This window comes from Crocuta crocuta, unplaced genomic scaffold, assembly GCF_008692635.1.
Source record: "Crocuta crocuta isolate KB4526 unplaced genomic scaffold, BGI_CrCroc_1.0 scaffold132, whole genome shotgun sequence".
In the NCBI taxonomy this organism is placed as follows: Eukaryota; Metazoa; Chordata; class Mammalia; order Carnivora; family Hyaenidae; genus Crocuta; species Crocuta crocuta.
Genome location: NW_027528611.1, coordinates 1712644 through 1782822, shown reverse-complemented (window position 1 = coordinate 1782822; position 70179 = coordinate 1712644). Strand labels below are relative to the sequence as shown.

Here is a 70179-nt window from a genome sequence, read left to right as displayed (position 1 = left end):
TGAGATCATGACCTGAGCTGAAGTCAGTCACTTAACCCACTGAGCCACCCAGGTGCCCCTTTTGAGCACTTTCAAGAGCTAAATTCAAGCCGCTGTCCTTTATTCAGGGACTCCTCTGCTAAGTGACAGGAGTCATACCTTCACAGGTCCCGCCAGACACTGTTGCTACTGGCTTTTACAAGCGGTCAGGGCTGTGACGATTACCTTCAGACGTTTATTTCCATAGTGAGGAAACAGAGACCCACGGAGGTTAGCCTGGCCAAGGTCACACCGCTAGTAAGAGGCAGAGCCGGGATTCAGAGCTGCATCTGCTTAAGTCTGACACCCCGTGCTCTTAAACAGAGGTCAAAAGCAGGAAATGGACAGGTGTCCAGAGAGGACCCTGGGCCTCCAGAGGCTGCTCCCGGGCCCAGGCCAGTCACTTCGAGTCCTGGGCAAGGCCTTCTGGACCCGTGGTCTGAGGAGAGAGCAAGCTTTCAGCACTCACCACATGTACTCTGCCCATTCACACCTCCTAACGGTACCTGAGCTAGGCACCCTGCACCTGTGAACCAGAGGGCGGCCTGATGCCAGCCTCTCTTTGTCTTCCTTCCTTAGGTATTCATACCTGCTGTAGAGACAGCCCTTCTTAAAGGGACCTCGCTCTACCCCTGAGATGACCCTCTCCACGGGCCATCTCCAGCCTTGGAGCTCCACAGCTGCTGACTGCTCTAGAAAGAGCATACCTGGCATAGGAAACATGCAGTCTGGAGTCAACTCTGGCTCTGACTCCTGTCATTGTCGCTCCCAGCTGCGTGGCCCTGAGAGCCTCTCTGAACCTCGGCTTCCCCAGGTCTGCGATGACAACTGGCAGTAAGGAGGGGCGCCTGGGCAGCTCAGTCAGTTGAGCATCTGTCTTTGGCTCAGGTCATGATCTCACGGTTTGTGGGCTCGAGCCCTACGTTGGGCCAGCCCCACTTCGGGCTTTGTGCTGACAGCAAGGAGCCTGCTTCTGATTCTCTGTCTCCCTCTCTCCACTCGCATGCGTGTGTTCTCTCTCTCTCTCTCAAAAATAAATAAGTCTCGGGGCACCTAGGTGGCTCAGTTGGTTGGGTATTTGACTTTGAATCAGGTCATGATCTCACAGTTTGTGAGATCGAGCCTTGCGTCAGGCTCTGTGCTGATAGCTTGGAGCCTGGAGCCTGCTTTGGATTCTGTGTCTCCCTCTCTGTCTCTTTCTTTGCCCCTGCTCCCCTTGTGCTCTCTCTCTTCCTCTCAAAAATGNGTTAAGCATCCTGTGGTTCATTCCTGCTAGCTCGAATGTGAATGATGGGGCACCCTGCCCCAAGGCCATCATGTGACATCCCGACCCCGCTGTAAGGGGGGGGTCAGCCTTGCAAAATGTGGCACTCCCAACAACCTTATAACTGGGGTTAGCAACACATTGGCAGTCTCAGGATTTTTACATGAAAGTGTGGGTTATTTCATTTAAAATTCCTAAGTTTCAGGGGCACCTGGGTGGCTCAANCTACAAGCCTTTCCTGTAAAACTCCAGGGGAGTCGTGGCAGAGTGAGGGAGCGGCTGTTAAGCATCCTGTGGTTCATTCCTGCTAGCTCGAATGTGAATGATGGGGCACCCTGCCCCCAAGCCATCATGTGACATCCCGACCCCGCTGTAAGGGGGGGGGTCAGCCTTGCAAGATGTGGCACTCCCAACAACCTTATCACTGGGGTTAGCAACACATTGGCAGTCTCAGGATTTTTACATGAAAGTGTGGGTTATTTCATTTAAAATTCCTAAGTTTCAGGGGCACCTGGGTGGCTCAATCAGTTAACTGTCCGACTTCAGCTCAGGTCATGATCTCGTGGTTCACGAACTCGAGTCCCACATAGGCCTCTGTGCTGACTGCTCAGAGCCCAGAGCCGGCTTCAGATTCTGGGTGTGTGTCTCTCTCTGCCCCTCCTCTGCTGTCTCTCTCTCTCTCAAAAATAAATAAAAACATTAAAAATTTTTAATTCTTTAACTTTAATTTCTCTTGAGGAAGACAGAGAATATAAATCTAGCACCATGGGGCTTGCATTCACTCCCGACAACAGGCCATAACAGAGTTAAAGAAAGCTCCTAGTGAGGATGAGAAATCCGTGGTTTTCCGTAATTCAATGATACACTCGCTGCAGCCAGTTGTGTTCCCTGTGTGGTTCTAGTTGGTATTTGGGTTTATAAATCCTAGCTGAGGCTGTGCCATGTCTGAGAAATAGTTTGGTCTTTGGTTCCACGGTGTGGATGTATACACACATGGGCACTCCCAAACAGTTACCTGTGAGATGAGCTGGGGAATATACATGCACACCCACAGTTTCCTCAGTGAATTGCCAAGACTTGGCATTTTGGGGTACCTGTGCTCACTCTGGGTGCTCAGCAAGACTTGGGACATCGAGGGATACCAGNTAAAAAAATAAAAAAAAAAAAAAAAAAAAAAAAAGCCCAGTCCTCAGCCCAGACAATTGACTAAGAATCTCCGGGGATGGAGTCTGGAAATTAAAATGTTTTGAAAAAGCAGTACCAGTGATTCCTGTGTGCACCTCTTCTTTTTTTTCAAGAAGCGCTATTTAGGGTGTCTTTTCTTTGCACTAAGGGAACCGCAGAGGCCAGAGTTCTCGTCCCTCCTCAGGCTGTAATTCCCATTCCAGCCTGTAATAAAGGGGCGGGGCAGTGAGGAGGTGGGGCTTGCTCACACCGCCCCCTGCTGGGGACAGGGTGGAAGCTGCATTTTGTCCAGGAGACTGAGGGTAGGAAGGTGGGGAGTTGGGGAGGGGGGGTTCCATCAGGCACCAGAGGAAGAATGAGCTTTGGCTCACAGTGAGTGCAACTGGGTACCCTGGAGTTTCTGCCCTGTGAGAGCTTAGAAGGGACAGAAAGTAAAAATTCCCCCTTGATTCCTTCAACCGATATTTATTGAGCACCTACTATGTGCCAGGCACTGTTGTAGATACTGGGGATATAGCAGTAAGCCAAATAGACAAAAACACCTGCCTTCCTGCACTGACATTCTAGGGACAGAGACAGACACTAAATGTAACCAAAAAGATTAGTATATCAGCCAGCAAGAAGTGAGAAAAATAAAGCAGGGAAGGACTGGGAATGTGTGGTGGTGTTGCAGTTTGGGGAGTATGTGGGAAAGAGGAAAGGCCTTGGTGACAAGGTGACATTGAAACAAAGATCTTTTTTTTTAAAGTTTATTTATTTTGAGCAAGAGAGAGAGAAGGAAAGCACAGGTGGAGAAGGGGCAGAAAGAGAGAGGATCCCAGGCAGGCTCTGCAGTGTCATCATGGAGCCTGACACGGAACTCGATCTCACAAGCCACAAATGAGATCACGACCTGAGCCAAAATCGAGAGTCAGGTGCTTAACCAAATGAGCCACTCAGGTGCCCCTAAAGCAAGATTTGAAGGAGATAAGAGGGTGAGCCACGCAGATATCTATGTTGCAGAAGAGAGTTCTAGGTAGAAGGAATGACAAGGGCAAAGGCCCTGAGGTGGACGTTTGGCAGGTTGGAAAGCAAAAAGGAAGTCAAGTGCTCAAGCAGAGCAAGAAAGGGAACGGCAATGGAAATCAGATCAGGGAGCTGGGCCTTGTAGGCCATTGGCTGTGGACTTGACTATGACACCCGGTGAGGCAAGCTAGATATATCCCTAATATAGAGCAGTGGAAGGTAGCCTTCAAAAAGATTGGGGAACTGAGGCTAGAGTAGTGGACATTCCACGCTCAGAATGTCCTATTCCCCAGGAAATGTGGGGAGGGCGTACCGCGTGGCAGACCCCGAGCTCAGGCAAGATTTGAGAGGATCGTTTGTCATATCTTCCCAAGTTCCTGGGCCAGGGGCTCTTGGTTGAAAGGAAAGCAGGAAGGGAGAAAGCCGGTGGAAGAAAGGAGGCAGTGGTGTGCTCTTGGGGGGAGAAGTGGACTGGAGTGGGCTCATGCGTGGTTGCTTACAGAGCAGAGCTCCCAGAAGCACGGGAGTGACAGAGCAGATGCGTTAGGAGAGGGCGCACAGAGGGAAGAAGTCCCGCTGCGGTGTGGGGAGATGGGAAGGGGTAGCTGGGGCTGGGCAGTGGGTCACGGAAGAAAGGTCACCAGTGAGCAGGGCAGCTGGCCGGGCCGAAACAATTTGTTCTCTTTTTCCACTTGGGAGCCTGTCGATTCTCTCCAAGCTGCTCATGTTTCTGCATGAGCTGCTGTGGGGGGCCGGGCGGGCGGTCCTTGAGAAAGGCCCACAGCTGTTTGGAGATAAAAGAGTGACCCGGAGCGTGAGGCCCCACACGCTGGCCGTGTGCTCACGCTCCGGGCGCCTTCTCAGGCACAGCCTGGCACCGTTCCTGGGCTGTGGCCTTGCCTGGCTGGCTCCCTTCTGGTGCCTCCCTGCCCAGCCCGGGGGGCCCAGCTCTGTGCGGGGGGGCCCGTCTCCTCCCCCAGCAACACAATCCGTTCCTCTGCCCCCTCCCGCCTCCCAGGGGCATATCCCGTACCTCCCGCACAGTCCCTGTTAGCCCAGCCCCGGCTGGCTGCCGTTTCACACACACCGCCCTTCCCTCTTCATTCCCGGTTTCCCAGGACGCCTCCCTCGGCCCCACCTGATGCCTGCCTCTGGTGACCTTGAGTCCTTCCTGAACAGTGGGGTGGGTGCCAGGGCCTGGCACAAACATTGCCCAATCCCTGAGAATGCCAGCTTTGAAACTTGATCGTTCGCACGCTGAAGGAGAAAGAGCTGTTTATGTTCCTCACTGACGTCCTCCGGGCCACCCACGTCAGGGCTGACACACATTTGCTGGCTTGTCCACTTCAGCCATCTCGGCACCCTGAAAGCTGACCCTCTGTCTGGGCAGCCAGCCCTGGGCTAGCACGTCCTGAGGGGGGTTGGTTTGACCTCCCTGTGTTCCTCCCAGAGCTAAAAGGCTCTGAATAATTACACCACTTAGACCGAAAAACTTTAGGACCTCCCAGACCTCAAAGGTGTAGGGGTGCACAGCAGCCGAATATGGGAGGCATTCTGGGAAAGGTGCCCGGCAGGAAGGCAGATGGGCGCCTTGAGGCCTGGTCCCCACGCCTGCAGGCGACAGGACCAAGTCCTCCTAGAAGACAGCTTTGGTGGGATTTCCAGCAGAGGGACAGGTGGAAAAAGTCTGACTGTTGGGGGAAGGACAGGGGAGCCATATCTACGAGGGACGACGTTAGCTCGTTCATCTTTCCCCACCCACATCAGGGACTGGCAGTGCGGACCCACACCTCCCAAGGCCTCTGTCCCCACATGACCACCCAGACAGCACCCGACCAGGGCCTCCCGCCTCCCAGAGACCAGTAGTCGGGCGGAGGACTAAGGAGGGGGAGGGGCGAGGGGGGCTGCGAGGTGGCAGGCAAGGGCTGGTGGCCCAGAACAGGTTTCAGCTGGCCGCCTGCACTTTCCCTGGAGCCCGTTCTCCCACCCTATGTCTGTCACGGGCCATTAAGCTCTCAGCAGGTGCTGTGCTCCACTGAGGCTGGGGGCAGGGTTGGGGGCAAGGGGGAGCCCTGGGAACACACCAGCCTGTCCCCTCCCAGGCTTGGCTCACTAGAGATAAACGCTCCTCTGGGGAATCTTCATTCCCCCCCAATGAAGCTATGCCCTCACGAGCCCCTGGAGATTTCCTGCGTGTGCACACACATACACACCACACACACACACACACACACACACACACACAGCATCCAGGTCCTAAATTCTGACACTTCTTCCCTGATGGCCCCCAGAGGCCCCCTGCTGCTCCAGGGCCACCAGGGAGAGGCCTTTTGGATGCTCCTAATCTGCACACAGAGTGCTCTTGACAGCCAGCCATGTGACCGCCCAGCCCTGCAGTTCCTGGTGGGGTGTCCCTCCCTACCTGTGTCTTCCCTCTTCCCACCTCTTTGGGCTGCAGGGAACTGAGTGAGCTCTTCCAGCTTCCTTAGGGTTTGAAAGCAGAGGGGAGAAAGCACGAGACTTTTTCACACCAAGGACCCCAAGAGCCCTGAAATGAAGACGCTGCCCCCCACAGAGGGAGATGTGTTCATGCCCATCGGATCAGGGGCTCCTCTGCTTAAAACTCTGCACCCACCCCACCTTAGCTCACAAGCACATTCGCTCGGCAGACAAAGCCCGTCAAGGCCAGACCCCTGGAGTCTTCTCAGCCTGTGTCCTGTCATTCCTCAGCGCCTGGACCCCCAGACGTGCTGGACTGTCTGCGCTTCTGCCCAGTCTACCCTGGGTGTCTCAAGCCTACACCCCTTTGCGCATGCTGTTCCTTCTGTTTTGAATGCCTTTTCCTACCTTGTCCATCTGGAACGTTAACTCATCCTGCACCCTTGAGGTTGTCTCTGCTAGGAAGACTTCCTTACTAGCACCTACTATTCTCTGCAGACTTTGATGCCCCTTCTTTGGGTCCCTTTTTCAAAGCATTTCCCACATCATAGTTTAGTGGTTAACAGGCCCATCTTCCTCATTAAACTATGAGCTATGGGGTAAGGGACTGTGTTTATAACTTCTCTCTTATTGCTGACATAGAGTAGGTGCTTTAAGAAATACTTGTTACCTGCAAGCATGACTTAATAATGGGGCAGAAGAGATCAAAGTAGACAGAGAGGAACACCAGGTCTCTGAGGAGAGAAAGGAATTCCAGTGGTTGATATCAAGGAAGGCTTCCTAGAGGAAGTGAACCGGATGTTGACAAAGTGGAGACATTCGAGGCAAAAGGAACTGATTGGTCAAGGCAGGGGGTAACCATAACAAAGGTCTTCTGTCAAGAACAAGAATGTGTGTGTAGCCAACATCCCCTGCGTGCCTGTTCTCTCCCAGACCTCTGAGCTCTTACACGTGGCACTGTCCCCTTGCATCTTTCCAACCACCACGGAAGGTTGGCGCTATAACAATCCCCATTTGACACAGGAGGAAAGTGAAGCTCAATTACTGGCCCAAAGCAAATAGGTTGGATTTGATGAAAGAAGTAGAGCCACCAGGAGTGGGGGAGAATATAGGGTTTGACCTTTTTATGACACGAAAGCTACTTAAAATATCGATGCCTCTGAGTCCAAGATCATCAAAGCAGGCAGTGGGGAAGGGAAGACAGGCGTGAAATGGAGGAGGGGTGAGCAAGAATGGCCCGAATCAGTGACAGAGAGTTGGGGCTCCACAGGACGAACAGGCAGCCCCCTCCAAGCCACCAACCTTGATGACACAGGTGACCTGCAGAAGCAGCCAGCGCTCTTTGTCCTGGAGCCAACCACACGCCTGTCCCAGGAGCTAGACAAGCTGGAGGTCTGCGGAGACCTCATGGAGCGGGCGTTGGGGGGTGCGGGCCAAGCCTCGAGTGCTGCCTGCAGGCGAGAAGCAAGTCAGGCAAAGGGGCTGGCAGAACAGTGAGGGGCTGAAGTGGGGGGACCGAGGAGGCAGAGCCCCAGAAGATGATTTTGGGTGGGGCCATCTTGGCTTTCCTTCCGGGCTGATGCAGCTGTTAGGGTGCCTGTGCCCGCGTTCAGAGTTGGGCCACTAGATGGCCCCCTGCAGGTCCCCCTGTGCTTGCTCCTGGCCCTGGGGGAGGGGCACGTCCTGCTCTTTGGGTCTCGGCTCTGCTCTAGGAGCCCAAGGCACTGGCACCCAAGGGCTGAGATAAGCCTCTGGGCTCAAGCTGCGACATTGGTCCATTCCATATGGCTTCTGAGGCCTCACTATGTTCTGGACCCTGGGCTGGGCTGGGTACCAGATGGGCAGTGCGTGTCCCCGGGCCCTGCCTGCAGGGGGACAGTGTAGAGTCTGGTGGGAGGCAGAGGAGGAAACTGGGCACTGGGCAGTTGAGGGCAGAGGAGCACCCACCAAGGAAAGAGCATCCAGGAAAAGTGGCATTTAAGGATGAATCTGATCAAGCCCCCTGCTCTAACCACCACGGACAGGAAATCCAGGGGTCAGCCCTGCAATTGGCAAATGCCTGGCCACGGGACCCGTAGGGCCAGCACCCCAGTGTCCTCTTAACTGTATTGTATGGGAACACGAAAAGAATGGAGGAAACCTGAGGGTGGAGAGTTAATCATGGGACATTGTAGCATGTGGACGTTGTTTGGATCTTGATTTTTATTTTTATTTTTATTTTTAAGTAATCTCTACCCCCAACATGGGGCTCAAACTCACGACCCCTGAGGTCAAGAGTCACATGCTCTACCGACTGAGCCAGCCTGGTGCCCCTGGATTCTGATTTTTAAAAAACGCTGATGGATTAGTCTGCTCAGGCTACCATAACAAGGTACCACAGCCAGAGAGGCTTAAAAACAATACGAATTTATTTCTCACAGTTCTGGAGGTTAGGAATCCCAGATCAAGGCACAGGCAGGGTTCCTTTCCTGGTGAGGTCCCTCTTCCTGGTTTGTAGCTGGCCACTTATCTCCACGTGGCCTCCCCTCAGAGGGTATGTGGAGTCGGGGTAGACGTAGGTACGAAGAGATTGCTCTTATTATTATTTTTTTTTAATTTGAGAGAGAGAGAGTGAGCAGGGGAGAGGGGCAGAAGGAGGGAGAGAGAGAATCCCAAGTAAGCTCCATGCTCGGCATGGAGCCCAACTCAGGACTCCATCCCACAACCCTGGAATCATGACCTGAGCTGAAATAAAGAGCTGGACGCTCAACTGAGTGAGCCATCCTGATGCCCCAAGGCAACCGATCTTTATAAGGACCTTACTTTTATGACCTCATTTAAGCTTAATTATTTCCTAAAAGCCCTATTTCCCAACAGATACAGATACATGGGGGGGGTAGGGCTTAATAGATGAATTGGGGGGGAACACAATTCAGTCCATAGGAGATGACATTTATAAAGAATTGGGATTTTGAATGCTAAGTATTTGATTATATTAGAGAATTATTAGTAAATATCTCTTGGGGTATGATAATGGTAATATTGTTTTATATATAGATATACATGTATATAACATATATATGTATGTATGCATATGTAGAACAATATTACCATGTATGTATATAACTTATATATAAAATATACACACACGTATATACGTATATAAAATCTCATCTTTTAGATTCAGCCCAAAATATTTATGGGTGCAATTGACTGACATCTGGGATTTGTTTCAAACTGATAAGGGGGATGGGGAACCTGGGTGGCTCAGTCTGTTGAGTGTCTGACTTCGGCTCATGATCTCATGGTTTGTGGGTTTGAGCCCCGTGTCAGGCTCTGTGCTGACAGGTAGCTCAGAGCCTGGAGCCTGCTTTGGATTCTGTGTCTCCCTCTCTCTCTGCTTCTCCCCTGCTCATGCTCTGTCTCTCTCCCAAAGGTAAGTAAAGATTTAAAAAAAATTTTTTTTAATGATAAGGGGGAGTGAAAGTGGCCATAGATGAAGCAGTACTAGCCATGAGTTGATGGTTGTTGGGTCTGGGTTATGGGTTCTGGGAATCCATGATATTATTCTGCCTACTTTTGGGTGTGTTCTAAATTCTCCATTAATAAAAAGTAAAAACAAAAAGTGAAGAGGGTTAGTGAAGTTTAGGGCTGGGGGGAGGAGTCAGAAAAAATTACTCGAAGAAATCGCTCTGAGCTAGTGAGGCAGGTGGCTGTGTGAGGCCCCAGGGGTTTACAAGTGCTGGAGCGTGAAGCTGTGCCAGTCATTTCCGATCACAAGGTGACTGAGGTTCAGTCCCCACAGTCCACGACAAAGACAAGTCTCAATGGAAAGCCCTGGTTCAGGACAAGTGAGATTGGAACCCAGTGGGAGAGCCTTGCAGGGCCAGGAAGGCTTGAAGAAGGGGAATGTACACAGTGGGCATTTGCTGTGGAAGGGCTGGGACACCAGATGGTAGAGGAGGCATCGGGCCGAGGCCACCCACCATGCCAAGACAGGGAAGTCTGGGGAGGCAAGAACATGGTCATCCGGGGTCCCAACCCAATCTTTGCTGGAATTGTAGGCCACTCCTCTTTGCTTTGGAAATCTGACTTCTTTAGTGTTCTTACTGGGTGACTCTGGGTGAGTTACTCAGTCTCTCTGATCCTCAGTTTTTTCTTCTATAGAATAGGGATAGTAATAGGACCCACATCATAAGGCTATCATGGGATTAAATGAGAAAATACTTGTAAAGCACTAAAAAGAGTGCCCAAGTTAGTTGTTATTATCTGAGTTTCAGGGAGGAAGCCACCCTCCCCTGGGGCCAGGAGGTGGAGACAGCAGTCAATAAAAGACAGAGACCCGTAGAGAACAGCACTGTACTCCTCCCTGCTAGCTCTTCACATGTTTGTGAGCTATTTTTAATTAGAAAAAAAGGAAAAAAAAAGCTGTTTCCTCACAGCAGTGAGCAGGTCAGATGCAGGAAAGAAGTTGCAGAGAAAGTCCCAAGTAAAATCCACTGGGCCTTGTGAGAAAGTGCGGCTGGCCAAGATCGCCAAGGGCCCGCTTCAGAAACTACCTCTGGATCCCACTTTCCCCCTTGGGGTGGCCTCTGGAATGGGGTCTACAAGAGTGAAAGGTCAGACCCTGTGAGGGAGGGGTGGGGCCTGAGTGGGCTCCTCCCTCTGGAGGAAGCACAGGCCTTTCCCCTTTAGGGCTGTGGCTCTGGGACCACTTCCTCCTTCTTACTCTGAAGCTGGGGGCAGGCCTCCTGAACCCTCTGGAAAGGCAGGAGCACATTCTGGGATGCCTTAGCCCATCTGTGACCCCGGGTGGGGGCGGCTGAGGGTGCTGCTGGAGGCCTCCTTCCCTGCTTCAGAGGTAGTTGAGGCCCACCCTGGAGGTCTGCAGAATGGAGAAAGAGAGTAAGGAGAAGCTGGCATCTGTGTCCAGTCTGGTCACTGTGTTTGAGAACAGCAGGTATGGGGTGGTGGGGGTGGGAAGGGTCGCCAGGGTGGACTGGTGGCCTCCCTCTAGCTCCTCTGCCCACTCTGGGCCCCCCTCTGCCCACCGTCAGGCCCTGGAGCACAGGCTTTCCCAGTCTTCAGGCTGAGGATCAGGGCCAGGGCTGCCGTGGGGCCTCACAGCAAGCAGTTCTCTCTCTGGGCCCATCCTGGACACCTCCTCCTGTCTGGGCAGTGCGTGGGCTCCTCGCAGCATCAGGCAGCATCATCAGGCACCAGGAACGGGGCAGTGGTGAGAGTGTGTGTGTCTATGTATATATTTTAATGTTTACTTATGTACTTTGAGAGAGAGAGAGAGAGAGAAAGAGCGCATATGTGTGCAAGTGGGGATAGGAGCAGAAATAGAGGGAGAGAGAGAATCCCAGGCAGGCTCTGTGCTGCGAGCGCTGAGGCTGACCCGGGGCTCAATCTCATGAACTGTGAGATCATGACCTGAGTTGAAACCAAGGGTCAGATGCTCATCCAAATGAGCCACCCAGGAGCCCCAAGAGTGTGTAAATTTATACGTTGGGGAGAGTCTAGATGTGTGTAGTTATGAGCGAGCGTGGGTGGACCAAACAGTGTTTGGTCTGCAGGACTCCACCCGTTGGAAATAGTAGCTAATACTTACCAAGCACTTACTCCTTATAAGTAGGACAACCGTATAATTCATCATTCAACTCAGGGCACAATTAAAACTTAAAGCGGATGCCATTCAGTTTTTTTGGCAGAAGGGAGGGGACAATAAGAAAAGCTGAGACTGTATCAGGCAAACCAGAATGTACCATCAGCCTACCTTTGGGGCATTTTTCTACGTGATTTTTATCACTTACTTCATTTAATTATCTAACAGCCTCCTGAGAGTAGTTCTATTTCTATTCTCATCTTATAGATGATGGGAAGTGATGCACAGAGAGGAAAGGAGGCTTAAAAGGCTTTAAGTTCATGGGTAGGGACTTTCATCTGAAGGAAAAGAAAAACGGCCAGGTGTGTGGAGGTCATTGGTGGCCCTGGCAGTGGTGGTGGTGTGTGTGTGCCTCTGTGTGTGTGCGTGACATTAATCTACTCTGCAGGCATTCCTTAAGCCCAGGGCTGTGCTAGGGAATGTTGTAGGTAGCATTCTCTGGAAATAGACTCTAAGATAGAAGTGTGCTTCACGGGATAGTTTTGGAACAAAACCTGTTGGGGCGAGGGGTACAGCATGGGGAGAAGTTGAACTGCGTGCACTTGCAACAGGGGCCCCAGGGGCCCCAGCCTGTCCCAAGTTGCTGTGAAGCTCAGATGTCCCTCAAGTTGTTCTAACTGAGGCAAAGCGATGGGTCTTTGTACCCTCACATGGGCTAGTTGTTGGATATGGACTTGACCTTGGATGAGGCAGTTGTCCTCCAGGAAGGAGAATTCTGACCAACAACCGGGGAGAAGAGCTCCTCAGTCTTGAAAGGGGTGTGAGTGGCACAACGTAGCATCACACAGGAACCTTAGCAGACATGGGAGCTGAAAGAGTGATCCCTGCTGGCACGATTTCTGTCTTTGGATGCCAAGCTCATGGAATTACTATGATGCCAGGTCATAGACAATAGATACCCTGAGAGGAGCCTAGATTCTGTGCTCAGGGCACTCAGAGCAGACCAAGGCCTTTGTGGCTTTCAAGGTGGATGTGGCATAGATGTGGACCTAGAAGGGCAGTTCAACTGTCTGAGCCAGGGACCTTACCCTGACTCTCCCAGGGTCCTTTGCCAAGCACGTTCCGTTCAGCACCAAGGACAGCTCCAGGCACCACCTTCCTGGTCCCCCACCCCCATCCCCTGCCCCCTTCTGTGGGGGAGAGAGCACCACCCCACTCAGCATGCCAGGTGTGCCCAGTGGAGACGAGACCCTCAGCATGTGTGTTGGGCCCAGGCCACACCAGGCAAGAGGAGGCAGCCCTCAGACCAGAATGGGGTCAGAGGCGGCCTTGTCTGAAGGGTGAGAGTCACCTCTTATCATGTGAGAGGCCCTGTGCCAGCAGCCTTGGCTTTGGCTTTCTTGTGAAGTCTTCCAGCCCCTTAGCTGATCTGAAACTGAGGGGTGAAGAGGAAATAGAAGCTGGCCTGGGGCACTTGGAGGGAAATGCAGAAGCTGAAACCAAATGTAGAACAGAAAGCCTGAGGCCCAGCTGTTTCCTCGGGTTGAGGAACCAGGCCCTGAGGTGTCAGCGGAGGGTAGAGGAGCCCATAAGGGCCACTGAGACCTGGGTTCCAATCCTCTCTACCGCCAACCAGCTGAGTGACTTGGGGCAGACATGCTGACCCTCTGGACCTGTTTCTTCTCCACTCAGACGGGGAGGGGCAGTTTAGGGATCAGATGTCTGATCTGAATCCCACCTTTGCCAGCCCCTCACTGCAAGTTACTTATGCTGCCTGTACCTCAGTTTCCTTAGTGGCAAAACCGGGGCAATGAAAACCTTTCTCAGAGTTTTGGAGATTTAGTACCTGTCTGGTCCTCCATGGCCCAGACTGTCTGTCCCATTGCAAGCCTTTCCATACTATGGGAATGGGCACAACCCAAATCATGGGGTACACTCAGTGAAGGTGACCTCTTTTATCTAAATAATGTAACTGGCCTGCAGACCCTATTAGGTAGAATAACACACACAAAGATACCCTTCAAAGGCCCATTCTTGGAGGAACAGAGAAATGCTTCCAGACTGGCTTCTCCCACCACCCACCCACTAGAGGTGTGGAAGGCACAGCTCCCATTAAAAAGTCCCAGCTTTAGCAGCTCTGCCCTCCCTTTAGAGTGTTCCGTGGCTCCCACCTTCTCTCCAAGTACAAGTTACTAGGATTTTAGGGGCTTTCTTGCTGCAAAGACTTAAAACAGCGATGAGGTGTACAAGTGAGGGTGACCTGGGGCCACACTATATGCACAAAGAAGGGTTCCTCATTGCATTTTAAACAAGGAAGTATGTAGTTTCCAAGAAATCAAAACAAATCTACACTGACTCATTTTGAAGCTTGGAGTTCCCTGCAAGAAGATGTTGGGAAAGAAGTGGATGTTTTACTTAGCAAATTCCTCCTGCGTGCCAGGCACTCAGGGGCCACTCCACACCTGTGATGTGCATTAAGCACTCCTAAATCCTGGCCAGGGCTATTCTTCCTACCTTACAGACAGGAAACTCTCAGATCTGTTCTGTTCACTTCAGGACTCCAGGAGCAGCATCCAGTGTCTCCCAACCAGACACTGAACATCATCGCCCTGGGTGCAGGCTTCCCCCACCCGCAGAACCATGGACGGAGCCCGACGCTGGGGACACCCTGGGGTCTGAGCCCAGGACGGTCAGCAGGAGGTACCTGAGCTCCCTGAAAAACAAGCTGTCCAGCGGAGCCTGGAGGAAATCTTGCCAGCCCGGAACCCACCCTGGGCCAGGGATGCAGGTGCCTGAGGGCTGGAGCAGATGTGGGGAGCTGGGGGGCCCCTTCACTGCCCTCCTTCCTGCAAATTCTCTCCCAGCCCAAACCGGCACTTCTCCAAGCAGGAGTCTCATGTCACCAGAGATCAGTTGAAAGATAGATTCTACCGCCTTACCAGCCTTTGATTAAATGTCTACAGTGCGCCCCACTGTTTCATTATTTCACATCCCCTTCACTGTAGGAGTCTTTTAGGCAAGGACATTGAAACTCAGACAGCTTAGGGGTGCCTGGGTGGCTCAGTGAGATAAGCATCCGACTCTTGGTTTCGGCACAGGTCGTGTTCCCAGCACCGTGGGATCGAGCCTTTATCGGCCTCCAGGCTGAGCGTAGAGCCTGCTTAATATTCTCTCTCTACCTGCTCCCAACTCTGTCTCTCTAAAACAAACAAAAAAAACCCCCAAATAACCCCACAAAACTCAGACAGCTTAAAAACTTGTCCAAGGCCCCACGGCTTGGAATAGTCTCCATTTTGTGAACTTGGTACCCTTCCCTGGAGTGACCTCAGTTTACCCACTGCAAGAGGCAATAATCCCAAACTAGAGACAGAAATTAGTGTTGATCCTACCCTTAGATTGATCCTGGACAGGTCACCTCCCTTTTCCGGATTTCAGCTTCCTTGTCTGTGGAGTTCAAGGGTTAGGCTGCATGATACTGTGTCCCCTGGAGCCAGACTGCCAGTGATCACGCTCCGGCTCTTCTGCTTCCTGTGTGACCTTGGGCAAAGCACTGTAGCCTCTTTGTGCCTCTTTCCTCATTTATAAAATGGGAATGGCGATCAGTATGCTGTGGTTACCAGTTGCTGCATAACAAGCACCCCAAACGAAATGTCTACAAGTCGACAATGTCGAATATGACTTGTTATTTCTCACAGTTTTGTGGGTTGACCGGAATGCTACTGGATGGTTTTTCTATCCGTCTCACTTGGGGTTTGTCTTAGTCTGCTTGGGCTGCCACAACAAAATACCACAGACCGGGGGACTTAACAGAGATATATTTCCTTACAACTCTGGAGACGGGAAGTCCAAGACCAAGGTGCTGGCAGGGTTGGTTTCTGGGGAAGCCTCTCACCTTGGCTTACAGATGGCTGTCTTCTCACTGCGTCCTCATGCACATGGTCTCCTGGTGTCTGTCCCTCCTCTTATAAAGACACCTAAACCTATTGGATTAGGACCTCACCCTTATGACTTTATTTAACCATAGTCATCTCCTCAAAGGCCCTATGTCCAAATACAGTTATATTAGGGGTTACAACTTCAACATATGAATTTGGGGAGGGGAGCACAATTCAGTCCGTAATAGGGTCTCTCACATGGCTGGGGTCCGATGGTGGCCGGGGCTGGAATGCCCAAGATAGCTCAGCTCTCAAGCCTGGTGTCTGGGCAGCGACAGTGGGAGGCTGGATTCAGCTGGGGTGCAGGCACAGCAGGGCCTTTGGCTCTCTCTATGTAGTCTCTGGGCCTCAGCATGGCCTCTCTATCAGCCAGACCTCCAGAATGGTGGTTCATGGCTCCCAAGACAGCATAAGCTTCCAGAAGCTTCCGGCTCTCTTGAGCCTGAGGCCCAGGACCAGCACAACCTCACTCCTGCCCTTTGACAGGGTCCTTTGTTAAAGCGATCCCGGTGCCAGCCCAGATGCATTGTGGGAGGGCATGAGTGCCGGGAGGTGGCCAACCACTGGGGCATCTTTGGAGGTTACATCCACGGTCCCCATTGGAGACGACCAAAGCTGTCTCTCTCCTTCTCCTTCTCCCGCTCAACCCCCCTGCAGGAGCCAGAGGAGAAGAGGATCGTCCAGGAACTGCTGGAGACAGAGAAGGCCTATGTGGCACGCCTCCATCTGCTAGACCAGGTCAGTGGCCAGAATACTGCCCCATCCTGTCCTGAGCCCAGCACCCAGGCCTCCTCACCCCACCCCTGCTCTCCCTTCTGTATACCTCACCAGAGTTGAGAGTTAGGACCTGGGATTTGATTCTCAGACCTTCAGTCCCTGTTGGCTGAAGTTAGGGTAGAAATCAGGATTTAGTGCATTAATACCACCTGCCATCCTACCCCCAGTGCGGGGGCTGGCCTCACGTGTAGCAGACCGCACACATGCTTCCAGGCCCCGCACAGCATCCTTGTCCGTTACCCCAACACTCGACACCCTCACCATTATTAACTCTTCACGCTTTCTTAAGAAGCCCCAAACAAGTGGCGCCTGGGAGGCTCAGTCGGTTAAACGTCCAACTTCAGCTCAGGTCATGATCTTGCAGTTTGTGGGTTCGAGCCCCACATCAGGCTCTGTGCTGACAGCCAGCTCAGAGCCTGGAGCCTGTTTTAGATTCTGTATCTCCCTCTCTCCCTGACCCTCCCATGCTCACGCTCGCTCTCTCGCTCTCTCTCTCATCTCAGAAATAAATTTTAAAAAATTAAAAAAGAAAAAGAAGCCCGAAATAAGAGGGTTAAATATTTGGACATCATCAGGAGCGGGATCTTTTTTTTTAAGTTTGTTTTTATTTATTTTGAGAGAGAGAGTGCAAATGGGGGAGGAGTAGAGAGAGAGGGGGTGGGGAGAAGATGCCATGCAGGCTCCGTGCTATCAGTGCAGGGCCGGATGTGGGGCTCAAACTAACCAAGCGTGAGACCATGAGCAGAGCCAAAGTTAAGAGTCAGACGCTCAACTGACTGAGCCACCCAGGCATCCCAGGAGTAGGATATTTGACGTGGCAAAGTCCAAGACCTTGACAGTTGCAAGACGGGCCAATTTCTGACACTCATCAGCTGCCACCTCTCTGGCCAAGGGTCTGAGTCTCTAGGCCTTCATTTGCCCATCTGTAAAGTGGCCGGAATACAACCCTCCCTATCTCCTGAGGTTGTTTCAAGGATGGGAGACTGAAGAGGTGAAAGCATTCAGTAACCTAGATGGGGGGAGGGGAGGGGCTAAAGCCCCTGGGCTGTGCTTGTCTCCCCCTGGGCGGCTGTGTGGGTGGCTCTTCTCTGCCACAGGCCCCGTGACACGCAGTGGCGGCTGTAGGTGTTCTTCCAGGAGTTGCTGAGGGAGGCCCGCAGCAGCAAGGCCTTCCCCGAGGATGTGGTCAGGCTCATCTTCTCCAACATCTCCTCCATCTACCAGTTCCACGCACAGTTCTTCCTCCCGGAGCTGCAGCGGAGGCTGGACGACTGGTGAGGTCCACCCCTAAGCCCTGAGGTCTCCTGACTGCAGCCCCCAGGGCATGAGGTTTGGCCTGTTAGGTGCCTGCCCTTGTTGTGTGGCCATGACAGTCTCCTCCTCTGGGCTCCGTCTGTGTCTGTTCTCAGAGTAAGGGGCTTGGACAGACGAGTGCTGAGGGGCTGTGGGTGTGGGCGTGCGTGTGTGTGTGTGTGTGTGTGTGTGTGTGAGAGAGAGAGAGTGTGCGTGTGCATGTGTGTCCTGGGGAAGGGGATGGATCAGGTCCTCACTAGGCTGAGTGACTTAGGAAGTGATGGAAATAGCCCATGCTAACTGAGGGCTCCCTACATGCCCGGCCTTGGGCTTCATACCTATTACTACTCTCACCTACATTACTATTACTATAACCTATTACTGTTACTATTACTCATTTGATCTTCCAATCAGCCTGCTATGTGATCCTGGTTATGCAAGAAACTGTCTTTGTTTTCAGAGATGACCACTGTAGTATTTGGTGATGAAGTTACTTGCTTTATATATTTTGCCAAAGCAATGCCGTAATGTGCGGAATGTCCTTTAAAATTCTTCAGCAGAGAGAAATGTCTGTTATTGTTAAATACAGTGATGGATATATGGGGGTTCATTTTTTTTTATGTTCTTATTTTATTTTTTTGAAAGAGAGACAGAGCGCTAGCGGGGGAGGGGCAGAGAGAGAGAGAAAGAGAGAGAGAGATGGAATCTGAAGCAGGCTCCAGCCTCTGAGCTGTCAGCACAGAACCCAATGCAGGGCTTGAACTCACGGACTGTGAAATCATGACCTGAGTGAGCCAAAGTCAGACGCTTAACCGACTGAGCCACCCAGGCGCCCCTATAGAGGTTTATTATTATATTCTTTTTAGTTTAAAGTTTTTCACAATGAAATGGTGGTTTGTGTGTGGTGTTTTTTTATTTTAATTTTTAAAATGTTTATTTATTTTTGAGAGAAAGAGAGAGACAGAGCATGAATGAGGGAGTGGAGGACAGAGTGAGAGACAGAATCCAAAGCAGGCTAAGCAGGCTTCAGGCTCTGAGCTGTCAGCACAGAGCCCAATGCAGGGCTCAAACCCACAAACCTTAGATCATGACCTTAGCTGAAGTCGGACACTTAACCGACTGAGCCACCCAGGCACTCCTGTGGTTTTTTTTTTCAAAGACAACCCTATGGCTACAACCATTCTCATTATTTTACAGTGGGAAGATCAAGGGACAGTGAGGTTAGGGGACTTGTCCAAGAACACACAGTTAGAGTAAGTGAAATAGTTTGGAATCAAACTCAGGGAGGCCAGATCGTGGCCCCTTGCTGCTCTACTGTAACAGTCCCTGGGCTGACCTTTAGGATACGTTCTTATCTCCTGAGCCTCAATTTCCTCATCTCTAAGATGGCCCAGTGACCATCCCTTGCAGAGTTAAATGAGATGAGACACGTGGCGTGTTTCGAGCAGTGCTTGGCATGTGGCCCTCGCTGGCATTACACTGGAGCCCTCAAGTGGTTACTGGATACATGTTGTAGGCCCAACACTATGCTGGGTCTCTGGGGTGGAAGAGAACGGCGTCTGCCCTCAGGGGCTCAAAGTCTAAGGGGGGATGGACCATACACTTTTGGGCGAGGATGACACGTGCCCCCGTCCCTGCACCCAGAAGTGCAGCGGAAATCTGTTCTGGGGAGTTCAGAGAGCCTGGCCTAACCCGGCCTTGCCTGAAGTCAAGAGGAGGTCCTCAGGCTGAAGGCAGCACCCAGGTGGTCCTCTTGCAGGGCAGCCACCCCCCGCATCGGTGACGTGATCCAGAAACTGGCCCCGTTCCTGAAGATGTACAGTGAGTACGTCAAGAACTTTGAGCGAGCTGCTGAGCTGCTGGCCACCTGGACCGACAAGTCTTCCCCCTTCCAGGAGGTGATCAGCCGCATTCAGGTGAGGTTGGGTGAGGGGTGGGGCAGGGCCTGCATTGCCACCCCCAGTGTGCCCTGGCTCAGTTTCCCTGAGTGATTGTGGCCATCTCCAGGCTCAGCGGTTTGCATACCCACCAGCTCCGGCCTGCCCTGCCTGCTCCTGTGACCCTCAGGGCCGCCTGCCCCGCCCTTCTCCATTCTCGCCTCCACACCCTTCCTCTCCCCATCTCTCCCCAAGAGCAGCGAGGCCTCCGGCAGCCTGACTCTGCAGCACCACATGCTGGAGCCTGTGCAGAGAATCCCACGCTATGAGCTGCTGCTCAAGGAATACATCCAGAAGCTGCCAGCCCAGGCCCCAGACCGGGCGGATGCTCAGAGTGAGGACACACCCCGGAAATCCAGGGGGTGGGGGAGGCCTGAGTGACTCCCCTTTATTTACGGAACACCTGCTAACATGCTTGGAATGGCTATCCGCTATCAACATTGATTGTTGGCACCTTCTTAGTATCTACACCATTAGCCTTTTTTTGGTAGACATGAAGGCCAAGAGAGATCAAATGACTTGCCCAAGGTCACACAGCCAGAAAGGGGCGGGGTTGGGATTTGAAGCGATTCCTGTATTATGCCAAAACCCATGGTCTTTCCGCAGCACCCTCTGGGTCTGATTGGTTTGGTGAGCCACAAGAGTCACAGAAGCCCAACGCCTAAGCCCTGTCTATGGTGGCTTCCAGTGTCTCCACTCTGAGTGGGAAATGGCCCCCATGATCCAAACATCTCATGTGCCAGGCTATACAGTCAGGGCCGCTCCTACGGTCACTCACGGCAGGCCCCCTAGGCCACTTTGTTAAGCCTCAAGGACTTCCTGCCTCAGCCCCCAGCCCCCAATTTTCAGGAGATAACTCTGGCCCTGCGCCCCCTTTCAGAAGCACTTGACATGATCTTCTCAGCCGCTCAGCACTCCAACGCGGCCATCACTGAGATGGTGAGCAGCCAGCCCTCGTGGTGGGGTAGGGGGAGCAGCCGGCATCCGCGGGGGCCCTGTACCTCATCCCTGCAGCTCTCAGCCTTGCCTCAGCCCCCCAGGTCTCTATCTGCTCACCCCCTGATCCCACCCCATGACACCTGGCCGGATGCTGTCCTTCCCCTCCCATCCCGTCCGTGTCCGCACAAGGCAAACCTTCAGAGGCAGGGGGGCCCTGCCCGGCTTTGGCTGAGGGTGCACCCCCGTCCCAGGAGAGGCTACAGGACCTGTGGGAAGTATACCAGCGCCTGGGCCTTGAGGACGACATAGTAGATCCCTCCAACACGCTGCTCCGGGAAGGCCCTGTCCTCAAGATCTCCTTTCGCCGCAGTGACCCCATGGAGCGCTACCTTTTCTTGGTAAGGGGATGCTGGGGGCCCACCCCGCATGGGGAGGGAAGTCTGTGGGCCACGCTGCCCCAGGTCCTGCCTGCCTGCTGTCCACCTGGCGCCTGTCCTTACCTGATAGGGCATCCAGGTGATTTGGGACAAGTCACTTGCGTGGTTTCTCAGACCCACCCTAGGAAGCAACAGAGTCAGATTTTGAACCCAGGCCGTTTGACTCCAAACTCTGAGCTATTAATCTGTGCTCTAGGGAACGTGTAGCAGGAAAGAATTAGGTTACTGCTAAGAACTGCCCAGATTTGCATTGAGGAAGCCAGGGGGTCTCCTGGAAATCCGGAAACTGGTCCTGCCCGGAGGTCTGGGGGAGGGAGCTGTAACCTCTCGTAAGCCCTCGCCACCCTGAGCCCCGATTAGAAAGTCCTTGTAAATTTAGTCTACGGCCATACCACCCTGAACGCGCCCGATCTCGTCTGATCTCGGAAGCTAAGCAGGGTCGGGCCTGGTTAGTACTTGGACGGGAGAAAGTCCTTGTAAGTTTGATGCCCACAGATATGACAGCCCTTCAATGGCAGTCCTAGTTGGATTAGGGGCCAGACAACCCTTTCATCATCACACCTGTGACTCCCGAGAGCAGCCCGGGCGCGGCCAGTGGAGAGGGAGACCCAGTGGTGCCCCGCCCACCGCCCCAGGAAAGCCCTGCCCTACCTACCATCCTTCCCGCCCCGCCGCCGCGCACGCGCACATCCTGTTGTGTCTCCTGCAGTTCAACAACATGCTATTGTACTGCGTGCCCAAGGTCATCCAGGTGGGCGCCCACTTCCAGGTGAGGACCCGCATCGACGTGGCCGGGATGAAGGTGAGTGACAGGCGCCCCAGCCACTGTCAGGCTTCATCCCAAAGGTGGGATGGAGTATGGAGATTACCAGGAGGGACCACGCTGCGTTCTCAGTCCAGGAGCCCTAATCTGGGAGGTCCTGGGCCACCGGGGAGGTGGAAAAATTCCGTGTTGGAGGTCTCCCGTGTGGGCTTCTGTAGGCCTGGCCCACTCTTTGGGGCAGTGCCCACCCCAGCCTGGACACGCCCGGCTTTCCCTACCCTTTACACCAGTGCTTTGAACACTTTAATAAGGCATGAATCCCCCGGGAGTGTTGTTAAAATGCAAGTCCAGATTCCGTAGGTCCGGGGTGGGACCCCCCCAGGTGATGCTGCTGCCGCAGGTCCACAGGCCAGACTTGGAGTTGTAAGGGTCCATACTGTCAGCTCAGCTGCTGGATCGTGAATGTCCCCATCCAGAGGTGGCCACCAATTAGCGAGGACAGCGGTCCTATATAATAGTGCCCCATGGACTGGGCCCCACATCATCCCATCAGATTCTCCTGGCATCCCTACAGTGTAGGGGCTGTTACTTCCCCTTGCGATTTTTATTTTTCCTTTTATTTTATGTTTTATATATTTTTATTTATTTCTAGGAGAGAGAGAGAGAGCGTGAGCAGGGGAGGGTCAGAGAGAGAGGGAGACACAGACTCTGAAACAGGCTTCAGGCGCGGAGCTGTCAGCACAGAGCCCGACGCGGGGCTCGAACCCACGAACCGCGAGATCATGACCTAACCGAAAGTCGGACGCTTAACCGACTAAGCCACCCAGGCGCCCCTAAAATTTATTTTTTTAAATTTACATCCAAGAGAGTTAGCATACAGTGCAACAATGGTTCGGGAGTAGATTCCTTAATGCCCCTCACCCGTTGAGCCCAACCCCCCCCCCCACAACCCCTCCAGTAACCTTCTGTTTCTTGTCTATATTTAAGAGTCTCTTATGTTTTGTCCCCCTGCCTGTTTTTATATTATGTTTGCTTCCCTTCCCTTATGTTCATCTGTTCTGTGTCCTAAAGTCCTCATATGAGTAAAGTCATGTGATATTTGTCTTTCTCTGACTAATTTCGTTTAGCATAATACCCTCTAGTTCCATCCATGTAGTTGCAAATGGCAAGATTTCATTCTTTTTGATCGCCAAGTAATACTCCATTGTGTGTGTGTGTGTGTGTGTGTGTGTGTGTGTGTATGCCACATCTTCTTTATCCATTCATCTGTCGATGGACATTTGGGCTCTTTCCATACTTTGGCTATTGTTGATAGAACTGTTATAAACATTGGGCTGCTGGTGCCGCTTTGAAACAGAATACCTGTATGCCTTGGATAAATACCTAGTAGTGCAATTGCTGGGTCGTAGGGTAGTTCTATTTTTAATTTTTGAGGAAGCTCCACACTGTTTTCCAGAGTGGCTGCACCAGTTTGCATTCCCACCAGCAGTGTAAAAGAGATCCTTTTTCTCCACATCCTCATCGACATCTGTTGTTGCTTAAGTTGTTAATGTTAGCCATTTTGATGGGTGTTGGGAGGTATCTCCTTGTGGTTTTGATTTGTATTTCCCTGATGATGAGTGATGTTGAATATTTTTTCATGTGTCTGTTGGCCATCTGGATGTCTTCTTTGGGGAAGTGTCTGTTCATGTCTTTCGCCCATTTCTTCACTGGATTATTTGGTTTTTTTGGGTGTTGAGTTTGAGAAGTTCTTTATAGATGTTGGATACTAACCCTTTATCTGATATGTTGTTCGCAAATATCTTCTCCCATTCTGTTGGTTGCCTTTTAGTTTTGCGATTGTTTCCTTCGCTGTGCAGAAGCTTTTTATTTTGATGAGGTCCCAATAGTTCATTTTTGCTTTTGTTTCCCTTGCCTCTGGAGATGTGTTGAGTAAGAAGTTGCTGCGGATGAGATCAAAGAAGTTCTTGCCTGCTTTCTCCTCTAGGATTTTGATGGCTTCCTGCCTTACATTTAGGTCTTTCCTCCATTTTGAGTTTATCTTTGTGTACAGTGTAAGAAAGTGGTCCAGGTACATTTTTCTGCATGTCACTGTCCAGTTTTCCCAGCACCACTTGCTGAAAAGACTGTCTTTATTCCATTGAATATTCTTCCCTGCTTTGCGAGAGATTAGTTGGCCATTATGTTTGTAGGTCCATTTCTGGGTTCTCTACTCTGTTCCATTGCTCTGAGAGTCTGTTCTTGTGCCAGTACCATACTGTCTTGATGTTTACAGCTTTGTAATACAGCTTGAAGTCTGGGATTGTGATACCTCCTGCTTTGGTTTCCTTTTTCAAGATTGCTTTGGCTATTTGGAGTCTTTTCTGGTTCCATACAAATTTTAGGATTCCAGCTCTGTGAAGAATGCTGGTGTCATTTTGATAGGGATTGCATGGAATGTGCCGATTGCTTTGGGTAGTATTGACATTTTGACAATATTTGTTCTTCCTATCCAGGAGCATGGAATATGTTTCCTTTTTTTTGTGTGTGTGTGTCTTCTTCAATTTCTTTCATAAGCTTTCTACAGTTTTCAGTGTATAGATTTTTCACCTCTTTGGTTAGATTTATTCCTAGGTATTTTATGGTTTTTGGTGCCTGCACTTTGCTTTTCTAACTGCTAACTCTACTGATTGCTGCACATGAGTACTTCAGCAGCGTCCTCACCCTTCCATGTAGCCGCAAGGGATCCCAGTGTGTGGAAAGCACTATAATTTGTTCATTCAGCCAACCTACTACTGAGGGTCATTTAGATTGTTTTCAGGGAATCACTACAAATGAATGAACTATGTACGAGCCTGTGCATGAGTATATCTGTAGTCAATCCCATTAAAAAAATAAGGAATAAACCGTTGTCTGTGTAGACAATGGAATACTATTCAGTGATAAAAAGAAATAAGCTAGCAGGCCATGAAAAGACATGCAGGAAACTTAAATGCATTTTGCTACGTGAAAGAAGCCAGTTTGAAAAGGCTGCAATTGAAAAGGCTACCTGACATTCTGGAAAAGACAAAACTATGGAGACAGTAAAAAGATTGGTGGCTCCCAGGGGTGGAAAGGAAGGGATAAGTAGTTGGAGCACAGAGGATTATAAGGGCAGTGAAACTACTTTGTGTGATACAGTATGGATACATGTCATTATTCATTTGGTCAAAGCCACAGAGGGTACAGCACAGAGGGTAAATCCTAACGTAAAGTATGGGCTTTGGGTGATAATGATGTGTCACTAGTAGTAGTAGTAGTAGTAGAATGATGTGTAGGTTCATCAGTGCTAACACATGTGCCCCTCTGGTGGAGAATGTTGATAATGGGGAGGCTCTGCGTGTGCGGGAGCAGGGGTACATAAGCAATCTCTGTATCTTCCTCTCAATTTTGCTGTGAACCTAAAACAGCTCTAAAAAAAAAAATTAAAAGCCTTTTAAAAGAAAACCAAGGCCCAGAAAGGTTCTAATTTGCTTGGGGGGGTCACACAGCAAATCCTGGTTTGAGCGATCAAACCAGGTATAACTGAGTCCAGAGCCCCCGTCCCCAGTCACCATACTGGACTGCCACCTATTAAGGCCTCAGCCCAGAGGGGCAAAACTTATGAAGAATTGTAGGCCTCGTGGAGAAAGTTGGGGGTCGGTAGGGGAAACCTTCTTGACAACTCCTCTCTGATCACTCCTGAGTCCCGGTGTGTCCTGAGGGCTGGGGCTGGGAGAAGCAGAGGTCAGGTGCTGCCTGTCTTGGTACCCTTCTACTTCCCCATCTCTTACCCCTTTCACCCCCTCCCTGTCCCCTCCCAGGACTTGTCCCAGGGGGGAGGTGCAGGTAGGAGTTGAGCCAGGACCCTGCATCCTCTGGAGAACCCTGGGCCTCTGAGAGCCCTCAGCAGGCGGGCCTTGCCCTTGCTCTTGACTAGGCTTCCCTGGCATGATGAAAGCCAGTAGAGGGGCCTGGGCACCCCGTGGGCACTCCAGTCCACTCCCCATGCCCGAGCTGACTGAGGTCTTTTATGAATGCAGCCCTTTACCCTGGGACATCCAGCTTTCCTTCCTGAGTTGTCAGAATGTCCCAGAGGCCGGAGTGCGTGCAGGCTTGCATGCCTGGGAGCCTTGGTGAGTGAGACTGAGAAAGGCATGTTTAAGGAGAAAAACACACAGACATGGAGACAGGCAGCCCTGTCTCAGGGCTGGCAGAGACCCAGGCATAGAAAAAGAGAGGCAGAGATTGACAGATAGAAAAGCTAAGAAATAGAGAGGCCAAAACAGAGTCATAAAGAGAAAATATATGGAGACAGGACTGAGAGCGTCAGAACCTTAGAGAATGTGTTGAGGGGTCAGTATGCACCGGGTTCCTGGTACCAGTCAGTCCCACCGAGAACATTCCCTGCGCAGCGTTGTCTGATGTTCCGTTGGCCGCACGGCACCTTCTGACTGGATCAGGCCGGGCAGGCTCAGAGCTATCTACCTGCCCACTTCTGTGCAGGAAGCATTTTCTGAGTCTGAAGTCTAAAGACAGGTCTGGCCTTTGATCACCATGATGGTTCCCACTGGCCTACGACCCTCTAGCCTCCTCCTTTCTGGATATCAGGGAGACCTAGTTCTCAGCAGCTGATTCTCCCCAAGGTCTGAGTTGGTCCTAATGACATGCCATCATAGGAAGAAGGAAGGGATAAAGGCACAGTTACATACCCAGAGTCTCATGCAGGTTGGGCACTGCACAAGCATACCTCCCCTAAGATGAGCAAACCTCATCTGGGTTGTTTATTTACAATTCTTATTTCTAAGTTTGTATTTATTTATTTTTGAGAGAGACATGGAGGGGAGGGGCAGAGAGAGAGGGAGCGAGAGAATCCCAAGCAGGCCAGCGCAGAGCTCAGTCTCACAAACCTCAAGATCATGACCTGAGCCGAAATCAAGAGTTGGACTGCTAGGGGTGCCTGGGTGGCTCAGTCAGTTAAGCGTCTGACTTTGGCTCAGGTCATGATCTCATGGTTTGTAGGTTCGAGCCCTGCGTTGGGCTCTGTGCTGACAGCCAGGTCAGAGCCTGGAGCCTGTTTCAGATTCTGTGTCTCCCTCTCTCTCTGACCCTCCCCTGCTCACACTGTCTCTCTCTCTCTCAGAAAAAAGTAAAACATTTAAAAAAATGAGAGTCGGACTGCTCAACCAATGGAACCACCCAGGTGCCCCTTTATTTACAACTCTTAACTGTCCGGCAGGTGGCAGTCAAGTGTCTTGTTCCAACAAAACCTGAATATTATGCCAGTTTGCCAACAGATGTCAGTAAAGTGTTTTGAAGACCGGGTGTCTTTTTCTAATTAGCACAAAGGCACTGTGTGGCTCAGCGGTGCCCTAACTGGCCCAGACCTGGGGAGTGGCTGACACTGGACACAGCAGAGCCTGGGAACTGTCCTCCAGAAGCAGAGGTGATCCTTCACCCTCGGGTGGGGAGCTCTCCTCAGTTCCCCCTTTTCTACTAAAAGCATCATATTTCTTTTTATCTCTGGACCCCAAACCGTAGATTTCTCTTCTCCCCCTCCCTTCTCCCTCCCCAATTAGTCATGGAGTCTTGTTAGATTTCCCAAGATCATCCCCAGGGAGAAAGGTTTTCTCTTCCCAGGTGCAGGCAGGCCCATTTTCCGGGAGGGGCTTTCTCAAACCCCTCCCTGCACATGAGCTGCTCCATGTATGAGCCCTCGGAGCCTCCGCGTTGCCAAGAGTTCAAGTCCAAACCACGTCAGGCTCCTTCTAGAGGGAATGGACTGATTCTGTGGGCCTGAAGGTAAAGCAGGCCTAATGCGGGGCAGGACGTAGCCAGAGTCAGTGTTCTCTGGGATGCGGTGGGCCACCCCCAAAGTGTGCGAAAGCCTGGCCACCGCATGGCTGGGAGCCAGCAGGGAATCTGAAGTTGTCAGTGGAACAACCAGGTTCTGCCACACTGGGGTGCTTGTCTATGCCTTAGTTTCCCTTTATGACTCTCCCTTCCACGCTGCCTGGAAGAGGTCTGTGCTTGGAGGGCTCCAGGAGTGGCATGGAAATAGATGTTCTTCCTCCTGAATTTGAGTCCTCATTCTACCCTGTAGATGCTGTGTGAGCTCAGGCAGGTCTCCTGCCCTCTCTGAGTCTCCATCTGCACATCTCCTAAAGGAGGGTGATAACATCTCTCTCTCTCTCTCTGTCTCCTAAGATTACTGTGAAGATTTGCTTTAAGTTTTTATTACAGACATTTTTGAGCTGAGAAAGCAGTACAATGAACCCCTGTACACCCATCGCCCGGCTTCAACAATTGTTAACCCCAAACCTGGCTTGTTTCCTCAGGATTCTCCTCCCTAATCCACTTTCCACTGGATTATTTAAGAGCAAATCTCAGATGCATAATCATTTCACCTGTAAACCCTTCAGTATGTGTCTGAAAGAGAAAGGACTCTCTCTCTCTTTTTTTTTTTGCCATAAAAGGTGACAATAATTATTTAATAATATTAAGATCCTTTGGTTTTCCTCCACTGTCTCATAAATGTGTTCTCACAGCTGATCTGTTTGAATCGTCTGTGATAAGTGTCTTACATCCCTTCTAATCCATTACACACTCCTTTCCTTTTTTCTCCTTTATTAATTAATTAAACCAGCTCATTCTCTGGGAGTGTTTCTCAGTCTGGATTTTGCCGATTGCGTCCCTGTGGTGTCATCAACATGTCCCACGGTCCCCCATATTTCTCGTAAACTGGCAGATAGCCTAGAGGCCTGACCAGATTCAGCTGTGCAAGGCTGTCGCTGCCTGTCTCTGTCCTCTGAGGCACGTAGAGGCTAAGTGTTAGTGACTCAGGCGGCTCACGGTTGTGCACATAAAAAGAGAACGGGTATGGAGAAGCACTGAGCTTAGTGGCCGGCACATGGTAAGCGCCGTCTGACTGGCAGCCCTCACAGTGACCTTGGACCTATGGGGTTCTGCGACAAGGGGAACAGTGAAAGACAGGAAGTGGGGGTCTGTAGGATCTATGTATTGGGCAACCAATGTCTTCATTCACTGTGGGGGGTGGAGGCTCTTATTCTAGGCCTTAGGTCAGCCCTTGAAAAAGCCATGACCCCAAACCCAATTTATGACCCAGTTGGCGCTTTTGGTTTGTGAGGAAGCGTCACTCCTACCTCACACTGGGCCGACTTAGCTGCTGCTGAAGTTCCAGGAGCCTTTACAGCCCGTGTTCTCCGGGTGCAGCCTGGTTGCGGGTGCCTGTGCTTGGCCCTGCGGGTTTAGGAAGGCCGTGGACAAGGTTTCGATCCCTGTCCCGTGGGCATCATCCACCTCCATCCACTCCGCAGTGTCTGGGAGGGGGGGCAGGGAGTGACAAACGTCTCGGAACAGGTGCGGGAGCTGAGCGATGCGGAGTNTGGGGGGCGGGGGGGGGCAGGCCAGGACTGGGAGGGGCTGCTCTCCTCAACACCTGTGTTTGCTTTCCGAGCAGGTCCCAGGAGGAAATGATTTCCTGGATGCAGGTATCAGAACGTTCCAGGGCCCCTAGGATTCTGACCCCGCACTCCTCACCCAGGCTGAGGGGGACGGTGGGGAGTGCGTACATGTTCGTGGTGGGGGGGAGGTAGGTGTGTGTGTGCGCGCGCACGCGCGCATGCATGCCCAGCTACTCCCTGTGCTTCCTCAGGAGTCAGTCTGGGTGGAATCAGACCTGGGTTCAAATCTTGCTGCCTTTCACTGCCCAGCCGGGTGGGATTGGGCAAGCAGCATAATGTCCTTGAGCCTCAGTTTTCACATCTGTAATCTGGGGCTAACAGTCTCTCCTCCCTTGAGTCCACCAGTGAGTGTCGAATCCAAGGTGATCCTGGTACCCAGAGGCTTTCAGCAGTGTCTGTGTGGACAGTGTGGATGCATGGACAGATGAGGAAGCCCTCCCCGCCACCCCCCTCACCCCCTCCCGTGCCCCCCTCAGGCCTGCCAAGCAGCCATTGACCAAATCGAGAAGCGGAACGAAACCTTCAAGGCTGCGGTCCAGGGCTCTGAGGGAGACGCCCAGGAGCAGGAGGTAAATGAAACCTTTGCACCCCTCACTGGAGCCACCAGCCTCACATACGCTTATCCCTCTCTTTGCCCAGCCCAGCTGGGAGGGCAGGGCAGTGTCACCCACCAGGAGTGATTCAAAGGGGCCAGGGAACTCCCACCCACCCCGACATCAGAGACTCAGTGCCAACGCTTCTCCCATTCCCAAAGCATTCCTTGGGGAGCCTGTCTGTGCAACCATCCCTAGGAAGGATTTCCCGTCCACACGGCTTGCGCGGGTGGGGCGGTACCGGTCTGGACTGACGGTGTCTGAGAAATGTTAAGACCAAGGGGAGGTGGGGGTGGGAGGCGCAGAGCGTCAGTGACTTGATTTCTAATCTGAGCTCTAAACTCTGACTTGCTGGGTGTCTTTGCTGAGTCCCTTGACCTCTCTGGGCCTCAGTTTCCTCACTTGTAAAAGGGGAGTAGTAGAGACTGACCTGCCATCGAGTCAGTTCGGTCAGCGTCAAGCCGCTGGTAAGCACAGCACACGCAGTCCCTGCCACCAGCGGGTGGCCAGAGGGCCAGGGGCGTGGCCAGAAGGGGGGCATGAAGTGCGCCCCCTGCCGCCCAACAGCTGCAGTCTGAGGAGCTGGGCCTCCGGGCGCCGCAGTGGGTCCGCGACAAGATGGTGACCATGTGCATGCGCTGCAAGGAGCCCTTCAACGCTCTGACGCGCCGCCGCCACCACTGCCGAGCCTGCGGCTACGTGAGTCGTCCCGCCGGCACCCCTGCCTCCACCCGTCCCTCCTCTGCCTCCACCTTCCCTGCCCAGGGTCTCTCCCCCCTCCCCGCCAACTGGGCCGGCTCCCACCCCTGTAACCCAGAAGCATCAGGACACTCGCAGAGCCGGCCCTGATAGCTCATCTGTTCTTACCACCATTTCCTGGGAGCCCCAGACCCGGGAAAGGGGCTCCCGTTCCAGGTGGGGCACCCACACCCCTCAGCCCGTCTCAGGCCTTGCACCCACTGCCTCAGCAGCCCGGTGCCACTTTCCTGTCTTCTTGGCTGGACCCTGGGTCCCCTCCTCTCCTGGCAAGTCCTCGGTGCTCCAGCACCTGGTCAGTTCTGTTCCTCACCGGGCCTCAGTTTCCTCACCTGTACAGTGGGGTTATTATAATACCTACCTCCAGGGTGGTAGCGAGGACTCAGCAAAGAAGTTTCAGTGCCTTCCCTCTCCTCCTCCTTTCCCTCCTCACCAGCTCAGGCGGGGCTCACTCAGAGGAGCAGCCACCCGTTGGCTGAGGAAGGGACCTGTCCGCTCTTATCCGGCAGGGTTATCTGAGCCGGATTTTGCACCGCATATTAAGCACCTGCTGTACTCGAGCTGTTCTCTGTTGGCATCACGACCCCTTCCATTTACTCTGCAAATGAGAAGCCCTTTATGACCTCAGTCTTTAATGACCTCCAGGGGACAGGAGACCAGCCTGGCAGGTTGGGGCCAGTCAGGGAGGTGTCCCCAAAATGTATTAAACCACAACTGGGACACAAAGGAAATCTCTAGGACTGGGGAACACACCTGTGTTCAAATGTCCATGACAAGTTCTATCAGAACCCAGTAGAAAGGATCTGGGGATTAGCTACTGTTCTTGGTGATGCACGCCTGTGAAGAAGGGTTGGACACTTAGTACTTTGTAAGTACCTCCTCAAAAATGATGAAAAATCGTGAAGGAATACAAAGAGGCACAAAGAATAACAATACCCATGCACGTTGCCTTCAAGGTACGTGGAAGAAATAATAATCAGGCAAAAAAAAAAAAAAAAGAAAGAAATGTATGATCCTTGATTGGACTGTGGATGGGAAAACAAGACTAGCCACAAAGGTCGTTCTGGGGGATTTCGGAGAAGTTTGGTCACAAGCCATCTATAGATAATATTATATCGATGCGAAATTTCCCAAGTATGACCATGACATTATGCACGGGCAGGAAAATGCCCGTGTTTTTAGGAGATACCAGCTACATATTTGAGGGTGTGGTGCCATGAAGACTGTAATTATACTCAAATGATTCAGAAAAATACACACACACACACACACACACAGATAAAGCATATGTGGCAAAAATGTTAAGAATTGGTGAGTGTGATGGGGGCAGTATCATGTGTCATTTATTGTTTGTAGGTTTAAAATTTATCTGTAGGTTTGAAATTTTTCAAAATAAAAAGCTGGTGGAGGAGAAAATAAATACACACTCACAAGATAAACAAGTTAAATCTCAATACATTAAAATACCCCCAAGGTAGTTGAAGCCCCCAGTGTGGGGCCACCTGAGATCCCCTTGGCCCAATTTCGGGGTTTCCCATGCCCGCGCCTACCTTTGTATTCTGTGAGTCATCCTTTCGGTGGTTTGGGCGCCCAGTTTCTGTCTCCTCACCTGCTAGACGGGAATCCTGGGGAGGGTGGGGCAGGCCAGGCGTTCGGTGGGTCCCTCCCGGGCCATGTGCTGTGCCGGCCACCCAGAGGAGCCGCCTCATCTCGGTGCCCGGCCCCCCACTTCCAATCCCACATCCCAGGCTCACTGTGACACCCCAGTCTCCCTGGAAGTTACACCCCGCAGCACCCATGCTCCTCTCCGAGTCTTGTCGCGCCTCTTTTTCCTGGCCTTCCCAGCATGAGCCCTGCTGGCCTGTCTGGGGGCCTCCTCCATGCTGGGCTCCGGGCGGGCCCCTCTCCACAGAGTACACATGGCGGCAAAAACAACCAGCCCACCATTTTTATATTAAAACAGGATTGAGTGGAATGCAAAATATACACAAATCTTAAAGCTAAACCATGGGACTTTAAATACCTGTCCCACGTGTGGAGGGCCAGCCAGGTGGCCCTGGGCAAGTGACCGCCCCCTTGCTGTCAGGAGGGGATGACAGGCCCAGCGCTTCACTGGGGGGTGGGGGAGGGCAACCCGGTGAGATGCAGAGGGGAGGGAGAGCTTGGAGAAGTGAATTAGCTGCAGCACTGCGTGCAGTGCCCTGAAGCCCCTGGGATGAATAGCTGCACTTACAAAAAGGGGTGAGAGGCACCTGCAGTGGGGACCTGCCTTTGAGCCTCCCCCGCGGAGGGAGCCAGAGCCTGAGCTCTCCCCTCCTCCCCCTCATCACCCCACCCCTTGCCATGTCCTCCAGGCCACTAGGCCTGTGCTAGCACATGGACCGCCTGTCTCTGCCTCCATCCCTCTCCCCAAGCTTGCTTTGCCTTTCTCCTGTCCCAGTTGCTCTCAAGCTCCCCTCCCCCACCCCTGCCTCACCTGGGGCCCCAAGCCCCTCCTGCTCATCTTCCCCCAGGTGGTGTGTGCCAAGTGCTCTGACTACCGGGCTGAGCTCAAATACGACGACAACAGGGCCAACCGCGTCTGCCTCCACTGCTACACCTTCCTCACCGGCAGCGTGCTCCCTGGGGACAAGGACGAGAGGAGGCGGGGCATCCTGGAGGTGAGGGCCAAGGACCTCCACTCAGCTGCTGTGTGCGGACGCTGTCCTCGCTGTCCTCCGTGCAGAGGAACCAGCCAGCTGTGGTCACACTCCCCATCCTTCTCTCTGCCCACGGTGCCTCCCCCTCCCCCCCCCAAACAGAGCCAGGCCTGTCCCCAAACGGAAGCAAACTTTGGCTCTGGGCTGTCATCTGGACTCTCCACCTGTCCTCCGGCCCCATCCAATGACCACAACGACCTCCCTGCACAGTTCCCATCCGTATCCCCGCGCCCTGCCCAGCAGTCTCAGGAGGTGAAGAGAGCCCGTGTCACTGATCCCATTTTACAGTTGGGAAAACTGAGGCTTCAGGTCAGGGTCCTGCTGCTGGAAAGGGGCAGACTGGAAACTCCATTCTAAGTGGAAGGGATTTCAGGGACCTGTCCCATGGAGACCCAGGACCAAGAGGCAACTTACCCAAGGTCACCCAGCAAGTTGGGGGGCAGCTCTCTGGCCTCTGCCGCCTTGGGGCTGGTTGGGCCACTCCCCGCACCCCCAGGTGCTCCCCCTGCTCCTCCTCACTGCCGATCAGCACCTATGGGGCGCCAGCTGTGTTCACATCCTGCTACAGATACAGCATTGCCCAGCCCAGAGGCTGGCTACCACTGTCCCTCTGCCTGTCCCCGGTTAAAGGCCAGGGTGACATCCCACTGTCCCAGGGAAGTAGAAGAACCCCCGCCCCTGACCCCCGCATTCCAGCTGAACACAGCTCCCAGGTCCCAGGGTGGTTCCCTTCCGCGGGCCTCTGCCGGCTCTCCGGTCTCCCCCACCCCCTGCTCACGCCTTCCCTGCCCGCCAGGCCACACGGCCCACTCCCTTCTCCGGCGCCTCCTAGCACCTGCCCCCTCCNTTTGGACCGCGGCCCTGCCAGCAACCCGCTACGTGACCACAGGCCCGGATGGGACCTCTAGGCTCGGGGACAAACAAGCCCTCCTTCCGGGGTTGCTGCAAGGATTCGAAATCGTGACTGTCAAGCCCCCAAACCAATGTCTGTCACACAGTGGGCGCTCTGTTCCCTGACAGCCTCTCTCTCTGGTTATAGAAAGGGTCCGCGGCAGGGTCCGAGCAGAGCCTGATGTGCAGCTTCCTGCAGCTGGTGGGGGACAAGTGGGGCAAGAGCGGCCCCCGGGGCTGGTGTGTGATCCCGCAGGATGACCCCCTCGTCCTCTACATCTACGCTGCCCCCCAGGTAAAGCCACCACTGCCTCCCAGACCGCGGCCTTCTCCCTGCATGTGTGGGGGGAGGGGGTATTGTTGGCCGAGCCCCTGGGGGGACGCGCTTCCCTCCAGTCAAGGTTAGTGGCTTTCAGGGTTGGGTCCAGACTCTGTCCAGAGGGTAGCCCGTCCTCTTCTGCCTGGAGGCACCCCCCCCCCAGCAGTCCACCTGCTTCATGGGTGTTTGGGGGGGAGTGAGAGGTGGGGATGTGGCTGTCACCTTCGCATTGGCCGTCTGAGGCATTGGGGTTGAACAGAAAGACAGCGGCCCATGGCTCTCTCCTCCCCCCCAGGACATGCGGGCTCACACCTCCATCCCCCTGCTGGGCTACCGGGTGACCGCTGGGACCCACGCAGACCCCCGCGTCTTCCAGCTGCAGCAGTCAGGCCAGCTGTACGCTTTCAAGGCTGAAACCGAGGAGCTGAGGGACCGCTGGGTGAAGGCCATGGAGCGGGCGGCCAGTGGCTGGAGCCCCAGGGGGTCCGATGACGGGGACCTGTCTGACTGACCCACAGCCGGCCACCCTCTCCTCTGGCTCTGAGATCCACCATTCCAAGCGCAGTTTTCAAATAGCTGATTTCCGGGGGGCGCCTGGCTGGTTCAGGCTGTAGAGCTCGCCACTCTCGATCCTCGGGGGCGTAACTTTGAGCCCCACTCGGGTGTAGAGATTACTTTAAAAAAAGAACTTGAAAAAACAAACAAACGACCAATTTCCAGTCATTGGTGCCCAGACTGTGGTGTGTTGATTTGGGATTCAGAAAATGTGGGTCTGTTCCTTTGGGGAGGTTATAACCCAGCGTCCCTGTTTGCCCAAGAGCTCAAGTGGCTCTTGGGACATAGGACTTAACAGAAACCTGGAAAGTTCCAGACAGCCCCGGACTGTTGGTCCCCAGTATGGTTCTCAGCCTGGGCTGTACGTTAGCATCACTGGGGGAGCTTTAAAAACTACCAGTGAAGGGGTGCCTGGGTGGCTCAGTCAGTGGCTCAGGTCACGATCTCACGGTTCATGAGTTTGAGCCCGGTGTTGGGCTCTGTGCTGACAGCTCAGAGCCTGGAGCCTGCTCCGGATTCTATGTCAACCTCTTTCTCTGCCCCTCCCCTGTTTATGCTCTATCTCTCTCTCTCTCTCAAAAATAAATAAACGTTTAAAAAAAATTTTAATACCAATAAAAAAAATAAATATAAAAATAAACTAGAGTCAATTGAGTATTTAACTCAACTTGATTTTGGCTCGAGTCATGATCTGAGGGTCTTTGGATCAAGCCCCTAGCTGGGCTCTGCACTCAGTATGGAGCCTACTTGAGATTCTCTCTCCCTCTCTTCTCTTCCACTCACTCATGGTTTTCCTCTCTCTCTCGAAATGAATAAACATTAAAAAAATAAACTGAAAAAAAACCCCAAAAAACTAAAACAATAAAAATGAACTAAAACTTTTAAAAATATCAATGCTTATATCCATTACAGAGATTTCTAATTTGGGGCACGTGGGTGGCTCAGTTGGTTAAACGTCCAACTCTTGGTTTTGGCCCAGGTCACGATCTCACAGTTCATGAGATCGAACCCAACATCAGGTTCTGCACTGACAGTGCATGGGATTCTCTCTCTTTCCCTCTCTCTCTTCCCCTCCCCTTGCTTGTGTGCCCTCTCTCTCTCTCTCTCTCTCAATAAATAAATAAATAAATAAATAAATAAATAAATAAAGTTTAAAAAATTCTGACTTCATTGATCTGGGATGAAGGAGGCACAGGAATGCTGTAGGATGACCAGTGCATGGCTGATGTGCAGCTTGGGTTGCCCAGATGAAGAAGAGAGTGGGCGGGCTACCAATGGTTGAGCACCTGTCAAGTGCCAGGCATGACTGTGATCCTAATAATAAATAATAAACACCTACGGGTCAGGCACCGTGCTGGGCGTTTTCCATGGATTAGCTCATTTTACCCTCAGGAGTTATAATCCCCATTTTCCAGATGAGGACATTGAGTCCTAAAGAGGTTTAGTCATTGGCTGAAGGCCATACAGCTGACGGGTGCCAGAGCCATGTCAAAGCTCTTTCTGTCAGTCCACAGTGCAGCAAGGCAAGCAGAGAGGGGAGGAGAGTGGGAAAGAGGGAAAGGGAAGGAGAGACAGGAGGGAAAAGATGGCGGGGGAGGGGCATTGCTGTCTGGCCCTCTGGCTAGTGGGTGAGGCTGCTTTTTCCCAAGGGGCCACTAGGGGGTGCCAGTGGCCCCAGTGTGGGCCCTGACATCCTGAGCCCTTCCCATCAGGCCAGCCAGCCACAGTGGGGCTCTGCCCTTAAAGAGGCAAAATGGACAAGTCATTTATCTTTGTCCCATGCCAGTCCCAGCGGTTTGCACCCCCAGCCTGAGGCTACCTCCTTGCTGTAGGGTATTTTTAAAAGCCCAAGAACAACAAACCTCATTGGCACAATGTCTCTGAAACCAGGCTGGCCGTGAGTTCATTCCTTCGCTCAACAAATATTTGCTGAGCATCTTCTAGAAGCAAATGCAGCAGTGAATGAGATAGACAAAAATGGCTTATCTATTCTTGTACAACAAAATAACTACTTAAAATGCAGAGCCTATGAGATGTGATAAGTGCTTAAATAGAGTGACAAATCATCCCAGGCTTTCCTAGTTTTAAAACTGAAAGTGCTCAGGTCCCAGGAAATCCCTCCGTTCCAAGCAAATCAGGATAGTTGGTCACACGAGTGGAAGAAAAGAACAAGAAAGGAAGCAGGAGAATGGTGTGTGTGTGTGTTTGTGTGTGTGTGTGTGTGTGTGTGTGTCTGTTTCTAAAGGAATACCATGGAAGTCCTCACTGAGAAGTCAGTGTTTGAAAAACAACCTTAAGGATGAGGCTCAATCAGTAGAGTATCTGACTCTTGATCTCAGGGTTGTAAATTCGAACACCATACTGGATGTAGAGATTACTTAAAAATAAAATCTTAAAAAAAAAATCCTTGGGGTGCCTGGGTGGCTCAGTCAGTTAAGCATCAGACTTCAGCTCAGGTCATGATCTCACAGCTCATGAGTTTGAGCCCCGTGTTGGGTTCTGTGCTGACAGCTCGGAGCCTGGAACTGCTTCAGATTCTGTGTCTCCCCCTCTTTCTCTGCCCCTCCCCTGATCGTGCTCTGTCTCTCTCTCTCTCTCTCTCTCTGTCTCAAAAATAAATAGGCATTAAAAATAAATTTTAAAAAATTCTTAAGGAAAGAAATAAGGGAGGGAGCCACACAGATATCAGAGGGAAGAGCATTCTGGGTGGCGGGAAGAGCAAGTGCAAAGGTCCTGAGGTGGGACCCTGCCTGGCACATGCAAAGAGCAGTGAGGAAGTCAGTGTGTCTGGAGCAGAGTGGGTAGGGAGGAAATAAGAGAAGACATCAGATCATTCAGATCATCTCTAAACTAAGGGTGAGGTCAGGGGAGGCAGATGTGGGGGCCCTCCGAGGGCCAAGTGAGATGGAGAGTCATTAGGGGGCATCTGATTTAACAGATTCCCTCCTGCTGCTTGTTGTGATAGACTGAATGGGTTGAGGGGGGAAGCAGTTTTGAGGCTGTCGCAGCAAGCCAGGTGACAGAGGCCATGAGAAAGGACTAGATTCTGGATTTATTCTGAGGGTAGAGCAGAGATGCCCTCACAGAGTGAAAGTGGTGACAGAGGTGGAAGGAGCCAAGGGTGACACTGAGAGAGACCTCAGTGAGCATGGAAGACGGAGCTACTGTTGACTGAGATGAGAAAGCTGTGCAGGGGCGCCGGGGGGGCTCAGTCAGTTGAGTGTCTGGCTTCGGCTCAGGTCACGATCTTGCGGATCATGGGTTCAAGCCCCGCGTCAGGCTCTGTGCTGACAGCGCAGAGCCTGGAGCCTGCTTCAGATTCTGTGTCTCCTTCTCTCTCTGCCCCTCCCCTGCTCACGCTGTCTTACTCTCTCTCTCTCTCAGAAATACATAAAACATTAAAAAAATGTAAAAAAAAAAAAAAAAGAAAGAAAGCTGTGGAAGGGGCAGGTCAGGGGGCAGCAGCACATCAGATCTCTGACGTGGACAAGTCACAGCTGAGGCACACACTCATGGCCACGTCCAGTGGTGGAGTATCTGAGCCCGGGCACCATGTCTGGATTGGGGATGTAAACGTGGGAGCTGTCAACCCAGAGATGGGGTTCAAAGAGTTCATGAAACAGGGGTGCCTGGGTGGCTCGGCGGTTGAGCATCCGACTCTTGAGTTCAGCTCAGGTCATGATCTCACAGCTCATGAGTTGGAGTCCTGCGTCAGACTCCGCACTGACACCGCCGAGTCTGCTTGGGATTCTGTCTCTTGCTCTCTGTCCCTCCCCTACTTGTGCGCACACATTCTCTCTCTCTCTCAAAACAAATAAATAAGGTAAAAAAAAAAAAAAAGACTATCAAAGCATGCATGAAACAGAAGGAAGAGGTCCAAGTCCTGAGCCCTGCACATCCCAACATTTTTTTTTTAATGTTTTATTTGTTTCTAGGAGACAGAGAGAGAGACAGCGTGAGCAGGGTAGGGTCAGAGAGAGAGGGAGTCACAGACTGAAACAAGCTCCAGGCTCTGAGCTGGCAGTCAGCACAGAGCCCGACGCGGGGCTCGAACCCACGAACCGCGAGATCATGACCTAAGCAAAAGTAGGACGCTCAACCGACTAAGCCACCCAGGTGCCCCCACATCCCAACATTTTAACGTTTTGACCTATAGTTATGATTCTGAGAATGTACCCCAAGGAGACAGGCCAGTGCGTCAAGACTCACGGACATGATTTACAATAGTTCTCCCAGACTGAGAACTACGTAAATGTCCATCCACAGGAGGAGACCTTTGCCCATAAACCCCTGCCCGTCCCAAGGGACNGGGGGGGGGGGGGGGGGAGAGGGAGGCTTAGATGTTGACATGTTCGCCTGGGAAGACAGTGGGGAGGCGTTCAATGAGGAACAGCCACAGAAGGAGCAAAGCACTGTGCTGGGGCCTTGGAGGTGATTATTGCATCTGAGTCTTCTATTTTCCCCTTTTTTTATGTTTATTTTTGAGAGAGAGAGACAGCGTGCACACGAGCAAGCAGGGTAGAGGCAGACAGAAAGGGAGACAGAGAATCCAAAGCAGGCTCCCAGCCATCAGCCCAAAGACCAATGTGGGGCTTGAACCCACGGGCCTTGAGATCACGACCTGAGCAGAAATCCGATGTTCAACCAACCGAGCCACCCAGGCGCCCCTGATTCTTAATAACATTAGAAGTCGGTACTATATTTGGATCCTCATTTTACAGATGAGGAAACCGAGGCTTCATTGGTTGGGTAATTTGTTTGTGGTCACATAACATGGGGTAGAAGAGGCAGCATTCCAAACCATTGTGCGGTGGAAAGTTCCGGTGCTGCTTGGAGGGAGATGTTTTATATCAGCACCATCTCCAGGGCTGCCCGATACACTTGGGGAGTGGTTGATTTGCTTTCTTCTTTAGGTGTTGCTGTGGTATTTGAATTTTTTCAGTATCATATATTACTTCTTTAATTCCAAAGACAAAAGTGATTTCCTGTGTTAAGAGGAACATGAAGGAAGGAACAAAGGAAGACTCACCTGTTCTTCCCCAGGGGCCTGACCTGCTGGTATGCGGGGTTGCTAAGACATCAATCAGTGCCAGAGCCCAGAGGCTGAGTAGCCACGGGGAGCACTATCTGGGAGCACCCAGTGGGAATGGGGTCACTTGCTATGCCACAAATCAGTGTGGAGACATGGAAATGTGTAGTGACCAGGAGGTAAGGGAGGGCCTGGACTTGGCAGAACTCAGGGTCCCACCGGAAAGCCATGGACACTGACAAGGCTGTCCCCTGGGAACCCAAATGGCCCAATATGACCCGGGGAGCCCCTGACCTCTCCCGGCAGCTCCTCACCCTGGAGTCCTCACTCATTGGCACCGTGCAGCCAGGCTCTGGCCGTCAGGCCAAGGGCTTTGAATTTCTTCTACTAAAGGTCCCTGCCTCTAAAAAGCTGGAGGTTCCCGGGTGGGCTAGTGGCTCTGGGGCCCGTGCACCCCCACCCTGGAGGGGGGGCTCCGAGGGAAGAAGGAAGGCTTGCAGATGCCTGGGGGGCCTGGTGGACCCTGAGTCAGTTGGAAGGCCTCCCCTCCTGGGGAATCTCCCTTCCACAGGCGCAAGAAGGTGGCCCCACTGCCAGCACCCTGGGGCTCTTAGAACGGCATTCATTCATTCATTAATTCATTCATTCACTCATTCATTCATTTCTTCCTGTGTTCATCATCACTAGCGTTGAGCATTTTATTATGCAGAGAGCTGTTGGCGCACATCCTCTCCCTTCATTCTGTAGCAGCATTTTAACATTATTTCAAGCAACCGAGTTTTACAGATGAGGAAGGCGAAACCAATCAAGGCCGAATACCTCGTCGGTGGTCACCGAGCCAGTGAGTAACGAATGTATTCAAATTCAAACCCAGGCCCATCGGATTCCGAAGTCTGACCCTAGCTGGCACTAGGGGGCGGTATGTCCCAGACGTTAGTGGGTCCAAGCCACCACACAGCTCTGCCTGCCCCTTCCTGGCTGTGCCGTCCTGGGGAAGGCTTCTCCACTCTGTATGGGGGTTCCGCACCTGTCAAACGGGGATAGCCATGGTCCTACCTCTCTAGGGACTGAGGTGTCAATCGAATGAATACGTGTCAGGCATTCGGTACAGGCACAGCCACACGTGATTATTACGGGCGTTCACAGCTATCGGCTCTTTCGTACTGCCCTGTCGGCCTCTATATGTTGTGATGCACATATTTATGGAGGACCCGAGGATACAAAGTTGAAAAAATCCTGGTTCCGGTTCTGAGGGAGCTCCGCGTCTAGGTCATTAAAATCACTGGGGAATCTTGTGAAACACTCCCAGTGCCCAAGCTGGACCCCGGGCCCAAATAAGAAGCCCTGAGTTTGGCTGGGACTGTGGCATCAGAATTTTAAAGCTCGATGTTGATTCTGATAGACAGCGCACTCAGAAAGGTCGGGGCCAGTTCCTGAGCCCTGGAGCTCTGGCTCCCGCCCCCGAGGGATGGGGGTGGGGAGGTTGGGGGAGGGGGTGTCAGGCTGAGCAGGGGTGTGGGAATGGCTTTACTGTGGCACGAAAGAAGCTCGGTTTATTGAGGTATGATTTACATACAGTAAAATCCACCCCTCGTAATATAGCTTTATGAGTTGTGGCCAAGGGTACAGTCGTGTAACCACCACCACATTGAAAACACGGAACAGCTCCGTTCCCCCCCAGAAGCTTCCCCGTGCTGCCCCTTCGTAGCCGCCCCTTCCCCTCACCCCCAGTCCTGGCAACCACTGACCTATAGTTTTATCTTTTCCAGAACGTCACTTAGATGGGACCATAGAGTATGTAGCCTTTTTCGTCTGGCTTCCTTCCAGAGCTGTGTATTTGAGACTCACCCCTGTCGCCACATGTATCAGTAGTTTGTTCTTTTTCTTTGCTGAGTAATACTCCCCTTGTACAGCTTGTTTACTGGTTTACCAGCTGCAGGACAATTGAGTGATTTCCAGTTTGGAGCAATTATGAATAATACTGCTAGGCGCTGTAAACATCCATGCTCAGGTTTTGTGTGAGCACATGCTTTCATCTCTCAGGGGGACATGCCTAGAAGTAAATCACGGGGTTGTGCGGTAAGCACACGATTCACCTTCTCAGAAGCTGCCACCCCGTCTGCCCAGGTGGCTGTACCATTTTGCATTCCCATCGGCAACAAGGAGGGTTCCCACTGCTCGTAAACTTCCTAGCATTCGGCACAGTCGGGGTTTTGTTTGTTTCTCATTAAAAGAAATTTTTTAATGCTTATTTACTTTTGAGAAGGAGACAGAGACAGAGTGCAAGCCAGGGAGGGGCAGAGAGGCAGGGAGACACAGAGTCTGAAGCAGGCTTCAGGCTTCAGGCTCTGAGTGGTCAGCACAGCACCCAGACACAGGGCTCAAACTTGTAAGATCATGACCTGAACCGAAGTCGGACACTTAACCAACTGAGCCACCCAGGCGCCTCTGTTTTCCATCTTAGCCATTCTGGGTGTGTGTGATGCCTACAATCTTTTTAAAGTTTATGAACGTATCAAAACTATTATGTTTTCCACCTTTATTGTTTCTTTTAAGGAAGTTCTACGCTCAACATGGGGCTTGAACTCATGACGCTGAGATCAAGAGTCACATGCTCTACCGACTGAGCCAGCCAGGCACCCCATGTTGTAACACCTTAATCTATATAATTTTTATTTTTAATTGTCAGTAAAGCTGAGGGGAGTTTATGAATGTTAAAAAAAAAATAAAGACCTTTAATAATAAGTATTTTCCAATTCATAATCCCTATGTGCCAGGCAGAATCCTAATCCTTCCAAAGTCCCAGGAGCAGCTGATATGATGGGAAGGACACACGTGAGGGTCTAAAAGGCTCAAATTCCAGCTCTGTTGTGGGCTTGCTGTGGGACGTCAGGGACCTCGCCCAACCTCTCTGAGCCTCCATTTCTTTATGGTAACTAAACTGAGCAATGCCCTCTTGCTGACTTGGTGTGAAAACCAAAGGAGATCATGCAAGGCAGCTCGTGGCTCATAGGAGTTGAATAGCTGGGGGATGTTACAACCTTTGTTCTTTTGTTTTTTTAATGTTTGTTTATTTTTGAGGGAGAGAGAGCCTGGGAGGGGCAGAGAGAGGGGGGGACAGAGGATCCAAAGCAGGCTCTGTGCTGACAGCAGTGAGCCCGATGTGGGCTCGTGATTCGAACTCACGGATCATGAGATCAGGACCTGAGCCAAGCCAGGGCACTCAACCTACTAAAGCACCCAGCCATCCAAGACTCGTTCTTTATGTAGCTAACTGCCTGGAAAATGTTGTGCCAGCAGCGAGTCTGGTTGTTTATACTTCCGTGTTCTAAATGGAGCCCCTCCTCACACGCCACACCTGCCTCGGGCCACCACTCTGGTCCAAGCCATTACCATCTCTCTGGAGGTATTACAAAACCTATTCTCGCTGGTAGTCCACTCGTCCACTGGTGGTCGTACCTACTCCAAACAGCCAACAAAGGAGCTCTTAGCAGTTTGAAACCACCACCTCCCCCCGCCAGCCCCCAATCCAGGGTCCTGGTCCCAACTCTCCGGTGGCATCATGATTTAAAGTCCGTCTGATGCCTCCCTCCCACAGTTCACCAGGAGAAATCTGCCAGGTAGCTGCATGGCACGTCCCCCCAGCTCACTCAGGTGCCTGCCTCAAAGGACAGCCCTCTGTCCACCTGCCTTACTTAGAGCACCGTGCCCCTTTGTGTCTCGACACCGCTTCAGTCCCTCGATCACACCAACCCTACACCGCTCTGTCTAGTTTGCATTAAGCTAGTATCTATCTCCACCCCAGTTCCTGGCGGGCAGGGACTTGGTCTCTCGTTCGCCGTGTTTCCCAGCCTCTGGCCCACAGTCTGTCCTCGGAGAAGCTCTAGGGACTGTTGGGGTGAATCGCGCGGCTCAGATACGGCAAGGCAGTCGCTGTACTTACTAATCATTGCTAGGGCTACGCTGACATGGCCCTAGAACCTTCCCCAGCCCGGACCCTCTGACTCATCTCTGTAGCCCAGAATTTGGCACATAGCAAGTGCTCAAAAAATATCCTCTGGCCTGGATTCCCTCTAGCTCTGTGCCCCCGATGTGGCAGGTGCTATTTTTCCTCTGTTGAGGCAGCTGGAGGTCAAAGAGGTGAAATGACGAGTGTGAGGTCACATGGCACTTCTGTGGACTCTCTCAGGGACCAGGACACGACAGTCCTAACTCTGAGGCCTCACGCCTTGGCCTTTTCCTTACTGCTGCCCGCCTCTCTCCCGTGGCTGGACCCCAGGGCCCCACTTCTTTTTGAAACTGGTCACGATGGGAGTATTCGCACCATGGAAATTGGCCAGTGGGCCTCTCTCAGCCCTCAGCACCCCCCAAAAAGATCTGGTTGTTCATTTTCACCACTGGGCACCCAGTTTGGCATCCTGAGAAGAGCAAGCAAAGCCACCTCCCCCCACCTGTCTGTCTTGAGTTTACAACCCTCGAGGGTGGCCCAGAAGTCCAAACTCTGTATTTTCTCCCCTGCCTGCCTCATGTTCTCTCCTGGGCCACTGCCAGCTGGCCTTGGGCCTGTGCAAACAGTGCGCTTCTGTAGGTTGAAGGCCAAGGTGGGGGTAAGGCACCTATTGGTGCTCCTGGCCTGTCCTTGGCCTCTGCAGGGTCACTTCCTTCCTGCTCTCACTGTGTGAACCATGAACTGACGGGCGCATGCCATTTCTGCCTCTGAGTATTTCTTCTCACCCCTCTTCTTTCTGTGATGCTCTTATTTCTCAACTTTGCCATTCTTATCATGTCCCTCTTTGGGACTAAAAATAAGAGCTAACTTTTAATTAAAAATTTTTTTTTAAGTTTCTTTATTTTGAGAGAGAGAGAGTGCGCATGAGTGCGCAAGTGGAGGAGGGGCGTGGGGGGAGGGGGAGAGACTCCCAAGCAGGCTCTGCAATATCAGTGCACAGCCTGACGCTGGGCTCAATCTCACGAACTGTGAGATCATGACCTGAGCCAAAATCAAGAGTCGGATGCTCAACTGACTGAGCCACCCAGGCATCCCAAGAGCTAGTGTCTAAAGAGCACTTACTATATGCTTTCCCATGTACCAGCTCATTTAATCCTCACACCAGGTCCATTGTACAGATGAGACTAAGGAGGCACAGAGAGATTCAGCAACTTGCCCCACATCACCCAGTGGGGAAGCGGAATGGGTCCTAGATGCTCTGTGACCTCTCTGGGAAGCAGCAATAAGCACATCAGATTTCGAATTTTAAAAACATGATGCTGAGTCCTGGTTCGGTCACCCCCTTGTGACTTCAGTCTGTAGGTCCCAGCTTCCTTCCTCATTCATAAAACGGGATGACCAACACGTGCACTGTCCATTAATAGGCTTGTTTCGGGGTCAAAAGACATCGTGGGTGTAAAGGGCTTCAAAGACGGTAAAAGGCGGAGTGCACGAGTGGATGATTAGCATATGCTTCTCTTTTCCAATTTTCATGTTCTCTCTTGCTTCTCAAAAGGGTTCCTTGCCTCAGTGGTACTCGGGGAGTGTGACTTCTCTTCCTCTGTTCTCTGCTGGGCCCCTCTTTCCCAGCTTTTCAGGGAGACCCACCACCTGTCCCCTTCTCCCAGTATCATCAAGCACAATCTCAGGGAGGGTAGAGCATTCCCTCCAGCAGGCGTCTAATGCCCAGATCAAGACCAGCACTGGAATCAAGTCTACGAACACATCGTAGACATTACAGTAGAACCAGTCGGAAACTGTACTTTGTTTTATAGACACTGGCATGAGGAAACTCTCCAGAAACACACCTACTTTTGTGAAACAAGGCAAAAACTTCTGCTCTTAAAAAAATAATTTATTTGTCTTTTAAAAATTATTTTTAATATATTTAATTTTTTCATGAAAATACGTCACTTTTTTGGAAATACAACTTGTAATAAAGCGCACAGATATTTAGCGTGTGGGTTGTTGGCTTTCCACCTGTGTTCACCCACATAACTGCCACTCAGACCAAGACCCAGAGCACTTCCAACACCCCGGAGGGCTCTCTCATGTCCCGCCCACGGGCAATGGCTGCTCCCGCGGTATTATTTTTGGTACCAGATTCAAAAGGGGTAAAGGATTAAGTTGAAAACTCTCCCTTCTATCCTGCTGTCAGACACCCATTTTTTTCCCTTGAGTCAGAAAGGAGACAGGTGTACCCACACAGAAGCTCACACAGTTGTGTTTTATTATGTTACGTTATGTTACATTGTATATATTCTCTCTCTCTCTTATACACAAAAAGTACTTTACTATGCAGTTGTCATATGAAATTGTCGTAGGCAATTTTCCAATTGTTGTGTTCTTTATGTTTTTTAACTTAACAATACATCTTAAAGCACTAGAATCATTTTAATAATTGGTAAATTAAAACTTTACCAAAAGCTGACCCTTACAAAAACTTGATTTATATAAAATCCAAATTTTTATTACCGAATAATTCTTTTTGTAAACACTTTTTTAATGTTTATTTGTGTGAGAGAGAGAGACAGTGTGCAAGCGGGGGAGACACAGAGAGCGAGGGAGACACAGTTCGAAGCAGGGTCCAGGCTCCAAGCTGTCAGCACAGAGCCTGTTGCGGGGCTCAAACCCACAAACCATGAGATCGTGACCTGAGCCGAAGTCGGACGCTTAACCAGCTGAGCTACCCAGGCACCCCTGTTGCCAAATAATTCTATGCTGTGCCTTACAGCCCTCTGAGGGTCCTTAGGCAGCAAGTCCTTCTGCTACATCAAAAAATACGATTCGATTATGATTCATGTAGCTTTTCACAGCCCACCCAAACCATCCTGGGTTTGTGTATTAGTCTTATTGGTATTATCTTTTCTTTTTGTAGTCCTTATCAATAACAATATCATAGATTTATATTCTCAATAATTCATGAGTTCTTTTTGTTTTTAAAGTCCAGTTATACTTTATTGAGACATTAAAGAGCACAAAATAAAATGCAATGTAGGAATTTTTAAGAACAACAGAAACATAAAACTGAATGTCTCTTAGAATCCATCAGCTGCGCAAGACTTTCTACTGACTTTTTTTTTCCCCTTAGACTCTGGACTGCTGTTTAGTTATAAGAGTCAGTGTCTTTTTACCTAGTTGAGATTTCTTTTTCTTTTTTCTCAAATATAATTTATTGTCAAGGTAGCTAACATACAGTGTACACAATGTGCTCTTGGCTTTAGGAGTAGATTCCCGTGATTCATCGCTTACTTACAACACCCAGTGCCCTTCCCAACAAGTGCCCTCCTCCATGCCTGTCATCCATTTTCCCCTCCCCCGCTCTCCCCCATCCACCCTCAGTTTGTTCTCTGTATTTAAGAGTCTCTGATGGTTTGCTTCCCTCTCTGTTTGAAACTATTTTTCCCTTCTCTCCCCCCATGGTCTTCTGTTAAGTTTCTCAAGTGCCACATAGGAGTGAAAACATATGATATCTGTCTTTCTCTGACTGACTTATTTCACTTAGCATAATATACTCCAGTTCCATCCACGTTGCTGCAAATGGCAGGATTTCATTCTATCTCATTGCCAAGTAGTAGTCCATTGTATATATAAACCACTTCTTCTTTATCCATTCGTCAGTTGATGGACATTTGGGCTCTTTCCATATTTTGGCTATTGTTGACAGCACTGCTATGAACATTGGGGTACATGTGCCCCTATGAATCAGCACTCCTGTATCCTTTGGATAAATTCCTAGTAGTGCTATTGCTGGGTCATAGGGGAGTTCTATTTTTAGTTTTTTGAGGAACTTCCCCGCTGTTTTCCAGAGAGGCCGCAGCAGTTTGCATTCCCACCAACAGTGCAAGAGGGTTAATAATTCACAAGTTCTAAAGGACATATGTGAGAGAACCCCCCCCCCAAAGAGTGACTAAAATGTGGAACATACATTATGGAATTTCTCAAAGGCCTGAATTATTGGAGCTTATTAAGTTGGGGTGAATAAAAGGGAAATGAAATCTTTTGTACTTTCAAAGCCTTAAGCAGTTTTCCTGGGAAATTGGTGAAGAAAATCCTCTGGTGGGGCGGAACTTCCCCAGGGGAGACAGCAGGTCAGCTGAAGGTGCAGTGGAGGGTGCTGGGCTGGGCTGGAAGTTCCAGGAAGCAGAGTAGGGCGAGGTCAGGAGCAGGAAGGCTGGGAGATAACCCAGGGGTGCCTAGGTCGCCTAGTCAGTTATGCATCTGACTCCTGTTTTCAGCTCAGGTCATGATCTCACTGTTCGTGGATTTAAGCCTGTCATTGGGCTCTGGGCTGACAGCACAGAACCTGCTTGACATTCTCTGTCTCCCTCTCTCTCTCTCTGCTCCTCTCCTGTTGACACGCTCCCTCTCAAAAATAGATAAATAAAACGAACGACACATAAGTTTAGAAGATAATCCAAATCAAAGTCTTCAGATGTATCAGCAAGCCCAAAGAGCATAACTAGGGCCCAAAACCAAAGACACGGCCAACGGGCAGAGCTCTGGAGCAGGACTGGCTGAGAATGGAGTCAGGAACAAGGCAGCAGGCACCAGGTTGTTGCCAAGAGTGAGGCCAAGGCTCACTTGTCTCTGGGCATGTGTGGGGTATACTGACCCACCATACGGACTTTGTGGAGAATTGTTACAATGATGGCCCCCAACGGAATTAGCCCCACCCCTGTCTTTTGGAATGTTTCTATTATCATGTGAAGAAGACCAGCGTGAAAGACCCCAAGGGGAGAGAAAGGTTTAGGCATCCCAGCTGGTCTAGACCACCAAGTGAGCTGAGCAGTAAGCAGACTGCAGCTACATGAATAAGATCAGAACAGGGACCACCCAGTCAACTCACAGACCTGCAAGAAAGAATAGATTGTTGTTTTAAGTCATTTAGTTTGGGGATGGTTTGTTACACAGCAACAGTAGGCTTATACATCCCTTTACCCTATGTATTTACTACATGAGTCAACAAAGACAAACTCAGAATTGTGAGACCCAGAATTACAAGTATCTTATGTGTTAATAATTACATTCATCTTCCCATGTACTATTTAATTTAATGTCACGACAATCCAGTGAGGAAGAGGAAGAGGGAATATGGCATATCTTCATTAAACATGTGAGGAGATTGAGGCACAGAAAGATATATTACTGCCCCAGGATTACTCAGCAAGTCAGTAGGGATACTATTATGGACTGAATTGTGTCCCCCTCACTGCCAAATTCATCTGCTGAAACTCTAATTCCCCCATATGACTATATTTGGACATAGGGCTTTTAAAGAGGTAATTAAAATTAAATGAGGTCATAAGAATGAGCCCTAGGGGCTCCTGGGTGGCTCAGTCGGTTGAGCATCCAACTCCTGATCATGGCTCAGGTCATGATCCCAGGGTTGTGGGATCAAGCCCCACGTCGGGCTCCACGCCAAGTGTGGAGCCTGCTTGAGATTCTCTCTTTCGCCTCCTCTGCCCTCCTCCCGACTTGTGTGCTCTCTCTCTCTCTCTAAGAAATAAATAAAAATAACAAAAGAGTGAGCCCTAAGCCAATAGAACTTATAAAAAGAGGAAGAGACATCATGAATGATACCCACAGGGAATAAATAGACCATTGAGGACATAGTGAGAAGGTGACTGCAAGTCAAGGAAGGAGACCTCAAGAGAAATCAAGCCCTGCTGACACCTTAATCACAGACTCGCAGGCTCCAGAACTATGAGAAAATAAATCAATGTTGTTTAAGCAACCCAGCTCATGGTAGTTTGTTATGGAAGCCCCAACAAATAGCCATGCTCACAATTGGGCTTTCCGCCTTCTTGGTAGGAATTTTTTTTACCACAATGAGATACCATTTCTTACATATCAAATTGGCAAAGATTCTTAAAAAATGAACTATGCAGTCGTAAGGCTGTGGAGAAATGGACTTTCCCAAACACCACTGGTAGGAGACTAAATTGGTACAACTTTCTACAGGGAATATGGTAATACATATCAAAGGTCTTTAAAATGTACTCACTAACATGTTTTCATAATAGCAAAATACTGGAAATGGTGTATGGCAGATTATATTTTCTAAAGATGGAAGTACTGATCTGTCCCATTTCTCATGCTCTTCTTACAGTGTGATGGTAGCACTCATACAATGAAAGGTAGGGTCCATTTCCTCCCCTTGAACCCAGACAAACCTATGTAGTTGCCACAACCACAAGAATACAGTGGGAGTGAAGGTGTGTCACTTCCAAGGCTGGGTTGTGAAAGGCATGGTAGCTTCCACCTTGACCTCTTGGATACACTCACGTGGCGAAAGACAGCTGTCATGTCATGAGGACGCTCTAAGCAGCTCTTTAGAAAGGTCCATGCAGAGAGGCCCAGAGGCAGCCAGCCTTCAGCCAGCACCACTTTGTCAGTTACATGAGTGAGTAACTATAGAAATGGACCTTCCTTCAGATGAGATCCGGCGCGCTCAGGGTGGTGTGGCTGTAGACAGAGATGGACCTTCCTTCAGATGACTGCAGCCCCAGCCAGCATCGGACTGTGGCCTCCTGAAAGACCCCAAGCAAGAACCATCCAGCTCAGTCCTTCTCAAATTTCTGATCAACAGAAAACCTAAGAGAAAATAAATTTTTATTGTTGTGTTTTGTCACTGTGTTTTGGGGTGATCTGGTATACAGCCATATATGATTAATACAAAACCTGTATGTCCATCAAGAGGGGACTATTTAAATATATATAGTACATGCCTACCATGAAAATACTACTCAGCTGCTAAAAAAATGATGAAGCTCTTTAAAAGAAAAAAATTTTCTTGATGTTTATTTAGTTTTGAGAGGGAGGGAGAGACAGAGCATGACTGGGGGAGGGGCAGAGAGAGAGGGAAACACAGACTCCAAAGCAGGTCCCAGGCTCTGAGCTGTCAGCACAGAGCCTGATGCGTGGCTCCAATCCACGGACTGTGAAATCACGACCTGAGTGGAAGTCAGACACAACTGACTGAGCCTCCTAGGCGCCCCAAAGAAGTTCCTTATGTTCTCACATGAGAAGTTCTCCAAGATAATTTGTTAGGTGAAAAGTGCAAAGTACAAAATAGTACCTAGAGAATGCTACCATTTGTGAAAAAAAAATACATATGTAGATATATGTATATATAGAGAGAAATGTATATATATGTACATATGCATATTTATACAGAATACACCTATATTTTATACTTGTGTGTATATGTGTATACACAAGTATACAAGTATATGTATACTTGTATGTATATATACATACACATATATGATATACATATGTATAATTTATATACATGCAAAATATCTCTGGGAAGACCGGAAGACCTTGGCAATAACGATGGCCTCCGGTTGACGGGGAGCTGGGTGACTTGAGAACAGAGGTGGGGAAATGCCTTTGAAATTTGAACCTTATGAATATATTCAAAAATAAAGTTTAAAATGTTTAAATACTGCTTTCTGTTCAGCACGCAAATTTCATTTCTAGGAATTTATTCTTGGTAAATAATCATGGCAAAGATTGAGCTGGGAAGATGCTATCACTCCATTTAATATCATGAAAAAGGTGGGGGGCTTGGCTGGCTCAGTTGGGAGGAGCATGTGACTCTTGATCTCCGGGTAGTGAGTTCAAGCCCCATGTTGGGTGTAGAGATTGCTTGAAAAAATAAATAAATAAACTTTAATACATGCAAATGGTAAATAACCCAAGTATTCAGTAATAGGAAGTTTGTTGAGTAGCTTATGCCACTCTCATACTGTGCCACCATCCAAAATCGTGCTGGGGGTAGGAGGTGGTTCCTGGGTGGCTCAGTAAATTGAGTGTCCAACTTTTGGTTTCCACTGGGTCATGATCCAAGGGTCATGGGGTCCTTCAGCTTCAGCTTGGGATTCTCTCTCTCTCTCTCTCTCTCCCACTGCCCCTCTCTGCTGCTTGCATGCTCTCTCTCTCAAAAGAAAATAGAAGAGAAGAGAAGAGAAGAGAAGAGAAGAGAAGAGAAAGAAGAGAAGAGAAGAGAAAGAAGAGAAGAGAAGAGAAAAAAGGAAAAGAAGAAAAGAAAATGGTGCCAGAGAAAACAATTCCGTGCCCGATGAAGGGATCGTGATATAGTCATTGATAAGAAGTTATGAAATGGTACTACTTAATCTTATCTTTCAAGTAAATTTAACCATATAAACGTAGATGGAGAATAGATACAGATTGAGAAATGTTAACAGTGATCGTCTCTGGGAGGTCTGACTCAATTTTGTTTTCTCCTTTTTCATCTGTGTTTTCAATAACAAACAGGTGCTACTTCTATAAAAATACAAAGGCTAAACGTTTGTCTCTCTCTCTCCTTTTTTTTTTTTTTTTTAAGATTCATGGGATGATCCTATAAATAGCAGCACTGGGTAGAGAATTTGAAACTTTGTTTTTTAAAGAGGACAGCTCTTCAAGGGTAAAGATCATCAGACTTTCATCATTGGGTAGAGAGAGCGGCCCACCCTGCTAAGAAGTCCCAGCATTTGGTCATGACATTGACCCCCTCCCAGCCAGCTGGCCAGTGGGGGGCCACATCCAGAAGCTGTCTTCAAACTACTCCTGATCAAAACTGGTAGGCAGAGGAGGCTCCAGAATGTCTAGAGGGAGGTGGTCATCACTGAAGTGTGATCTTGGGATGAGTCTCCAACCTGAATTTCCAAAGTCAGCACCTGGAGCACGTTGTTTTCACTTCCGTTGTAGGTTAAAAATCATCAAGCATTCGGGCGTCTGGGTGGCTCAGTCGGTTAAGCGTCCGACTCTTGGTTTCAGCTCAGGTTATGATCTCACGGTTTGTGAGTTTGAGCCCCATGTCAGGCTCTGTGCCGACAGTGCAGAGCTTGCTTGGGACTCTATCTCCCTCGCTCTCTGCCTCTCCCCTCCTCACTCTCTCTGTCTCTTTTGAAAATAACTAAACTTAAAATTTTTTAAAAATTTTTAAAAAGTAATCTATTTTTTATATAATTTTTTAACATATATTCATTTTTGAGAGAGAGATAGAATGCGAGTGGGGGAGGGCAGAAAGAGAGGGAGACACAGAATCCGAAGCAAGCTCCAGGCTCTGAGCTGTCAGCACAGAGCCCAACACGGGGCTCGAACCCACGAACAGTGAGATCATGACCTGAACCGAAGTCTGACGCCCAACCAACTGAGCCACCCAGGTACCCCTAAAAAGTAATTTATTGAAAATCACCAAGTGTTGGGGGCACCTGGCTGGTTGAATTGGTAGAGCATGCCACTCTTGATCTCAGGGATGGGCGTCTGAGTCCCATGTTGGGTGTCGAGACTACTTAAAAATAAAATCTTTAAAAAAATAAATAGGGGCACCTGGTTGGCTCAGTCGGTTAAGCATCCAACTCCTGATTTCGGCTTAGGTCATGATCTCTTGGTTGTGGGATCGAGCCCCACACTGGGTTCAGTGCTGACAGCACAGAGCCTGCTTGGGATTCTCTCTCTCCTTCCTCCACTTATGCTTTTTTTCTCTTTCTCTCTCTCTCTCTCTCAAAATAAATAAATAAATAAACTTTAAAAGAAGTAAATAAGGAGGTAATTGAGGTAAACTGAGGTCAGATGGGTGGGCCCCAATCCAATGTGACTGGTTTCCTTAGAAGAAGACGCAATGGGGACACAGATGGGCACAGAGGGAAGACAACCTTGCTCTAAGGCTCCTAGCCTCCAAGATGATAAGAAAATTCATTTCTGGTGTTTAAACCAATGGCAAGCCAGTACACCAAGTTTCCTACAGACACACGTCGGCAATGCCCCTTTCTGCAGCAAAGACTATTATCTCCCGGTCGTAGCTCCGAGGTATAGAGCTGATGGTGGTTCCTGGGGCTCACCTAGCCCCTCAGGTACCACCATGTCTGGCCGTAAGATAGCACCCTGGCCTTTCCATCAGGCCGAGGCGGAGAAGGAATCCCAGCGCCCAGCTGGCCTCGGGGGCACCCGGACCTGGCTGGAGGGATGGCCTCCAGCTAGTTCCCTGTCAAGGTTGCAGCCCTATGTGCAGCTGCGGCCTGGCCCTGAGGTCACAGCACAGTCTCACCAGTCCCCTCTCCACGGACCATTTGGGACCCTGACAGTCCTTTCAGAGGGGGCCTCCCCAGAGCTGCCCACCACCTGTATCCCCAGAGATTCTGGCTGCTAACATTCACCCCACGTGGCCATCAGATCCTGGAATACGGCTGCCCGTCTAGAGGGAATGCGTGGTCCCCACATCCCAGAGACTGCCCTTTGTGGGGCTTTAAAGGCCTCCGGGCATTCTTCCTCTCAAAGGCCACATCCCCAGATGTATTCAGATGCACCCACATACCGAGTTCACGNTCCTGGAATACGGCTGCCCGTCTAGAGGGAATGCGTGGTCCCCACATCCCAGAGACTGCCCTTTGTGGGGCTTTAAAGGCCTCCGGGCATTCTTCCTCTCAAAGGCCACATCCCCCAGATGTATTCAGATGTACCCACATACCGAGTTCACATATCTGCATAAGCTATAGAAGCCGAATTGCAATTGTCTAGTTAACCCTTTGTAGACATTTAATCGTTTCGTCTTTATAATAAGCTCTGCATATTTGGGAGCTAGTGACCAGCCCCACAGTAGTTCAATGTTTCCACGGATGTTTGAAAAGCTGGCTGGTCCTGGGCACCATAGCGGTTGATGCAGCTGGGGGGGGGGGGGGTTATCCCTAGGGCCCCTTCTAAGGAAGTCCAGTGGGGACTGGGTGTGCCTGACCCAGGAGGAGCCCCCAGGCACCCAATGTCCAGCTGCAATGCCCCAATCTCCTTCCGGGGCTGTGGGCTAAGAAGGCCGCCCTTTTCCAAGTGTCTTCCTCTTCTTTAAACCTGTTCCTTGGCCAGCTGGCACCTTCCCTTGCTTCCAGCAGATTTCCCTTAGGCTGGAAAAGCCAAGGGCCAGGAACTCCTTAGCCATCACAGCATCCAAGCCTCACCCCATTACAGAGAAGAGAAAACTGGGGCTCAGAGCAAGGAGAGTCTTCTCCGGGAGCACCTGTGCATTTTTGGCGGGATTTGAACGCAGCACTCTGCCCTAGGTTGAGCAGAGATTCTGGGATTGTTCCAGAGGAACCCTTTAAGCAGAGTGTTCCCACCCTTCTCTGACCACTGAAAATCCCAGGTTTGCTTTCATCCCAGGACAGTGTTTTTCTCCCTCCCAGCTGTGTTGTGTCTCTCTCTCAAAGGCACCCCGCGGGGACCTTGGGGGAAGGCTTTGCCCCAGGTGCTGAGTGTCTGGAGTTGCCAGAAACAAAACAGGATGCCCTGTTAAATTTGAATTTCAGATAAACAACCATTGTGTGTGTGTGTGTGTGTGTGTGTGTGTACCAAATGTTGTTGTTTATCTGAAAATCAAGTTGAAGGGAGCATCCTGTGTATCTTTGTTTACTAAGCCTGACCCCCCCACCGGGGGTCCTCTCTCCTTTGGGTCAGGTCCTTCCGCCACTGAGCAGGTGTGCATTTCCTTGCCACCTCAACAGAGCGTGAGTCAAGCAGCGGCGGACCTCCAGGCACATGTTTCTGAACGGAAGAGCAGCACGGTTTGGGGGAATCCCCCCACTGTCCCCATAACGTATGTGTTGGCCAAGAACGATGCCCGCGAGAGGAAAATAAAAGAGGCCATGGGGGTTCCAACCACCCTGGGGACGGCCCCGGCCCGGGTCAGCTCTGGGAAGGCAGTTTTAACTGGATGGCTTGCTCTTTACGTCTCAGAGAGGCTCCAGCTGTGGTGAGAATCTTCGGGATATCAGGGGTCTGACCTTCCCAGTCAGCTCCTCTGGGGGGGTCTGATATGCTTCCTTCCCTGGCCTTCTGAGAAGAGGTCTACTGGGAAGAATGGGCTCGTGGGCTGTGCGCTGGGGCAGGTGGCTTGACTTCAGGGATCATGATTGTATCTTCGTCAGGGGGTCATTGTGGGTAATATAGGAGGAAGTTCATGCAAAGCGCTTGGCACACAGTAAGTGCTTACTATCAATGGTGGCTATTGTTTGAATAATGTAAGGGCTTTTACTTCACCCCCAAGCCAGTGGGTCCGCTTAAGAAAGGCTGCTGTCAGTTCTCTGGGCTCCTGCAGTTTGTCCTTAGGAAGCGAGGGAGCTTCCAAAAGGGGCGCCTCCCCGGAACTGGACTTGGCCTTAAGCTGGAGTCAGTTCTTCCTTTGGGTTAGATGTTCAGTTGCCCGGCCAAGCCCCGGGGAGGCAGGATTCAGAAGTTGGCTCCGAGGGCTGAAGCAGTGAGTTTCCTGCCCTGGTGTCCCTGAGGAAAGGCAGGCCACCGTCTGTGCCTGACGCTGGGAACGGGGAGGGGGCTTGGGGCTGTGTCCCTGGAGAAGAAGAAAGCGGGGGCCGTGGGAAAGGGCCTGCACAGCGCACGTCCTCAGTTTCCTCTTCTGGAACTTCCGATACCAGGCCCCGACAAACGCGCTTTGGTTGGAACCGAGGCGGGAAAGCCCCTGAAGCTGAAGGTCTCTCCCTTTAACTTCTGGCTCTGCCCAGGGCCCTGGGGTTGGGACACTCCGGCTTCTTAGAAAGAAACTGAAAGCCCTTAGGAGAAACTCCACCACTTCCCCTTCCTCAGTAAGAGGAACCTGGAGTTGCCCTGACAGGAAAGTCTTGGTGGGGTTTCTCGGAAGCTGCCACTGCTTCTCTACTGAGGAAAACCGCAGGCCGGAGGGGGGGCCATTAGGGGGCCAGGCCGGGGGCCAGGCTGGAGGAGAACCAGCCATTGACAAAGTCGTAGCCTTCAGATAGACTCTTGAGGCGAACTGGGAGCCGCCAGCATTTTCTCTTCGGCACCACCTGCCAACTTCTCCTTGGGGTCTTCACGCTGCTCCCCTCCCGCTCAGCTGCCCAGGCTCCCTCCCCACTGAGTCCCCGCTCCACAGGCCTTTTAACCCAAACACCCTGCGTCTGGGCTCTAGGTCACCCAGTATGTGCACCACCTGTCACACTCATCCATCTAGCTCTACCCCTCAGAGAGGCACTGACTCTCTAGTGGGGAGCATTGGGGTTACCCAGTGGGTACAGGGAGCGACATTCTGGAAGAGGCCATACCCTCTGTGCTGCCTCAGGTGGCCTAGCGCGTGAAGAAGGGACATCTACCGGGCACACACGGAAGCCTGACTTAACAGCAGCCGCTGTTCGCTTCACTCACTTCTAGACTGGACACTGGCTTCTCCCCGGGGACTGGGGTGTCTCTCTCCGCCCCCCCCCATGGGTGTGTCCAGGGGCAGTGCTGCAGTGAGAAGAAACAGGACGCAGGCCCAGATCACATCCTAGGCCCAGCCTTGTGGGAGGCCGACACACCTCAGGTCCTCAGCTCTAGGACGAATGTGCCAGTGTGATGCCGCACCAGAGTCTGGCCATGCGTGGCGCCCTTGCCGAAAACCTTGCGTGGTTTCCCATCGCCTGGAGGACAGAGTCCAGGCGCTGGGGCCTGTGTCTAAGACCCTTTGCCGAGGGCCCCAGCTCTCCTCTCCCGCTTCTCTGAGCTTGGACCTGATGAGCCCCTGCCTCCTTCACCCCGCCAGCTCCTGCTCACACAAGTCCCAGGGGGACACGGATTTCCTAGGGAGGCCCTCCCTGCTCCCAGCCCCTGTCCAGATGGGGTAGGGGCTGCCCTACTCCCCCAGGACCTTATCCACAGCACCTTGTGGTTCCTAGTCTCTTGACCATCACCCAGCCCGGAGGATCCTGAGGGGCAGTGACTGGACCTGGCATAGCTCAATGAACATTTGATGAGGGAATAAATGAGTGAATTTAATGCTATCTGCCAGGCTGGGTGGCTGAGAGACCCACGTGCCCACAGGCCCAGACATCCACGTGTGGATGCGGATGCCCACGTGCAGTGGGAGGAGACACGTGCATGCCTGTCATGGTGTCCCTGAGATGTCTGTGGGTCCCTGCATCTATGCCCCAGCATCAGGGATGATGTCCTTCTGGCCGGCAGGTGGCGCTGCGCCCTTCCTCTGCAGTGTTGATTCACCCTGACCGGCCCTGGCTGTCATCACCAGAGGGGCCCCGGGCAGGGACACAGAGACGCCTCCCTCATCCTACAGGGGGACCAGGACTGCCCAGGTCTCATGCGGAATCAGTCTGGTCTTCCAACTGAGCAGCCAGGGCTCGGACACCACGTGCCCAAACTCTGGTTCAACCCGCAGGTCCATGGCAGTCTGCATGCCCCACGCCAAGCTGGACCTCACGAGAGAGCCTGAAGTCCAGGCAACTGAAAAGCATAAAGGTGAAAATAAAAGCAGTGGCTCACCCTCCCAGCTCTGCCTCTGGCTGGCTGCGTGACCTTGGACGAGTCCCCTACCCTCTCTTGAAGCGTTTCTCTGTTAAGTGGGAATCGTGGCAATCTGCACGATGAAATAATCGATGTAAACCACAGGCCACCATGGCGCTGTACCATAAGGCAGTGGTTCTTAAACTGTACCCCTGGAACGCTTGTTGAAATAGACTGCGGGGCGCCCCTCCAGAGCTTCAGGTTCAGTAGGTCTGAAGTGGGACCTGTGACTTTGCACTTCTAACGGGTTTTTGCCATCTGGAGACCACACCTGGAAAACCCCTGGATACGGGATGCTCATAGGCAGTCAGGGGAGACACGCATGGGACAAAAGCATCAGGTGTCTGGTGAGATAGAATGGAAGCAGAGGAGAAGAAGGAACAAATTCTGAGGGCTGCAGGGGCTCAAGGGGGAGGGGGACTGGGCAGCAAGGGGGGAGGTTTGGACCAGGCTGTGCTCTCTCCTTCAGCCCGAGAAGTCACACTGGAGGAGGTGAGCCCGGGGGCAGCTGCCGGACACCAGCACTGCCTGGCTCCACGTGGCGGCCGCCTCTCCCAAAGGGATAGGTCGACCAGTTCTCTCTTCCCGGTGTGGCCTCCACTGTGCTTCCTTGGCCTCTGGGAACTCACATTTCCTTTCTCTGTCCTTTTTTTTTAAATACTGCTTTTTAATTGAATTATCATAAAGGCAACATATGTCCATCTTAGAACATCAATACGATATGAAAAAGTGTAAAGAAGAAAATGAAAATAGCCTGGGTGGCTCAGTCGGTTAAGCATCCAACTTGGCTCAGGTCAGGTTTGTGGGTTCCAGCCCCGTGTTGGGCTCTGTGCTGACAGCTCAGAACCTGGAGCCTGCTTCAGATTCTGTGTCTCCCTCTTTCTCTGCCTCTCCCCTGCTCTCTCTCTCTCTGTCTCAAAAATAAATAGACATTTTTAAAAAATAGCAGTCCAAGATCCAGTCGCTCAGAGAGAATCACTGTGAGTCTAGTTCTTTTCTTGTATACGTGTCTCAAGCACAATATTGTATCCACTTGACATTGCAGCCAATGTGTTGTCCTTTGCCATTAAAAGTCTTAGGGAACGTGACTTTAAGGACAGCACAACAATCTAAGTGGAGGTCTTGATCAAATACTGCCAGCATTTCGGGTGACAGCCCCTGGGGAACTTTCTAGAAAGGGACTCGCTGGGTCAAAGAGCATGGAAAGTTTTATTTTTTATTTATTGATTTGTATATTCTTTTTGAGCATGAAAAGTTTTAAGACTCTTGATCCATATGGATAAAGTGCTTCCTAACCCCGTTGTGCAGGTTGGCGGTCCCGTCTAAGATGGGGAGGGAATGGCAGCTGCCAGACCCAATCCACAGCCTCTGCAGGGGAACAAGGTGGCCCAGGCAGCCGCAGGGAGGGAAGAAGGGCCGGCACTGTCCAGCGCTGACATCGGCCCAGGCAGCGCCATGCTCCGTGCCATGCTCCAGACAAAGGATGTGGTACCTCTGGCCAGACACAGCCTGGGCAAGGCTGCCCTCCTGTTCCTGGAGCCAGAATCGCCCTTGAACCCTTGCTTTTGCACCTCATGTCCAGTTTGTCTGCAAAGGCTGTTGGGACTCCCTTCAGAATGTCCCCAACGTGCCTACTTCTCCCCACTCTGCCGCTATGACCTGGCCCACCTCTGCCTGGATAATCTCAGTAGCTTGGCATGGTGCCCCTGCCCACCCTCACTTCTTGCCTCATTAGAGTCTCTTCTCCACAGCAGCCAGAGAGATCTTTTTAAAACCTAGCCCAAACCAGGTCAACCCTCAGCTCAAAACCCTCCAGCGGCTCCTATCTCACTGGGTTAAGAGCAAAGACCTTAAATGACTTATCAGGTCTTTAAGGATCTGTGCCTGCTCCACTCCCATGACCTCCCTGATCTCACTTCCTATCGCTCCTTCCCTCCCCTACTCAGCTCCCTGGTGCCCCTCTGAATACCCCATGCACACTCCTGCCTCAGGGCCTTTGCACTTGCTGTTCTCTCTGCACGGCATATTTCCTCAGATATCCACAGGCCTCCTCTGCTCACATGTCATCTCAAAAAACAACCACAAGCAAATATGGCCTATTTTGGAAAGGCCTTCCCCGACCACGCTGACTAAAATAGCGCCCTGGCCACTCTTTGTTCTCTGACCCTGTGTCATGTTCCTTCAGGAGTAGCGCTCATTTACTTGATTATTGTCTGTTTTCCTCCTGGAAGAAAACCCCCAAGAGGGCCCCACTCTCTGCCTATTTTGTTCACTGCTGTATCCCCAGCACCTGCCGGACTGCCTGGTGCACAACCGTCGAATGGACGGACGATTGAATGAAAGATTTCACCATGTGTGTATGGGCGTGTTTTCACCTCTAGGCTGCTTCTTGCTGCCTCTCAGTCACCAGCCTGTGGGCAGCGCCCAGCACAGAGTAATACCCCTGTCGTGCCTGCCGCCCAAATGAGTACACGAGGAGGGGAAGACACTCCAGGCAGCGCATGAAAGACCCCTGCACGGAGCCGGGAAACTGGAGTTCCCGATGAGCCCTTGCCACTCACAATCACTGAGGCCTTGGGCAAGTCACTTCACCTCTTGGGACCTTGATTTTGCCATCCATAAAATGGGCAGGATGATGCCAGTGCTTCAGGCATCACAGGCCGCTGTGAGGGTTCGCTGACGAATGTGGGTCAGCCAAGTACGAAGGCAGCCCAGCGCAGGCCCAGGCTGCCCCTCTGTGAGCCTCTGGCCCACACCCACCCTCGACCTACCTGGCGCTCCCACTCCCTTTGCTGAGCGCTCGCTCGCGGCCCCAGGTAGGTACGTAGATGCATGCGTGTGCACGGGGGCCCCGCTGGCTACCCGACTGCATGTCCCGCAGCCTGTGTGCCCTGAAGGCCGGGGCCCGGGCTCCCCGTCTTCGCACCCATCCACCGGGCAGCTGAGCAGCGCCCCCTGGACATCAGATAACTGACCAACAAACACATCTGTCGAAAGCTATAGGTGCGGCACTGTGCTATGAATGAATCAGGGCAGGGATTTCAGAGCTCACGGAGGACGGGTGTGAGGCAACCCGGCCAGGGGCTTTTTGGGGTGTGGGGCAGGAGGGCCCGCTGGGGCCTCCAGGGCCTTGACCTGAGAGGAAGGGAAGGAGAAGCCAGGCCGTCTCCTCTCTGGGACGGTGGCTGGCCAGCGTTCGCCCCAGACATCTGCCACACCAGCCACGTCTTCTGGGCCACGGGGCGGAGGCCTGGCTACCCAGCCCACATTCCTCGCCCTGTCTGCCCATGACCTCATCCTGGCCCCGCAGCCGCCCACGGGGCAGGAGGCTGTGCCCCACTTTGCGGATGAGGAAATGGAGGCTCACGGAAATCGCTGCCCTGCCCTGGGTCGGTGGGTCACCCATCCCGGGCTCTGGCAGGGGCTCTGGTGAGCCCCAGGCTCCAATGGGACAGGTGGGGTTGCTCGGGAAGACCCCTTCACGCTGTCCGGTCAGGTTTTAAAAGCCCCCTTGGTACTGTCCACACGCTGAATAAACTCTGATCAGCGTGTTGATTGGCTCTTCCTAGGTGCCCAGCGCAGGGGCGGGGCAGTGCGGGGAGGGTCCAGCCAGGCGCAGCTGCCTTCCCTCTGCAGGCTCAGTGACCCAGACCGGGCTAGCTGACACACAGGCCCTGCCTCGCAAGGAGCGAAACTCCTTTTAGGAAGAAGTCTTGGAGCCAAGGTTGAGAAACTCGGTCTGGCCGCAGCCTCGGGGTGAGGGAGCCCAGGTGAGCCGACTCAGTCCTCAGGAATGGGTGGCGTCTGAAGGGGAGGCGGGCACTTCCTCAGGCCCCAGCCCAGGGTCCTGGTTCAGTCCTTATTGGGGAGTTTCCTGGCGACAGGCAGTGACCTGCCGGCTGCCCGTGTGGGAAGCCGCTTGGCGTGGCCCTCACCATCTCATTAGCGGTGATTCACCAGGACTCACCTGGCTGTCAGGGACCTGTCCCGCAGCCCGCCAGAACCAGCTCGGCCTGCACCCTCGGAGGGGCAGACACCTTGTTCCCTCAGCCCTCTGTCCTCTCTGGCACCCGAGGCAGAGCCTGCCTGGCACGCACACAGAGCTCAGAATTCATTCATTCTACCAACGGATCCTGACTGAGCGCCTACTGTATGCCCAACGCGGTGCTTGGCGCTGGGGATACGGAGTGAACCAGGCAGACCGAGTCCCTGCCCTCCTGGAACCCACAGTCTCGTGGGGAAAGACCGACGGTACACAAATAAATAAGTGAATCATACAAGCTCTTGAGGAGGGTGAGTGTGACCTAGGAAAACAGGGAAGACTGTGAGATGAGGTTGCAGTTTTTTAGGTTTTATTTTTTTTAAGATTAAAACAGTTATTTTTAATGTTTATTTTTGCAAGAGAGCGACAGAGTGCGAGTGGAGGAGGGGCAGAGAGAGAGAGACGGAGACACAGAATCCGAAGCAGGCTCCAGGCTCTGAGCTGTCAACACAGAGCCCAGTGCAGGGCTCGAACCCACAAACCGGGAGATCATGACCTGAATTGAAGTCGGTCACTTTACCGACTGAGCCACCCAGGTGCCCCAATTTAAAAAAAAAATTTTTAATAATTTTTAAAAAATATTTATTTTTGAGAAAAAGAGCAAGCAGGGGAGGGGCAGAGGAAGAGGGGCACAGAGGATCCTAAGCGGGCTCTGCGCCGAGAGCACGGAGACCAATTCAGGGCTTGAACTCACGAACCGTGAGATCATGGCCTGAGCCAAAGTTGGACGGACGCTTGGCCGACTGAGCCACCCAGGACCCCCTCCCAAGATTTTATTTTCAAGTAACCTCTACACTCAAGATGGGGCTCCAACTTACAACCCTGAGAGTAAGAGTTGCATATTCTACCGATTGAGCCGGGCTGGTGCCCCAGAGGTTGCAGTTTTACATGGGGTATTCTGGTGGACCTCTCGGAGATGATATTCAAGCAAACTCTAATGGAAATGAAGAGAAGGAAGGTATACCAGGAATAGCAAGTGCAAGGGACCTGGGGTAGGAACGTTGGGGGTAGGGGACATATTGAAGGAATTCCCGGGAGACCAGTGTAGCTAAAGCAGTTGGCCAAAGGGGGAGCAGTGGAAGAGAGGGTCAAAGAGGTAGGGGCTAGTTCAGCCTGTGCAGGGTTTTATAGGCCTTTACTCAACCGAATTCTGTAAAAGTGCTCCAGCTCCCTCTCCCCACCCCACCCCCTACTTGCCAATTGAACCCAAGACCAGCTTGTCAGGCTTCTCCCGCCTGACTCAGAACCCAGGGAGCTAGGTGAAGGGTCAGGGGTGTTTCCACTGGGGAGGGACTGGAAAGATGAGTTTGCAGAGCAGAGGGCTGCTGCCTGTGGAGGCCGTGTGAAGAGGAGGATGTCTGGGAAACAAGTACCCACTGCAGAGGGATGTCGTAGGGAATCGAAGAGAAGGGGGTAGAGGTCAAAAAAGAAAGGGGGTGGCAAATTTGCCCAGTTGCCTGCCCCTCCCCCCCAAAGCCTGTCTTTCTAGACTCAAAGGGAACGTACCTCATCTGACACTCTGCTACAACTTCTCTCTGACCTCTGGACCTTTGCACATGCTATTCTCCGTCTGGGAATCCTCGACATCCTTTGCTGGTGATTGATGCCCGCCGCTTCCCCCATGGGCCCAGCACACCCCCTAGATGAAGCATTTTCACCCTGGGCTGTATCTTCCCACTGAGGGACAATGCTTCTCTGTGACACCATGGCCACGGACCACACTGGGCTTTGCTCACTAAAGGTGAGCCCACCAGAGGAGGTGCTGAAACAGAAGAGTGAATGAACGAATGCTCGCCAGGATTTGGATCCCTCAGAGGTTTGGGAACAGACTGACAAGATCTGATTCACATTTTAGGAAGATGACTCTGACTCAGTTTGTGATGGGGGTGGGGGGAATTGGAGGAGGGTGACGGCTTACAGGCTACTGCAGTCGTCCAAGGAGGGGCAAGAGAGAGGTGAGGAAGGACAGAACCAGTATGTCAGCTGCNCGAGCAGAAGGCGGCGTCCACCTTTCCCTGTTTCTGTGTGTCCTTCCCTGTATCTGGTCCACAGAGAGATACTACTTCGTTAGATACAATATAGCACAGTGGTCATGAGCCTGACTCTGGGTTCAAGTGCTATCTCCACCACCTTCTTGCTGTGCGATACTGGCTTACTCGACCTCCCTGTTCCTCAGTTTACCCATCTATAAAGCAAGGGTGACAACTGAGAATTAGTTACTGCATTTTGTCGATTCTAAGATTCCTCTTTTAACATTTCTGGAATCAGAGTGAGTCTTAAAATCAATGCCATGCCATGGATTAATTGGCAGCGATTTTTTTTTTAAAGTAACCTCAGTACTGAAACTCACAACCCCGAGATCAAGAGTCACACGCTCTGCAGGCTGAGCCAACCGGCCGCCCTAATTGGCAGCATTCCTTAGTGGCACATTAAATAATTGTACATCTGAAGACCGATGGAGCCTTCGATATGATGAAACACAAAAATACACGGAGAGTCCAGCACCTGGCCTGTCACAAGGGCTAGATAAGTGTAAGCGATTGTTATGACTGTCATCATCTGCTTTCTGGAATTCTGTTCATCGCAGTAATAAGTGCTCCATCGGAATAAAGAGACTTCATAAATAGATGCAAAGGTGAAAATTTTTTAGTAATTTCCCCCAGAAAAACACCCAAAGTCTGATACTTCCTCTGAAAGATCCCATAGAATTCTGCCAAAGTTCCAGAGAAAACTTCAGAAATTCCTCCTTTACCAGGGGGACCAGAGCGCCTGGCTCCCTGACCAGCAGGGGGAACCAGGGCATGCCCCCAGATGACTTCGGGGGTGTTCCCTGTGTCCTTGTGAATTTTCCTGAGTCACCATTACTCACTGCCCACAATCGGGGCTCTGCTACCTTCCAACCAGGAGACTGATGCTCTGGGATCAAGGGCGGTCCTTCAACAAAAGTGTGATTATAGAGTGTCCCGCACGGGCCGTAAACCGTCTGCAGCTCAGGAGAGCGGGGTGACCCTCGCCGGTGTCTTATTTTTGGCTTCCCGGGTTGCGTTCCTGCCTACTGACTTGGCAAATCCTGGGCGACTCGCCTTGTTTTCTCTCCTCACTTAAATACATGTCTGGAAAAAGCCTCCGCCCCCACAGACACTGCTGTGTGTGGAAAATGGTGACAGGCCTGATGGGGGAGGAGAAACCAGGCGGCTGATGCCTGGAGCCTCCCTCTCACTGAGGGGGGAGGGTTGGCTCAGCTGCTGGGGTTAGCCACACTCCCAGGCCAGTTCTCATTCTCTCCTCCTCTGCCTACTTAACAAGAGACCCTCTCGGCCACTGGCACCGCGTATGCAAAGTTCTCTGGTTCGCACCTGGGGTCGGGAGGCTGTCACCCTGAAAACACAGGGACCCGGTGACCCCCAGGCAGCGCGCACGTGCTGGATGGCAAGGGGCTGGATAAAGGCACTCTGGANCCTGGGGGGGGGGGGGGGGGGCAGGACAGCCCCCAGGGGAAACGAGGGACCAAGCAACCAGCGGTGGGTCTCTGTGGAGGCCCTCTGGACAGGACAGTCAACTGCCCTCTCTCCGGATCCCCAGACACCCGTCCAACGGTCACCCATCTTCATTCCAGAATGCCAACCCTGCACACAGCCGCCCGGTCGTGGGTTCTATTGGATCTCTGCTCCGGGCTGGGGAGACGCCAGGCTGGTTTCAAAGCCTCAAGATCCTCCATCCCAACCCTCCCGTTCACACGGGGAAGACGGGACTGACGAAGAGGAGTCCAGCAAAGCAGGTGGCATCTAAAGGGGGCCGGAAGCCATGCCGCCTCTCCATCAGCTCCACCGGGCCGTGGTCAGAAACTCTTTATTTTACGCAAAGGCGCTCTGCAGATTCAGCTCCAAGACTCTGCCTCTGTGGAGAACCCTGTGGCCAGCCCTCCCCACTCCAGGTCTGGATTGAAAGGAGCTGCTTCCTTGTCTGTCTTATTCTTTAAAGTATAGCTTCCAGAAGGCGGGGCTGCGTCTAATTCATCCTTGATCGCCTGTCCCCAGCGCAGCCGGCACAGAGTAGGCCTGTCGTGTGCCTGTTAAATCAGAGCACTAGTACTCAGGGCCCAGCACTCACCCATGCCTGTGTCAGCCTGAGGGGACAGGCATTCTCATTTCCACTTATCAGCCTCATTTAAAACAAATGTTTATTTATTTATTTTGAGAGAGAGAGAGAAAGCAGGGGAGGGGCAGAGAGAGAGGGAGAGAGAGAATCCCAAGCAGGCTCCACCCTGTCAGCACAGAGCCCTGTGAGGGGCTTGATGAGGGCCTTGAATTCACAAACCGTGAGATCATGACTTGAGCCAAAATCAAGAGCCGGATGCTCAACGGACTGAGCTACCCAGGCGCCCTTATCATCCCCATTTTAAAGATGAGTAGACTGAAGCCCAGGGAGGTAAACTGCCTTGTCTGTGGTCCCACGGTTAATGGGTAGTGGATCTGGGCTTTTAATCAACGTCAACCCCCAGAGCCTTCGTTCTTGAGCACTGTGTCATACTGTGTGCTTAGAAGGTACTTCACAAAGCCCCTGGCATACAGAGGGTGCTTAATAAACAGTAGCCATTTGATACACAGCACTGATCTCACAACAACTCATTGAGGTAGCATTTTTCTTCCCATTTGATTTTATTTTTTTAAGTAATCTGTACACCCAACATGGGCTCAAACTCCCAACCCCGTGATCAAGAGTCTCGTGCTCTACTGCCAGCAGCAGCCAGGTGCCCCACCCCTCAGCCCGCCGCCCTTTTTTTTAAGTGATCCTATTTTAAGGATAAGGAAAAACCAAGACTCCAAGAACTTCCATAACTGGCCCAAGCCCACACATTTAGTAAGCGGTGGAGCCGGTTGGGTTTGAACCCAAATCTTATCTCACTTTACAAGTCAAGTGCTGACCACTGCACACAGCATCTCTTTTTTGGAAAATGCTGCTGGCTCCACTCAACCGAACAGCCGCTTGTATTCTCTTTCTGCAGGCCCCACATCTGGAATTTTCTCTTCTTTGTCTCTTCTGGCCAGCACCTGAGCTTTCCATCCAGCTTCCCAGACAAGGCGTCCTCCTGAAGCTGAGCAGCGCCCCCAGTGCAGGCCGCCTCTTTATTTGGCCCCCAGTCATGCCTCCAGGCCCTGCAAAGTTCGTTCAACAGCGCCAAACAGCCTTGGCTTTGAACTTGTCAACAATTTCTTCTCCAAATGTAATCTTGGGAGAGATGTCAGGAGGAAGATAACAACAGCGAGAGGCTATTGAGAAGGGTGACAGGGGCTGCATGAGGTGATCTGCCCTCCCCGCCCTCACCCCTACCCCCTCTCCCCAAGGGTACCTTTATTCCTCCACGGCATCTTTTGAGCCTAAGCAAAAACAGTGGCAGACTTGGCCTGTCTTTGCAGCTCATGCGTGCACCTGTCCAGCCACAGGCCACGGGGGACAGCTCTCAGCAGGGCAAAAGCATCGGGGTCCCTGCCCAACATTGCCTGGCTCTCCAAGGATTGCAGAGAAAACACACTCCTTTGACCAAATACGGGGTCAATCGAGTAATCAGACTCAATAGAGGCACTGCAGGAGCAGTAAGAGATTATAATAGTTCTACAAAGACATCTTGTTTATTCACATCCATCACGATGGCTACTCTTAAAAAAAAAAAAAAAGAAGGTAACAAGCATTGGCAAGGACATGGAGAAGTTGGAACCATGAGCACTTTCGGCGAGACTGTGAAACGGTGCACCCACCAGGGAAAACAGAGGGTCCTCAAACAGTAAAAAACAGAACTACCGTATGATCCAGTAATCCTACTTCTGGGTATATGTTTGAAGGAATTGAAAGCAGGGTCTCAAAGTGACATTTGCATACCCATGCTCATTGCAGTGTTAGCCACAATTCCACCAAGGTCATCTAAATGCCCACCAAGGATCAAGGGACAGGGCACCTGGGTGGCTCAGTTGGTTAAGCGTCCAACTCTTGGTTTCGACTCTGGTCATGATCTTGAGATCTATGGGTTCGAGCCCCACACTGGGCTCTGTGCTGACAGCACGGAATCTGCTTGGGATTCTGTCTCCCTCTCTTTCTGCCTGTCCCCTGCTCCTGATCTGTCTCTCTCTCACTCACTCTCAAAAATAAATAAATAGAGGCCCCTGGGTGACTCAGTCGGTTAAGCATCTGCCTTCCGCTCAGGTCATGATCTCACAGTTCGTGAGTTCAAGCCCCTCCCCCCCCCCATCGGGCTCTGTGCTGACAACTCAGAGCCTGGAGCCAGCTTTGGATTCTGTGTCTCCCTCTCTCTCTGCCTCCTCTATCTCTGAGCGTGCCCACTCACACTCTATCTCTGTTTCTTAAAAATAAATAAACATGAAAAAAAATTTTTTAAATAAATAAGCATTTGAAAAAAAGGATGAATGGATAAACAAAATGTAGTCTATCCATACAATGGAATATTACTCAGCCTTAAAAAAGGAAGGAAATTCTGCTACATGCTACAACATAGAATAACCTTCAGGACATTATGCTAAAACATAAACCAGACACAGAGAGACAAATACCACATGATTCCATTTATAGAAGGTATCTAAAGTGGTCAAGATCATAGAAACAGAAAGTAGAATGGTGGTTACCAGAGGTCTAAGGGGCAGGGGGATGAGGAATTGTTATTTAATGGGTAGAGAGTTTCAGTTTTGCAAGATAAAAAAGTTCTAGAGATTTATTGCATAATAATGTGAATATACTTAACACTACTGAACTATATACTTACAAATGGTTAAGAGAGTAGGTTTTATGTGTTTGTTTGTTTTTTTACCATAATTAAAAATAAATTAAAAGCCAGGGGAAACTTGTCCATTTCCTCACGTCGGAGATTTATGATACTGACCGAGCTAGGCACTTTATATACATTGTTTTAGTCGTCACCTGGACTTAAAGTAGCCGGCATCACTATTTCTTTTCCATGGCCTGGGAAGTTGTGGCCCAGGGAAAGAAGTGGCGTCATCCACTCCCTTGGAATTTGCTGAGGGGAGGAGCCCAATTTGTACCCAGCTTTGTCTGCCTCCAAATTGGGGTTCTTGTCGCTTCCAATTCACCGCCAGATGAGTGTCTCCACATTCAAGCAGCGAGTCATTGACAGAAAGAAGATAGTTATCTATTTATTTATTTACTTATTTATTTATTTTGAGAGAGAGGCTAGAGTGAGGAAGAAGAGTAGAGGGGGGGAGAGAGAATCTTTTTATAAAATAGTTTCTTTTTACTTTTATTATAATACATATATATTTTTTAAATTTTAATGCTTATTTATTTTTGAGAGAGAGAGACAGAGTGCAAACAGGGGAAGGGAAGAGAGAGAGAGAGAGACAGAATCTGAAGCAGGCTCCAGACCTGAGCTGTCAGCACAGAGCCCGATGCGGGGCTCAAACTCATCAACCATGAGATCATGACCTGAGCCAAAGTCGGACACTTAACTGAGCCACCCAGGTGCCCCTGTTATTATATTTTTTAAATTTATGTTGAAGAGAAAGAATGAGAGAGAGCGTGAGCAGGGGAAGGGCAGAGAGAGGAGGACAAACACTCCTAAGCAGGCTTTGGGCTGACATCAGAGAACCCCATGTGGGGTTCGAACTCAAGAACCGCAAGATCGTGACCTGAGCTGAAGTTGGAGGCTTAACCGACTAAGCCACCCAGGTGCCCCGAGACAGAGAGGGGAGCGATGGTGGGGAGAATTCCAAGCAGGCTCCACACTCAGCACTGAGCCCCATGTGGGCTGGGATCATGACCTGAGCCAAAATCAAAAGTCGGACACTCAACAGACTGAGCCACCCAGGCACCCCCAGAAAGAAGACAGGCTTTTAACATGACTGTTTCATTTCCCCAAATTGAGCAGAAGTTCCTTGGTGATAAGTTACTTGAATCTTCTACTTCTTGATCTG

General features: G+C 51.3%; 1 protein-coding gene and 2 long non-coding RNA genes across 3 annotated transcripts; 2 read left to right on the top strand and 1 right to left on the bottom strand.

Annotated features, from left to right (window-relative positions):
- The first annotated feature begins 10628 nt into the window (after positions 1-10628).
- FGD2 (FYVE, RhoGEF and PH domain containing 2) lies at positions 10629-35976 on the top strand. Its single transcript, XM_077754878.1, has 17 exons — positions 10629-10850; positions 14055-14286; positions 16091-16171; positions 17336-17484; positions 19263-19419; positions 19636-19774; positions 20321-20379; positions 20631-20777; positions 21526-21622; positions 22023-22057; positions 27999-28032; positions 29050-29087; positions 29537-29629; positions 30221-30352; positions 32923-33069; positions 34148-34294; positions 34614-35976. Exons 1-17 carry the CDS (start codon positions 10783-10785, stop codon positions 34827-34829), a joined length of 1971 nt encoding a protein of 656 aa, XP_077611004.1. The 5' UTR covers positions 10629-10782; the 3' UTR covers positions 34830-35976.
- Positions 35977-49930: 13954 nt separating this feature from the next.
- Positions 49931-63810, bottom strand: LOC144224063 (uncharacterized). Its single transcript, XR_013332900.1, has 2 exons — positions 63749-63810; positions 49931-50487 (listed from the first exon to the last, which is right to left on the bottom strand). It is a non-coding gene; the product is annotated as an uncharacterized LOC144224063 (long non-coding RNA).
- Positions 63811-65769: 1959 nt separating this feature from the next.
- LOC144224062 (uncharacterized) lies at positions 65770-67920 on the top strand. The gene is made up of 2 exons (XR_013332898.1): positions 65770-66176; positions 67248-67920. It is a non-coding gene; the product is annotated as an uncharacterized LOC144224062 (long non-coding RNA).
- The last annotated feature ends 2259 nt before the right edge of the window (positions 67921-70179 follow it).

Coding starts and splice junctions, on each gene's coding strand:
- FGD2 (XM_077754878.1), top strand. CDS start 10,783: ATGGAGAAAGAGAGTAAGGAGAAGCTGGCATCTGTGTCCAGTCTGGTC. Junction 20,380..20,630: donor ACGCGGCCATCACTGAGATG/GTGAGCAGCCAG, acceptor CCCCCGTCCCAG/GAGAGGCTACAGGACCTGTG. Junction 29,630..30,220: donor GAGACGCCCAGGAGCAGGAG/GTAAATGAAACC, acceptor GCCGCCCAACAG/CTGCAGTCTGAGGAGCTGGG.